Genomic DNA, 72,089 nt, shown 5'->3' on the forward strand with positions numbered 1-72,089 from the left:
GTCATTGTCTAGCAATACGCGTCAGTGGAAGCTGCTCCCTTTCCCATAGCCCTCATGTATCAGGGCTGAAAGGTGAGTTACGCCTCTCCCTGCTCGTCAGTGTAATTTCCCTTAACCCTACTCAGCGGCCTATCTGGTCAGCCTACTCTTTTCTCATCTTCTGCATTGTTCATTGAAAAAGATACTGAGCATCTACTGTGTGCCTGGCATTGAGTTACATACTTTGCACACATTGTCCTAAGTAATTCTCACAATTCTCCTGTAGACTGTCTATTATTACCCACAAGGGGTAATACGCCCTTCCCAAGGTCATGCAAATAGCAAGTTGTTGCGTCGGGTATGAACCCACGTTTGCCTGGTTGTGAAGTCCATCTTAACCACTAACCCGTGTAGAGAAACAATGACCATCCTGCATGGTAGTTGCAATAATGGGAGTGTATAAATGGCGCAGTGTAGGCAGAGGGGGGAAAAAGGCATGGAGAAGCTGCCTGGGACACTCAAGGAAGGCTTCAGAGAAGAAACGAGGAGCTGAGACCAGAAGGGCAGTTGTCCGGACAGTAGTGGAGTAAAGAGAGGAAGCATGCACATGATACAGTACATGCTAGGGCATGAGTGTTCACATAACATTATGAGAAATAGCAAGAGTTTGTCTGGCTAGAGTGAGGGATCCATGTTGGATGAGTAGCAAGACATACTATTGGAAAGGTAGGTGGACCTGGAAGGCCACAAAGAGACTTGGATATCACATGAGGGGGCACAAATATCTTCTGAAAGCAGTGGGGATGGATCCACCTGAGGGTTGAAAGCAAGGGACTTGATGTTTGTACTTTTGAAAGCTTACGGTGGCACCACAGTGGAGGATAGATTTTAGCAGGGGCAAGCCAGGAGGCAAGGAAGCCAGTTAGAAGGCTGTTTGGCCATCCAGGTAAGAGAGAATGGTGGTCTTGTGATGGAGAGGAGGGAACAGATTGAAAAATACTTAGAGAAAATTCAGTAAAATGGGTAACTACAAAAGTAATGTACCAAAATCAACAGCTTTTCCATATACAAATAATAAACATTCATATCATACAATGGAAGAAAAAAATTCCTATCACATTAGTGACACAAAAGTTAAAAACACAAAGAATTAACTTTAAGTAAATCTTGAAATTATAATTTTGAGCAATCCTATGAATAAATCTATAAAGCTCTATAAAGGTGGTAAAAGAATACTAGAATTCATGGAGAAACACGCCTTGCTTTTAGATAGACTCAGTAGTGGAAAGATATTAATTCCTCCATGACTAATATATACATTTAACCCAATCTTAATGAAAATTCCACCAGGAATTTCTTTGACAAATTTGTTTCTAAAAGTTACCTGGAAAAATAAGAGTACAGGGGTTAAGATCATGAGTTTTTGAGTCACAAAGACTGTTTTTCAGTCTTGATAATGCCTCCTGCACGTATCTATCAACTAGCTTTGTGAATTACAGCTTACCCTCTCTGTCCCTCAGTTTCCTCATCTGTAAAATAAAGATGCGAGCACTTATCTCCTACAGTAGTTGTAAAAATTAAGTGAGGTAATGCATATAATCCACGCACAGTGCCTTATACATATTAAGTACTTGATAAATATCAGTTATTGTGACAACTGGAATGAATATATTAAGCTAAACCATATGAACTTGCCATTTTTGAAGGTCAAAGATGGTCAAATATTGGCAATTTCATACATTCAACTTAATATAAATTAATATATGTAACAAGGACCTAATATTCCTCATACAAATAGTTCTAGAATATTGAAAAAAAAAAACAACACATCCCAATTAGGAAGGGAACAAATAATACAAACAGGTAGCACACATTTTAATTTTTATTTTTTTCAGTTACAGTTGATATTCCATATTACATTTCTTCCAGGCATACAGCATGGAAGTTAGACATTCATATACCTTACAAACTGACCATCCCAATTAGCCTAGTACTCATCTGACACTGCACATCGTTATTCCAGTATTCCTGACTATATTTCCGATTCTGTGTTTTACATCCCCGTGACTGTTTTGTAACTGCCCATGTGTACTTTTTAATCCCTTCACCTTTTTTACCCAGCCCCCTCCCATCTGGCAGCCATTAAGTCGTTCTCTGTATCTGAGCCTGTTTCTGTTTTGTTTGTTTGTTTTTTACATTCCACCTGTAAGTGAGGTCCTACGGTATTTGTCTTTCTCAGACTGATTATTTCACTTAGCATAACACCCTCAAGGTCCATCCATGTTGTCACAAATAGTAGGATTTCATTCTTTTCATGGGCCGCATAATATTCCATTGCAAGTATGTACCACCTCTTCTTTATCCAATCATCTATTGATTGACACTTAGGTTGCTTCCATATCTTGGGTACTGTAAATAATGCTGCAACAAACATAGGAATGCATATGTCCCTTCGAAGTAGTGGCTTGGATTTCTTCAGGTAAATATGCAAAAGTAGAATTCCAAGGTCAAAAGGTACTTCTATTTTTAATTTTTTGAGGAATCTCAATACTGTTTTCCATAGTGGCTGCACTAATTTGCACTCCCTTCAACAGTGCATGGAGGTTCCCTTTTCTCCAAATCCTCGCCAATACTTGTTTATTGATTTATTCATGATACCATTCTGACAGGTGTGAGATGGCATCTCATTGTGGTTTTAATTTGTATTTCTCTGATGATTAGTGACATTGAGCATTTTTTCATACATCTATTGGCCATCTATTTGTAGGTCCTCTTTGGAGAAATGTCTGTTCAGTTCCTCTACCCACTTTTTAATTAGATTGCTTGCTTTTTTGGTGTTGACTTGTATGACTCCTTTATAAATTTTGGATATTAACCCTTTATTGAATGTGTCTTTAACGAACATCTTCTCCCATTCAGTAGGATGTCTTCCCATTTTGTTAGTGGTTTTCTTTGCTGTGCGAAAACTTTTTTGTTTGATGCAGTTCCATTTGTTTATTTTTTCTTTGCCTTGCCTGAGGAAATATGTCAGTAAAAATATGACTAAGGGTAATGTCTGACAGTTTACTTCCTATAATTTCTTCTAGTTTTGTGGTTTCAGGTCTTACATTTAAGTATTTAATTCATTTTGAGTTTATTCTTGTACATGGAATGAGAAAGTGGTCTAGTTTCATTTGTTTGCATGTATCTGTTCAGTTTTCCTGACACCATTTAATGAAGAGATTGTCTTTACCCCAATGTACATTCTTGCCTCCTTTGTCATAGATTAAATGACCATATAGGTGTGGATTTATTTCTGGGCTCTCTGTTCTGTTCCATTGATCTATGTTTCTGTTTTTATGTCAGTACCATGCTGTTTTGATTACTCTGGCCTTGTAGTACATTTTGATATCAAGTAGCATGATACTTCCCACTTTGTTCTTCTTTCTCAAGATTGCTGTGGCTGTTCAGGATCCTTTATGCTTCCGCATAAATTTTAGGATTATTTGTTCTAGTTCTGTGAAAAATGTCATTGGTATTTTAACAGGGATTGCACTGAATCTATAGATTGCTTTGGGTAGTATGGACATTCTAACAATGTTAATTCTTCTTATCCATGAGCACGGTATACGCTTCCATTTATTTGTATCTTTTTCAATTTCTCTCCTCAACATCTTACAAATTTGTGAGTATAAGTCTTTTACCTCCTTGGATAAATTTATTGCTATGTATTTTATTCTTTTTAATACAATTGTAAAAGGTACTGTTTTCTTAGTTTCTCTTTCTGATAACTTGTTATTGGTGTATAAAAATGCAGCTGATTACTGAATATTAATTTTGTATCCTGCTACTTTACTGAATTATTTTATCAGTTCTAATAGATTTTTGGTGGAATCTTCAGGATTCTCTCTATATAGTATTAAGTCATCTGCAAATAGTGACAGTTTTACTTCTTTCTTTCCAATTTAAATGTCTTTCATTTCTTTTTCTTGTCTAATTGCTGTGGCTACGACTTCCAATACTAAGTTGAATAAAAGTGGTGAAAGCACATATCCTTGTCCTGTTCCTGATCTTAAGGAAAATGCTTTTAGTTTTCCCCATTGAGTATGATATTACTTGTAGGTTTGTCTTGTATGGCGTTTATTATGTTGAGGTATGTTCCCCAGTCCCATTTTACTAAGAGTTCAATTTTGTTTTTATCATAAATGCATGCTGGATTTTGTCAAATGCTTTCTCTGACTTTACTGATATGATCATATGATTTTTACCTTTATCCTTCCTTGTGTTTATGTGGTGTATCATGTTAATTGATTTGCAGATATTGGACCAACATTGCCTCCCAGAAAAAAATCTCATGTGATCATGGTATATGATCTTTTAAATGCTTTGCTGAATTCAGTTTGCTAATATTTTGTTTGAGATTTTTACTTCTATGTTCATCAAGGGCATTGGCCTATAATTTTCTTTTTTGTAATGTCTCTGTCTGGTTTTAGAAGCAGGTTAATGCTGGCCTTGTAAAATGATCTTAGGAGCTTTCCTTTCTCTAGAATTTATTGGAATATTTTGAGAAGGATAGGTGTTAATTCTTTGAATGTTTAGTAAAATTTATCTGTGAAGCCATCTGGTCCAGGACTTTTGTTTGTTGGGATTTATTTACTATAAGTCAATATAAACAGAGGGTGCCAAAAAAATGTATATGCATTTTAAGAAAGGGAAAGATGATTAAAATTGTAATACTCAATATATACCGATAACAAAAGATGAATACAAGTCAAGTTTGACTCCTGCAATTACAAGAGGTTCTCAAAGTGGTTACCATCAGCGTCCAGACACTTCTGATTATGGCGAACTACTGCTTGAGCAACACTGACCAAAGTGTCCACTTATATACATTTTCTTGGTATCCCTGGTATATAAAAACTATTCTATCTTACTAACAATAAAAATATATTACTTAAAATCATTATGAAGTATTTTTTTTGCACTCACATTGGCAATAAGTTTGTAAATATATTATTTCCAAGGCTGAGGGGTTACAGGCACTCCATGTCCTATTGGCTGCATAGTGTAGTGGGCAAAAAGCACAAATTTCAAGAGCCAAAATAGCTAGATTTTAATCCCACTTTTACCACAAAACTCTCTGTGTGATTTTGAGCAGATAATCATACCTTTCTTTGCCTCATTGTGGGGTTTTTAAAAAGATTTTATTGGGGAAGGGGAACAGGACTTTACTGGGGAACAGTGTATACTTCCAGGGCTTTCTCCAAGTCAAGTTGTTGTCCTTTCAATCTTAGTTGTGGAGGGTGTAGCTCAGCTCCAGGTCCAGTTGCTGTTGTTAGTCGCAGGGGGTGCAGCCCACCATCCCTTGTGGGAGTCGAGGAGTCGAACCGGCAACCTTGTGGTTGAGAGCTCACTGGTCCATGAGGGAATCGAACTGGCAGCCTTCGGAGTTAGGAGCACGGAGCTCCAACCACCTGAGCCACCAGGCTGGCCCCCAATGTATTCGTTTTAAAGTGGGGATGCTAACAGGCTCTCCTTATAAAGGTTGTTGTGAGGATTACATGAATTAATCTATGTAGAACACTTAGAACAGGGTCTGGCTAGTAGTAAGTGCCATGTAAGATTTTGTTTGTGTTTTAATCATCATTATTATTATTTGTAGAAGTGAGCCACTGAACCAGTCCCCAAGGGCACAAACCTGAAAGTCATCCTACATGTATCTTTACCCATCATCCCCACATCCAAATGATTCCATTCTTTCTCTTCAGTGTAAAAACACTAAAACAATATCAAATACATTCTTGTTTTTATTTTCATCATCACTGCCATTCAGGCTCTCAAAATCTCGTTACCACCCCATCACGTCATAATTACATCCAACGTTTTCTGTGTCTCCCCTGCCCATGAATCCATTCTTACATAGTACTACCTAAGTTTTCTTTCTTAAACCCTCGACAGATCACACCCATCTCCCACTGAAAAGCCTGCAGTGCCTCCCTGGTGCCTACAGAATAAAGCTTAAAGTTCACGACAGTCTTGATATCAATATGCAGATTCATGCCTCTCTGACATTCCACATACTATTTTTTTTTCTCAGCATGGATGCTGCTTCCTCCTTTCTCCATCTCTTGTACTCATACCCTTCGTGAAGTCATAGCTCCAGTGCCACTTCCTCTACGAAGACTTCCTTGATCACTTGAGCATTAATTCTGGTACCCACCCCTTGCCAAATCAGATTTACTTTATTCAATATTAAGGGCTTCCATAGCCCATTCCTTGTTCATATTTTCATATATTACTTCCTTCATTCTGTATGGAGTTATAATTATGATTTGTTATCTTCCCCAATTGAATCCAAGCTCCTTATGAATAGGAACCACCCCTTTCATTTACATATATATATCATTTACATATATATATCCCTCTCTTTATCTTTTTTCTTCCTCACTCATAGCACAGAGCTTGCCTTCTATGATCTTCTATGAAGATCAGTTCATGTTTGTTGAAATCCAACTTAACCAGGCCATTTGCAACCATAGATCTTAGAAGTCCCCATCAAGAAATAAAATAGGAGTGACTTCTATGCTTTCTGCTTTTGAGAAGATGGAATTCCCCTACAGAAACCCAGCCGAAAGTCCATCTGTTTTTCTAGCTAGATCTGCACATCCCCAGGGCTCTGTCACAAGGTATGAATAATATGCCACATATCAGCCAGAGTCTCTATCTTAGGCTGCTGTGTGGAAAGCAGAGGTTGCAAGAGGTTGTGAAGCAGCTCTTGGCTGGCCTCCCTGGGGGAGAAATTCTTTTCGCGATTTATTGGTTTCAGAGTAAGCTTAAGCTCTAAATATAGAGAAATGTTTGTAAATATCAACTTCTGTTCAGGAGATTATTTGCTTTCTCTATTGCCCCTATCTAAAAAGGCTTTTGTCTCACAAAATTATATCACACTCTGCTCTACCTTGGAAGTCATCAAATGAAGGCAATGGTTGGCCATTTATAAAAAACAATCTATACAAACAACTGAATCAATTGTTGGGACTGTCATATCAATCAATAAGATCCAAACAAATGTTTAGCAGAAATGTACATAGAATAAGTAAATGCAGATATTTGATAGTGAAAAGAAGATAGAACTCAAGATCAAAGAGACATGAGTTTGATTCCTAACTCCATCACTTCTAGCTGTAAGATCTTGGAACAGTCACTTAAGCTCTTGAGCCCTGGTTCTTTCCACATTTGTAAAATGAAGAAAGACACATACCCACCTTGCAGGCTCGCAATAATGAGCAAATGTGATGGGGTTTATAGAAGTGGTTCATAAAGTCTTCTACAAACCTTAGCTATCATTATTTTTGAAGGGGGAGGCATTTAGAGAGGATTCAGTATAACATCCTCTTTTCAGCAATGAAGAGACTTAGGCTTAGAGAAGGGAAGTGGTCATATATCTAACACTTGGTATATCTGGGTCTAGAAATCAGTTCTCCTGATACCTATGCTCTTGGTTCCTCCTAGACAAGGGAAGCAAAGTACCTAGTATCTCACAGAACTTTGGAGAAAATGGATTAGATGCTTTGGGGGCACTGACTCAGTGGCTCATCCTAGAGAGAGAGACATAGTTTTCTTAGTACACACTCTTGTTCCTTAAGGTCACTTCTCTAGACTTCCCAGAGAGCACATTCACTGTAGTGTATCACTCCTGCCTTGCAACTCAAGGCATCAGAATCGTATCTATCCCCATCAGAAGTTCAATTTGTTGTCAGGGGTAAGAGGAAATGAAAAAGAGACACAGATGCACAGAGAGGCCATCACTTGCTTATCCTTGGAGCATAAAGCAATTTGAATCGAGGAACACGAAAGAGGGTAAAACCAATGCACACAGAATCATCTGCTTTTTATAGTGACCATGCACTGGTATTTCTGAGGTGCAGTTAAAAGAGTAAGGCTATCTGGCAGGAAGACAGACGACATGGACGCTAGTATCCAACCTACTGAGCAGTGTGACCTTAAACGTGTCCTTTAACTTCAAGGAACTGGAGTTCTTATCTTTGAAGTGAAAAATGATACTAGTGCTGCCAGCCTCCCGGAAGTGAGTAAGGTTCAAATGCAACACAAGTAGGATGTGGGGATTCCGAGATAAGGATTCTAAAGCCCCCAAGGAGTGCCAGAGAGTCAGTTTAGCTCAATCAATATTAGCAACTATCGTTATTATAGTTGTAATTACAGTTGCCATCGTTTGGCACTTCTTTCTTATATGACTACTTCGCTAGAGTGACTAACAATAACGCTTTCGCACAAAAAGGCACCGTAGGTTAGTAAGAGGTGGGGGCAGAACAGGCAGAAAGAGAAAGAAAGATTCAGAGGCCCCAGATAATAGTGGTAAAGAGCATGGGTTCTGGGTCACTTGGATCAAAGTTAGAAGTCAGACTCGACTTCCTAACTGCATCAGCAGGCACAAGGCACTTACCCAACCAAGTCTCAGTCTGCTCATTTACAAACTGAGATCACAAGCCCTACTGCATGGGGCTGTTGTGAGGGCTTAATGAAATAGAGTATAGAGTGGGTCAAATGCCTGGCACAGAGAAACTGTTGGGTAACTTGTTGAAGTGAGACAATGTACATCAAAGCACATTGTAAACTCGCAAGTGATATAAACATGTAAGAACGTATTATAACAAGGACAAAATTCTATGCAAAACACCGACGCTTAGCTAATTGCTTAAGTGTTAGGGGAAAATGCATTATGCTGTCCAAATGTAAAACATACTCATTTTACAGCAGTTTCCCCTACAGCTGTGCCAGTCATGAGGTGGGGAACATGTGAAGGTTTCTTTGAAACACAGCTGCTTTATGTATTATTGTCAATTTGTTCCATTCTTTTCAATTTGATCCTTTGCACTCCATCTTTTATGCTTCTAAAATAGTCAGAATAGTAGAAATTTGGGGAAGGTAGCTTGCATATATGGAAGCGAGCACTGCAAAGTGAATTAGAATGCTCAGGAACTCCTTTTTCTCCAAAAGCCCATGGTTTATTCTGGATAGATGCTTTGAAATCATTAGCTCTAATATATGGAATATTCCAGAAAAGAAAGTGAATTTGCCTTCAGAACTTATTTTGGTGATATATTGTTAGAAACACCTACAATTGTAAAAAAAAAAAAAAAAGGGGGGGGAGGAAATAAATTTTATAATATTTTGGAAGAAATAGAGGGATCTAGATTACCAAGTATCATAATAGTTGTAATATTATATCACTGAAATCTCAGTGAAATACACACACACACACACACACACACAAATACACACACACACGCATGCTCACTCACACAGATACATAGATAGTTAAGTTGAATAATTTCAAGGTCTCTTTGGTTCAACATTATTGTAGATCTCGGAATTAAAGAATTTATAACTAAATGCACCCAGAAGATCACATTAGTCTAAACTCTTATCCAAACTAGAAATTCCCTCTTCAGCCTCTCAAGCAGATGCTCTCTCCTGCTTATAGTACTTTCCAGGGACAAAGGAGTCTGTTCTAGTCCCATTGTCAGAAATGATTGCCTTAAGCAGAGCGGCCAGAAGTGGCTCCTGAATTTCTATAGAGCAGGGGCTTGAAGGTTGCAAACTGGTTGGGAAGAGGGGTTAGAAAAACTGTCTAATAGAAATTGCATTTGCCAAGCAATCACATAAAACTCCTGCCCAAACCACCCATTGGTACCTCTGCTGTTCCCATATACTTCCATCTTCCCAGTTCTGCCCTCTGGCAGCTTGCCACAGGTATCTATGAAAGTGCTGCTTTGTAGAGAGTCACAGTAAAATGCCAAACGACAGGTATTTTTTTGTGTGTGTGTTCAAACTAGATTACGCCAATAAACCATTTGCTAAATCATCACGATTTCAATAGATCAATTGTGCTGAGGAGTTTCCAAAGTGGGGGAGGGTGGATTCAAGCAGCAAGAGATATTGTCAATCAAAATTAATTAAGAAATTATATATCAATCAATAATCTTCTAAAAAGTCTTATAATGACCTCTGTTACTCTGTTTAAGCATAAATAAGATAATCAACCATGTTACCTATCTGGAGATTAGATCTTTTCCAATTAACTTGACTTAATTAACTCTCTAAGGTACTGAACTTTAGATGCTTCAAACACTGTACTTCAAGATTACAATTGGAACACTCACTGAATTTGCTGTTATTTTTATTATTACAAATATATTTACTCATTGGACAAGTGGAATTCAAAATTTAAATTCCTGTGTGTGTGTGTGTGGAGTGAGGAGTTAGTTATAAGATCAAAAAATATGAGCCCAATATAGACAATTGAAATAAATAAAAATGGAAGACTCTGGAGACCCGACTTTGTTCCTTCATTATGGATCATAGGAAAGGAAGTTAGCTTCCAGTAACCTGACGGGTCAATTTCAAGTGGCCAGCTTTAACGTATTACCCTTGCTTCTCGTCTCATAGAGACAATAATAATAGATGGGCATATTCTCGGCTTCCTGTCCACATGACCAGCTGCCTTACCATCCCTTCTTCCTGCCTCCAATATGAAGGGAAGCATAGTCTTGCCTTCTATTTAAGTCTCACCCTTTTCCCTTTTCTCTGGCTCCCATCACCATCGCCTCCACAAGGAAGCACCTTGCTCCATCAGACAGCCACCATCTCTCTGTATCCTCAGCCCTTCCCTTTCTATTGGCTCCTTCTCCTCAGTTAACACAAGGGCTCAGGCCCCCCACCCCCATATTACAATGCAAAAACATCCTCCTTTAACCCTCTAACTCTAACTGTATTTTTCTACTTTTTGAAAGATTTCTCTATACTCCTCGCATCCACTTTCTCAACACCCAGGCATGCCTCGACTGACAGCAGTCTGGCTTTTGCTCATACTTCCTTGCTGATGCCGCTCTCACAGAAGCCTTAATGACTTCTTAACCCAATGGCCCCTTCTCGGTCCTAATATTATTTTGTTGTTGTTGTTGAGCTTACATTCACATCAACATAAAATTAACTATTTTAAAATGTACAATTCAGTGACACTTAGTATATTCACATTTTGTGCAATCATCACCTTTAGTCTCACAAGATTTTCCAACACCATACAAGGGTACCCTTTATCCATTAACCAGCCATTCCCCACCCCCAGCCCCTGGCAACCACTAATCTGCTTTCTGTCTCTATGGATTTGCCTCTTCCGGACATTTCATATAAATGAGATCATACACTACGTGGCCTTTTGTGACTGACTTCTTTCACTTAGCATAATGTTTTTGACATTCACCCATGCAGTAGCATCTATCAGTGCTTTGTTACTTTTGAAGACTGAATAATATTTCATGATATGGATATGTGAGGTCTGACAATTAAGTTTGCAAACTTGTTGCAAAGCTGTTGCTAACTGTTTTTGATATCAGAGGGATTATTCATTATGAATTTGTACCAACTGGACAAACAGTTAACCAAGTTTACTATTTGGAAGTGCTGAAAAGGCTGCATGAAAACGTTAGACGAAAACGACCTGAACTTTTCGCCAACAATTCATGGCTCTTCCATCACGACAATGCACGAGCTCACACGGCACTGTCTGTGAGGGAGGTTTTAGCCAGTAAACAAATAATTGTATTGGACACTCACTCTACTCACCTGACCTGGCCCCCAATGACTTCTTTCTTTACCAGAAGATAAAGGAAATATTGAAAGGAAGACATTTTGATGACCGTCAGGACATCGAGGGTAATACGACGACAGCTCTGATGGCTATTCCAGAAAGAGTTCCAAAATTGCTTTGAAGGGTGGACTAGGTGCTGGTGTCAGTGCACAGCTTCCCAAGGGGAGTACTTCGAAGGTGACCATAGTGATATTTAGCAATGAGGTATGTGGCACTTTTTCTAGGATGAGTTTGCGAACTGAATTGTCTGACTTCATATAACACATTTTGCTTAACTATTCATCATTTGATGGGCATTTCGACGGACTGTTTACACCTTTTGGCTAGTCCTCATCTTGTTTTACTTTTCAGAGGCATGTGACACTGCTCACCTTTATCATAAATGCTTTTTTCCCTTGACTACTGAAATGGACCATTCTTCCAAATTCTCTGACTGCTCTCTTCACATTATCTCTCTCTTATGGGCCCTTTCAGCGTAGGGTTCCCATGAACCAAGCGTTGGTCCTCTTCTCATTCTCTATACTGTGTTTAGATGAGCCCCCCTATTCCACAGTACCAACTACCAGTGGCCTCTGTGACAACTTTGTCTGTTTCTACTACAGATAAAAGTGTGCTATTCCCAGGATGTGAAGAAAAATGCAAGAGAAGTACATGGGACCCCCACTGTGCAATCCATGTTTGGGAAAGCTGCAGAACTGTTATGCAGACTTGAAATCTCCTACCATGCAGGAAAAGCTAGACAATGGGGAAAAGAGAAGGATTTGGACCCAAATGCCTCTCGTAATACTCTCCCCTCCACTGGCTCATGCTACCCTTCAAACCACATTACACAATATAAATTCAGTGGGGAAAGAAATCAAAGAATATGTGTCATGTGGACAGAGCAATTGGTTGGCTCCATTTTTCACTTTTCCATCTACTGCTTTCTTGTCAGACACAGCTTCAGTGCAAAGTCTTAGCAGGGGTTGGAGGGAAGGTTCCATTTCAACAATTCATGCTTTTGTTTCTGTCTCCTCCTCAAACTGACTCACCTTTGGCTAAAGAAATATACAATCAGCAAATATTGACTCAAAGGACTATGCGATTTACATCTTAATGCAGAGTAATAAGTCTCATTGCAATTCTCTCTCAGGAATACCTATCCTGGCGTATTTTTTGTCATTTTCTTTCTCTTTAACTCAATTTTCACTTAGTAATTTTAACAAATAATAACGATCAGTGCTTCAGGTTTTGCAAGGTAGAGGTGGGTAGTGTGACATCAACAGGGTCTCTTTAACTGTCGGTCCTTTCCCAGGGGATGAAAAGGATGAGTCATGAGGAGGTTGTCAATGTTTCAAGAAAAGTATTTCCGTTGTTATTAATAAAAATAACTTGAAATCATTCATTCAACGTTTAGCAAGCATTTATTGAGTATCTATCATATGCTCCCTTAGCCCTCTTGGTACCCCTAGTATTATAATGAACAGATTGAATAGAAGTTCAGCTAACTTTTCTAGTTTTCCTCTTCATACTGAGAGTTTCTTGGGGCAAGGACCATGTCTTGTTAATTGCTGTATCGCTTGTGTCTGGCTAAAAGTAAGTGTTCATTCATTTATTCACTCATTCACTCATTCACCAAGTGCCTAACTTGCGCCCGGCATTGTTCTATGCACTGAGGATTCAGCAATATGATGGAAAATAAACAAGACAGCAAAATATGTAGTACGTGAAATAATGGCAAGTCTTATGGATTAAAAATGAAAAACGAAACAGGGAAGGGGGTAGGGAGTGTGAGGGTGAGGAAGGATAGAGTTGTAAATAGGGTGGTCAGGGGAGGTCTTACTGAGAAGGTGACATTTGAGAAAAGACCAGAAGGAGGGACAGAAGGAGTAAGCCCTGTGGATATCTGTGAGAAAACTATTCCAGGCAGAAGGAACAAGCAAACTGTGTCTCCCTGAAAATAAGACCTAGCCGGACCATGAGCTCTAATGCGTCTTTTGGAGCAAATATTAATGTAAGACCCGGTCTTATTTTACTATAATATAAGACCGGGTCTTAAATGATATTATATAATTTAATTTTACTATATTATATATTAATGTATTATATTAATATATTAATTTTAAAAATTAATATATTGCATTAATTTTTGCTCCAAAAGACACATTGCAGCTCATGGTCCGGCTAGGTCTTATTTTCGGGGAAACAAGGTAGAAGGTCTTACAGGTGATTGCAGCAACTTCCCTTTCACTCTAAAGGAGATAGGAAACCATTGGATGGATCTGGGCGGGGAATAATGGGATGTGACTGATATTCCAACACAACCAGTCTGGCTGCTATGAAGAGAATAGACCGTAGAGGACAAGGGTAAAGGCAGACAGGTATTTTATAAGGCTGTATCAACAGTAATTCAGGCAAGAGACGGTGCTGGCTTGAACCGCCATGGGAGCAGTAGAGATCAGAGACATGGTCGGGTTCTAGGTATATTTTGAAGGTGATGCTGAAACGATTCCCTAGAGGATAGTGGATGGGGTAAGAGAAAGAGAGAAGTGAAGCATGACTTGAGGGTTTTTGACTGAGAAACATGGGAGGACAGAATTGCCATTTCCTGAGACGGAGAACCCCCGGAAAGCGCCATTTGGAGAGTGAAGGATCAAGAGGTCAGTTTCGGTTATGTGAAGTTTAAAATGTCCACTAGACACCCAAATAGGGATATTGAGCAGGCAGGTGGATGAATAGGCCTAGAATTCATGGGAGACATCTAGGATGGAGATAGACATTTGGGAGTGATTGGCAGATAGATGGCATTTAAAGCCATTAGATTTGATGACAGCGGCATGGGGGTGAGTACAGATGGCGTAAAGACAAAGGATGGGGAGAAGAGGGTGAATCAGCAAAGCAAACTGTGAAAAGACAGTAAGGGAAGAGGAAATTCAGGAGACTGTGGTGTCCCAGATGTGATTCAAACAGAAGGAACCGATCAACTGAGTTGCATGCTCTGAGAGGTCATGCAAAATAAGGACTTGGGGCTTTAACAAAGTGAAGGTCATAGGTGAGCTTGACAATAGCTATTCCAGTGGAAGGGAACTGATGTGAGTGGATTCCAGAAAGAATACGAGGAGAGAAAGTTACCATTCAGAAGGAGAGCAAGAGGAGACAATGAATATAGGCCACTTTTCTCAGGACAGAGAGGCAAAGAAACAGGATGGTAGCTAGAGAGGAGTGTGGAGTCGAGAGGGTATTTTCTTAACTGGAAGAAATTGTGACATGGAGTGTACATTGATGAAAAGGATCCAGCACAGAAAAGAAAACTGACGATGCAGGAGGGAGAAAGGAGAATGATTACGGTAGGGTCCCTGACTAATAGATGAGATGGGAGGGGTATAGCATCTGAATGAATAACTCTCACGGAGAGCCCCAGATGAAAACTTTCCATACTAGTTGTTTGCATCGCTAAAATGGAACTAGTGGAACTCTCTAAGATGTCAACTCCATGAGGGCAGAAGTATGTGTGTGGTTTGTCCTCTGCTATATTTCTAGTGCCTAAAACAGGACCTGGAACACGTGGTGAGAGCTTAACAGGTATTTGTTGAATGAGTGACTAACTTCCTACTAATTATTTGATGATGAAAGGCTTCCATGCTTCAAGTTGGGCAGAATAGTACTATGGTTTTGATAATTAAGTGGAATGCATGCTAACATCAGGAATTGGATCTTCAGAAACATAACCATATGTTCTAAACATATGGTGTGACTTTTAGACCCAATCTCAAAGTGCCAGGCAACTGGACATTGGGGAGACCCGCAGGCAGCACCACCAACACTGTCATAAATGTGCCTTCAATCTATATTTGGGACCTAGAAAATGATGTTTAAGGAGGCCACAGCCCTTATTGGGAAAGTGTTAAGGAAGTGTTACGTACTTAAATCAAAGTTGCAGCTAAAAGCTGCTCAGGGTAGGTGGATGTCTCATTCTTTGAGCAAAATGGAAAATCACCTACGTCTAATTAAAGACAACTAGTAATGGAGAGTTTTCGATTCTTAGCAGAGGATGTGTTATAATGGCTTTTCTCTTTAATTAATTCTAAAAGCCAGTGGCTGAAATAGGAGAGGATTATCAGTGCCTGAGTCTGCTCTAGGACGGAGCTGAAAAGAAGCTCCTCAGAGGAAGAGGCTTCAAACTCCGAAAGCAGCATTCCAAACAAAATCTATGTTCAACTCAATAAATAATTTGCTCCCAAGGGATCCTTTTACATTTTTACATTATGTCCCAGGAATGGCGATACATAAATGAATAATATTCAGGTCTCTGCCCCGAAGGCATTCATGGTCTAAGAATGGAGACTGTCCAGGAAACAGATAATTAAGGAGAGCAGTTAGGGATGATGTAACATCATTGTTGATTATTATCTAGGAAGGACACCTCAGCTTAGGGAGGGAGTTCAAGGAAGAGTTGTTCGTTTGTTTATGGAAAAACATTCAAATACACCCCAGAGTAAAGAGAAATGTATATGAAACCCGCTGTGTACCCATATTCCAGCTTCAACAGTTATCAGCACCTTGTCAACCTTGTTCTGTTCATTCCCTTCCCCTCACTTTTTCCTGAAGTATTTCAAACAAATCCCAGATAGTCTATCATTTCTCATATAAATACTTTATTATGCTTCTTGAAATTGTTTTAAACATAACTGTTATCACAATGAACAATAGGAAGACTTCTCAAGGAAGGTGACTTCGGAACGCATGCCTAGAGAAAGTGGAAAATGAGCCAGGAGAAGACAATGGGCACAGCAGGTTGTGTTGCTGGTGGAGCCAAGGGGTCTATAAGGACTTGACATTGACAACAGAGAGCCTGCCTTTTGTGGAAAACCACAGCCACTGGAGTATGGGCGGAGCTTGGCTCTGGGCCGAGCCCTCCTTCCTACAATCCTTCCTTAATCTGCATAACAATTGTAGTACAATAGGTACATATAATTAACTCTTGACACGGGGAGGAGGCTTCAAGATTTTAAATAATTGGCCTACCTATGATTGAGCAGCTAAAAATATGGAAGAGCCGGATTGTGAAGCCAGGACGACACGATTCCCTGGGTGCCTAATCATTGCACCATCCTACCTGTATAGAGGTTTGTGATTATTCCCATTTTCAAGTGTCTGCCCCTTCAATCTTGTTCTGTACAATTATCTCCTTTACCAATGAATGGTCAATTGCTTTGCCTGTTAAAGAGTCAAAATGAGGAATTGGGCAGGGGTAGGAATTGACAGGGTTTAAAGCAGTAGAAATTCACAGCAATACTCTTGCTTATAATATGTGAATCGTTTGTAGTTCAAGCAACATGAATTTAACTCAGTCATCTATTGTCACTGGATAGTAGCCTATCCTAATTGCAAGAAAAGCGTCTAGAAGGAAAAAAACAGTCTCCTGAGTGCTGAACTTGCAAAGCTTACAGTGGCAAAGCTGTAGTAAGCATCACAGACGTAAGAACCCCCTTATTTCCCTTCTTGAGAAATTGCAGTATTGGCTGATGCAGATATCCTAAGGTAAGAAAAGGCTAATTATTATGTTTTTATGAGAACTGAATTTTGTATTTAATTAACAGATTAAGTTATTATTCCCTGCTGCTAAAAGGCTGTGTTCTCCATGAAACCAAATATTATGACAATTGCCAAGTTTATTAGATAGTTTATTGTATGAATGCTAAAAGTCTATTCGACTGAGGTTTTTTTTCCTCCTTGTTAGTTTCTGCCTGAAGCCCAGGTTTTAGTATCACAATTTCCCTGCCATTTTTGTTTGTCACTTCTGTAATTTTCATGGTATGCATTTAGTTTCGCGTGTGTCCTTTACAAAGCGATGCTCCAAAGCCTTGCAATCTTCAGCTGTTGGCTGTATTTGGGGAATTTAGCGCACACTTCAGTTATCATGGCAACAGCATGGCAAAAGGGAAGGCAGAGACTGGTGAGGCCCTCCCGCTCTCCAGCAAGCGCCAGTAGGATATGGTGGCTGAGGACGACGTGGGCGCCAGCTCCAAACAGACACGGGTTCTTGTCCCAGTCCCACCATGGACCAGCAGTGGAACTTTGGAGAAGTGACTCTGAGTGTGGCATGGTGGTTACATGTCTATACTTTCACCCAGGCTACCCGGATTGGATACCCAGTTCAGTTCCTTGCTTGGCAATGTATGCTTTGTCAAACTGCATAACATCTCCATGCCTGAACTTTCTCAGCTTGCAGAATAGGGCTCATAATCATAGTGTTACCCCATGGAGTTGTGCAGAGGAGAAACTGAGAACTTATCAGATACATTGTTCATTTCCTAATGTCCAAGGTCAAAGGGGAGGGAATGTTCTGGAATTGTTGAAAATCTAAAAGGCTCCGGATGCGGACAGGCCCCTAGAGCTCCAAAGTCAAATAATGCAGACATCTTGGTTTCATAGAAGAATCCCATACAATCGGCCTCTCTCTCTCTAGCCCTGGAAAATGCCCTAGAGTCAGGGGGCGGGGGAATCATTGAGGTTAGGGAGACGGCAGACTACAGATTTGTCTGTGTTCCTGTGAAGGGGTCCCTGAGTGCTAGATTGAAAATGGGGCCACGGAAGTATCTTTAGGATACCTCATCATATTCGGTGGTATTCAGAGCCTCCCGAATCTACTATTTTAAAAATTGATTTGAAAGAAAAAGGCTGCTTTGTCTATGGAACAGAGCTCAACAGCACCATTAGAGCCAAATGCCACCTGGACATTAAACAGAGCCCAAAGGGAACTTACCTATTCCTAATTTATGGTGAGGGGATAGGGTAAAAGATGGGTCAGGAAAACAAAGAGAAAAAGCAAACGATGAGAAAGATAAGGAGCAGAGGAGGGCAAAAAATAGACATGTAAAGTGTGGGAAAGAACCTGGCCACAGAAATGGCTCCAAGAAGCCACAATGGGACACCACGGTCCAGTGTACTGGGAAGCACCTCAACTTTAGAGCTAGAAAGCTCCTTAGATTTCCTTCAAACCTGCTCATGTTATAGCTGTGGGAACTAAGGACAAACAGTTCATGGCCACACAGGGAGTTGGTGGGAGAGCTAGCTTGGGAACCCTGGCCCCCTGCCTCCCTACTTGGAGCTCTCGAAATTGTCTCTTCCTGGGCATAAATTTTGGTTGGAAATGAGAATTATTTTCATCTTAGAGAATCTATGAATGCATCAAACTGCAGGTACGTTTATTCCACTTCCTGCCCTAGAGGTCAAGCCTTCATTGCACACTGTGCTTTATACGACTTCCCTGGTATTGGTTAGGTTCTTTGGGAGGCCAGGAAGTGGAGAGGGCTCCACAGAAGCCCCCAAAATAATAGTCAAGGACCCCTAAGACTTGGGAGTAGGCAGAGAAAGCCCTAAATCTTCTGCAACTTTATCAGAACACATTAAAAATGAAAACTGTGATTTCTTCTGAGAAAATACCGGTGTGTTTTAATTTTACTAAGAGCAACTTTCTCTTTCCTGATGCACTGGTTGGTGCCAGAGTGATGATTTGTCCCATCAATACTCAGTGACCTGGGAGGAAAAAAGAGATGCAATTCCTTTCAACGTGGCTTGGAAGGATTCCCTTGAGCTGTGTGGGTCTGCGTTGTTCATTAGTGTAGGCAAGGAATTCAGAGGCAAGATGGGTGGTCAGTAAGCTCATGGCTTCCATGAATACATTTCTGCACACAGACCACCCCCTACATCTGGCCCAGGCCCTTGCCTCTACAGCTTCAGTTTCTCTTTATGAATTTCAGTACTAGCTTGCAGATCACTATCAATTTGTTTGATGTCCCCTGCAAGCAGCTATAGGACATTATTCATTCTCTCCCAAGACCTTTCCCCTCTCACTCTAAAAGATAGAAACAGAGTTATTCTAAACCATTTGCTGTGTTTTGACATTCTTTTCTGAATAATTACCCAACGCATCCACAAGAGCAAAGGACATAAAAGCTAAGACTGCCAGGGTTTAAGTCAAAGATCACTTAAAATACCCAGCACTTGTCAAAAATAATATTGAGAAAAAAAGAAATCCCAGAAAATATTTTTATGCTGATTTTCACTAGACTATAAAGACCAATGGGGTAGACCCCACGTTGAGGAGCAGGTTCAGGAAAGAGAGCTAGACGTTCAGTTGATTATGAATAAAAGAATGTAATGCATCAAGAAGTATATTTTTCTTTTGATGAAAACATAAAAAATAAAATACCCCAAAGATAACAGGATTGTGGAAAGGGTGTGCCACCATATGACAGAATTCCCTAAAGAACTTTATTGTAAGAAACTCAAGTAAAGAAATTGCACCAGCCCCTCCAATTTACCTGGTAGTTGGTATTGAGGGGTGGAGCCAGTTAGCAAGTCAGGGGGACGGGCTGTAATTTCAACCTAAACAATCAGACTCTAGAGCCTGTGCTCTTACCCAGCGATGGTGTGAGAAATGGGGATCAGATGATACTCGGGGTGGGGTGTGTGGTCACCCGCTCCACTAACTCTAAGGTATATTGGGCAACAGAGATGGTGGGTAGGAAGAGGGCTTCTCAAAGTTAGGACAGGCTATTCCAGTTCTTGGTTGTGTCCTTTGTTAATTTCTCATTCAAGTTTCTAAAGTCTCTCCTGCAGATACACCATCCTCAACGGGCAGGTGGTTGGCACCTCTTTCTTTAATAAAAAGATTTTCAAAAATAGAGTGCTTTTGTTGCAAATGGCAAGATTCCATTCTTTTTATAGCCGAGTAATACTCCATTGTGTATATGTACCATCTCTTCTTTATCCAATCGCCTATTGATGGGCACTTAGGTTACTTCCATATCTTGGCTGTTGTAAATAACGCTGCTGTGAAGATAGGGGTGCAGATATCTTTTCAAATTGGTGTTTTTGATTTTTTTTCCAATAAATACCCAGAAGTGGAATTGCTGGGTCATAAGGTAGTCCCAGTTTTAATTTTTTGAGGAACCACCATACCGATTTCCATAGCGGCTGCACCAATCTGCAATCCCACCAACAGTGCACGAGGGTTCCCTTTTCTCCACATCCTCGCCAGCACTTATTGTTTGTTGGTTGATTGATGATGGCCATTCTGACATATTTGAGGTTATGTCTCATTGTGGTTTTAATTTGCATTTCTCTGATGATTACTGACATTGAGAATCTTGTCATGTCTATTGGCCATCTGTATGTCCTCTCTGGAGAAATGTCTATGCAAGTCTTCTGCCCATTTTTTAGTTGGATTTTGTGTGTGTGTGTGTGTGTGTTTATGACAACATGGATGGACCTAGAGGGTATTATGCTAAGTGAAATAAGTCAGACTGAGAAAGACAAATACCATATGATCTCACTTGTATACAGAATCTAAAGAATAAAATAAATGAACAAACAAAACAGAAACAGACTCAGATACAGAGAAAAACCTGATGGTGGTCACAGGGGAGGGTGTTTGGGGAGCTGGGTGAGAAAGGGGAAGGGGTTAAGAAGTATAAATTAGTAGTTACAAAATAGTCAGGGGGATGTAAAGTGCAGCACAGGGAATATAGTCAATAACGTTGCAAAAGCTATGTATGGTGTCAGGTGGGTACTAGACTAATTGGGGGGATCACTGCATAAATTATATAAATATCTAACCACTATGCTGTACACCTGAGACTGATATAAAATGATATCAAATGTCAACTGTAACTGAAAAAAATAAACAATTTTTTTAAATGATAAAAAAAAAAATCTATATAGTGTTTTTGCAGGACACTACCTGTGGATTGAATTGTGTCTCCCCAAAAAGTATGTCGAAGCCCTACCCCTCAGTACCTATGAATGTGACTTGATTTGGAAACAGGGTCTTTGCAGATGTAATCCATTTAAGATGAGGATTAGACCATGTGGATTAATTTGGGCCCCAATCCAATGATGGGTGTCCTTATCAGACAGGAGAAATGCAGACACAGGGGAGAAGGCCGTGTAAAGATGGAGGCAGAGATTGGAATGATGTGTCTCTGCGCCAAGAAATGCCAAGGATTCCTTGTAACACCAGAAGCTGGAAGAGGCAGGAAGGATCCTCACCATAAAGTCTTCAGAGGGAGTACGGCCCTCCCTACACCTTCATTCCCGACCTTGAGCCTCCAGAACTGTGAGATGATACATTTCTGTTGTTTTAAGCCACCATGTTTGTGGCAATTTTTTATGGCAGCCCTAGGAAACGAATACAAACACAGACTGTTGCTTTGGCTTTCCTTTTGGGACGAAGTAAGTCTCCCATTGAACAAAGAATATGTGGGCTCTTCTGCTTATTTAAGAATAAAGCGCTACTATGAATGTGTTCTGGACAGACATCTGGCATGGGTAACCATACCATTTTTCAAAATCAATAGGGTGAAACTTTAACTGCGTTATATTCTTTATTCATAATAAAGTATCTATAGATAGCCATTGTGCAGACTGGATATTTAAACTAAAGTATTTGTGATTTGCCAAATTAATTCCAACCTGCCTTGCTTGATTTATCATTTTGATATTGCTCTGCTTGTTTAGAGTCCCAGTTTCCGCATTTCCCCCTTTGCTCACTTTGGAACAACAGGAGAACAATTCTGAAAGACAGTTCTCCACAGGGAGCAAATTGCAAAAATAACTTTTAACTTTCTGAAACAGGCCTTTGGTGATAAAGAATCCCCAAATCCTCTATTTCCTTTCAAAAGTTCTCTTTTCATTAATACCAAGTACATCTTTTTGTTATTCCAATAGATTTCCATTTTGTATTGCTGTTGATGAAAGTATGTGCTTATCTATTTGACACATTACAACTGAAAACTGGAAAGCAATATTTCATATATCACTTTACAGACTATAGACCCTAGAATTCTGTGATAGTAACCTACTTATCTTGTTATCTGAAATGTATTTAAACACACACACCACCTTATCTTTCATATTGCAACCAAGAAGTTACCATTATTATTCAGTATAACTTTTTGTATTAGGAAACTAAAGAAACTGACTGACCTGGCTAAATGGCTTGATCAGTGGCTTTACCACAGATGAAAACATGGGCCAAATTCTGCATACGTAGTGTATGGTTTTGTGTGACGCGGCTGTGATACCCAAAGTCTTAACTGATGGCCTTCATCAAGCATCTATAGAATTATCGCTACAAAGAGCTTCAATCAGTGGAGGCTCCCAAGATCATATCTGATCCAACATATCTCCTCCATCTACTTGCTGGGGGAGTTTTCTTGACCTAAAACCCCACCATTTTAGTCATAGGTCAAGGTCAGATCTCTAACACAGAGGTGAGTATTCAGAAGTCCCCATTAACTAAGAACATGTTACCAGAGAGGGGAAGGAAGATTCTGCGTCATATGTACCTTAGTCTTCTCTTATTCACATATTACGATGAACTTACTTATCTTATCATATATTTCACATTTTGGAATCAAGAGAGAACTTTTTTGTAAAGGTTGAGTCCAGGAATGGGGGGTGGGAGTGGAAAGGATATCCCAGCAGGTCCTGGATAATGATACTGACGGTGCCTACTTACCCACCGGAACTCTCCACCTCTACCCTTGCCACACACTTGCATGATGAGCCCTAAGCCTGATGCTACAACTGTAGACCTATATTCTGTACACTACTAGAGAATAATGGCAAGATCAAGAACTTGGGCTTTTCTTTAAAAAAAAAAAAGAAAGAAAAAGAGAACTTGGGCTTTTGCAATGAGACAGATTAAGATTTCAATCCTGTCTACACTATTTACTGACTGTGTGACCCAGGACCACTCACTCGACCTCGCTGAACATTGTTTTTTATCTGTAAAATGTGGATGATAAAACTTTCCTAATAAAGTTGTCATGAGAATTAAATGACCTAATACTTACCACATTGTCTTGTACATAATAAGCAATGAATAAATATTAGCTGTTATTGATGAACCCAAACCAAGTAATTAGCCTTTGTTCCTGATGGTCATTCACTGAACAACACATCAAATGATTGATTAATTGATCCATTTCAGCCCCTGGGAAGTCCGAGGTAATTTTACCCTATTTGTGGGCAAGTTATATCACCTTACTAATCAAATAGGACATTTGGTTGTCTAATTCACTACTATAAAATATAACTGCTAGCAATTAGTCAGCTACAGTATGGGAAGACAGAATGGATGGCAAGGTTTTAGAAAATTCCAGAAACACATCTGGCTGATTATGCTTGGGAAGGGGGCAGTGTGCAGGAAGACTCAAAGATTTTACTGTATTTGTATTCTTTGGTCTCCTTTCCATACATGAGGAGTCGTATCCTACGTGACTCTGAGCTAGCTTGACTTCCAGATGGTCAGGCTCCCTCCCCTTCTAGCCCTCACAGACTCAGAAACATTGCAAGATTTTTTTCTTATTAAAGTAAATGGGTTTCTGAGATAGAAACCTCAGGAAGCTCCGGGAAAGGTGCAGCTGTGATACGAAAGTGCCTGGTATTCAAAACAAGGATGTCAATAGTGAGGAAGAAACTTTAACATATGAGTATACACATCCAGAGGAAGGCAGCCATCTTGGGGAAAGATGTAGAGGGCAGAGACAGTAGGCTTCAAGTATTTGACGGGTTCTCAAGTAGAAGTAAGCCATCTCTGATTTATTCCAGTGTGATCAGTAGGTAGAAGGGCTGGGTAGGACAATTTGATAAGACTGGGGTTGTTTCAATATGTAGTGAGCTTCCCATCAATGAAGATGTCTAAGCAGAGGCTGGATGACCAATTCTTAGGGAGGCTGGGGAAAGAATTCATTCTTTTAGAAGATATGGGTCTGGATAACAACTAATTACCCTTTTACTTCTGAGATGATATTATCCAAGGACTCTATAACATGCTACAGAATCCACATTTATTATTTCATTATTTCAGGAGGCTTCCATTAGGTTTTAAGTCACCTTATGGATAATTCCATGCCCCCAAAATGATGAACTAATCAAAGGAATAACTTCAACGTATTTTACATCCATCAAGGCATAGATATTCATTCCAGTCTAAATTACTTTTTAAAACAAGTAAATAGTCTATATAACTAGTACTGGGATTACAAAAACAGTATATGCTATTTACAGATATGTGCAGTAGGAGGAAAAAAAATATACCCTAATAAAATTACAGCTCATAAGTTTCAACATTAAAGCCCTGATTTAATTTTATAATCCATCCTTATGAAGTCACTGAAGATTTGCAAGCCTTTGCCTAATGAGGATAACGGCCATAGCACTCTGAGGATGGAGGGGCAATGTACCTCGAAAAACATTTGAAAATCCATTTAATTATATCAAGCCCCACGACATGCATTCATGAACGCACACATCAAAAACTAGAGGTGTGATCTGGGATCACATATCATCGGCTGAGTAGCAGAAACAAAGCTAAGTAAAATTCTGCTTCTCTTTTCAAATTCACAGGATCGACTCAGTTTAATTGAAGTTTTGGTTTTCTCAAGGAGGAAACCTATGGTGCAGTACTATTTCGGCTGAATCAATTACCTAATTCCTGATGTTGAGTCCTTACAACTTTTGCAAAGCTAATGGATGCACCATATTTATTTCTATGGAGACGCACTGCAGACAGTAGAGACCCTGATGTTCAACTAACCAAAGAAGATGGGTCCGACAGAATCCTAGGCTTCCCACGCACTGCTGTTTGCACCTTAGGTGTTATGAACTGAATGCTAATTAGGTTTTAACACTTGTAATTAGATGGTTTATTCATGCTGTTGGAATGTATTTTCCTTTCCAAATTTGGTTTCACGGTTGTCACTTTCCAGATCATTGCCTGAGTTTTGGTAGCATCACTGATAACTTCCTATAGCCTCCACCATTGGTCAATGTGCATTTATTGACTGAACAAACTTCAGAATCCAGCCACTTCTGGTTTACTACTGCAATAGCCTCCTAAACTGCTTGCTTCTTTCAGCCTTCATTACTTAGTCTATTCTCAACACAGCTGCCAGAGAGTGTCTTAAAATCAAAATCAGATCATGGCCCTCTTCTGTACGGATGCCTCCAGTAGCTCACCATCTCACCCAGGATAGAAGCTGAGGTCCAATGCAGAAGGTCCTACCCTATTTCCCGGAAAATAAGACCTAGCTGGACAATCAGCTCTAATGCGTCTTTTTGAGAAAAACTTAATATAAGACCTTATACTATATTATATTATATTATATGAAACTATATGAAACTATTTTATATTATAAAGACCCAGTCTTATATTATAGTAAACTAAGACCGGGTCTTACATTATTTTTTGCTCCAAAAGACACATTAGAGCTGATGGTCCAGCTAGGTCTTATTTTCGGGGAAACACGGTATATAGCCTTATCCCCCCCATTCTGTCTCTGACTGCCTCTTCTACTACTCTCCCATTCATTTGCCCTACCCCACTCAACTAGTCTCCTCACTATTTCCATGCCTAGAATGTTCCTGCCTGAGAGTATCTGCATGGGTAAAGGTTTCTCTCCACTAGTTATGTTCTTCTCCCAGATACCAACATAACTAACTTCCTCATGTCTTTCAGGTCTTCTCTCAAATCTCACTTTGAGTACGCTACTTGAAATTACAACCCCACACTCCATTACCCTGTTCCATTTTATACTTAGGTCGAAATCCAATAAAAATGCAGAGAATCTGTATTCTGCACATTACAAAATGGCATGAGAAACTCTGCATGCCATGGGGTTAGGAGATGAGTTCTCAGACACACCAAAAATGATACATTGGACTTTGTCAAGATCAAGAACTTTTACTGTGTCAAAGACAATGCCAATATCATAAAAAGACAAACTATATATTGGGAGAAAATATTTGTAACCAACATCTCTAACAGATGACTTTTTACCAGAATATGTAAATAACTTTCAAAAGTCAACAATAAGAAAACGACCCAATTTAAAAATGGGCAACATGCTTGAACTGAAACTTCACCAAAGAGGATATAAGCAAATAAACACATGAAAAGATGTTCATTAGCCATTAGGGAGATGCAAATTAAAACCTTGGGGAGAATCACTACATATCTAGTTAGAATGGCTAAAATAAAAAACAAAAAGACAACACCAATTTCTGGCAAGGACATAGAGCAGCAATGGTACTAATGCATTGCACTTAGGGATGTAAAATGTTAGTCGCTTTGGAAGACAGGTGGGCAGTTCCTGATAAATTTAAACACATACTTGCAATACAACCAACAATGTCACTCATAGGTGAATGCAAAACCTATGTCCCCACAAAAACCTGTATGTAGATGTTTACACCAACTTTATTCATAATTGATAAAAGCAGGAAGCAAAAAATGTATCACTCAGTAGGTGAATGGACAAACAAACTGTGGCCTATCCATCCAAAGGAGTCCCATTCAGTGATAAAAAAGTAGTGAGCTATTAATCCACACAACAACATGGATGAATCATAAATGCATTTTGCTGAGCAAAACAAGCCAGACAGAAAAGACTATACATATTGTAAGATTCCATTTACACAACATTCTGGAAAAGGCAAAAATTTGGATGTGGAAAACATCAGTGATTGTCGAAGTTTGGGGTGGGATGAGTGATTGACTGCAAATGGAGCTGCACAACGAAATTTTTAGAGCGATAGAACTGTTCTCCATGGTACAGTGGCGGTGGATACATAATGACTATGCATTTTTCAAAATCTATAGAACTGTACAACTACAAAGAGTGAACTTTACTACGTGCAAATTTTTAAAAAATCAAACAGGATGTTGGGTGAACTCTGATGGAATTGCAGACTGTGACAAATGAATTTAACTCTATTACAAATGTATGACATAACCTTGCTGAAAGAGGTGGGAGGGTGGGGCAAATGTAGCTGCCAAAGTAACTTTGGAAAACAGTATTTTGAACTGATGCTGTAAGGCTAAAACAAACTAAACTGTGTATAAACTATGTACTCTGGTCAGTAAATACACTTTTGACAGCGGTACAGGTGAGCAATTCTGAAACTACACTAGAGTTGAACAAGTAAACAAATGGATGGTGGATGGAGGATGGGAGCCAGGTTTCTCATAGTCAGAGAAAGAAGTTACAAATAAGCAAGACGGGAGGGCTAGAAAAATAAACCTTATGGTGCTGGACTGGAATCAGACATACCAGTATGAACTCATAGATAGATAGATAGATAGATAGATAGATATAGTTAGATATAGAAATAAGTACATATATGTGTGTACCATATTTGAGTTAATATTCATATATAAATATACATGTGTGTAAGTATGCTTCCCGACTCATGATGAGGTTACATTCCAATAAACACATAAGTTTAAAATATCACTAAGTCATGGGAGGGGGATTAGGAGACAAGGTGAAAAATGGGAAGGGATTCAGAAATACAGATTCATAATTACAAAACAGTCATGGGGATGTAAAGTAAAGCATAGGGAATATACTCAGTGATATGGTAATAACTATGTAATGTGCCAGGTGAGTACTAGACTAGTCAGGGGGATCACTTCCTAAATTATACACATGTCTAACCACTATACTGTACACCTGAAATTAATACAAAATAGTACTGAACGTCAACTGTAATTGAAAAATTAAAAAGGGGGGAGGTGAAGGGGAATAAGAGGTTCAAATTTCCAGGTATAAAACAAGTAAGTCAAATATATGGTGATGGAAGGAGAACTGACTCCGGGTGGTGAACACACAATGGGATTTATAGAGGATGTAATGCAGAATTGTACACCTGAAACCTATGTAATTTTACTAACAATTGTCACCCCAATAAATTAAAAACAAACAAACAAACAAACAAGTAAGTCATAGGGATGTAATGTACAGCATAGGGAATATAGTCAACAATATTGTGATAGCGTGGTACGGTGTCAGATGGTTGCTGGACTTATCATGGTGATCACTTCTTTAGGTATATAAATGTTGAACAATTATGGTGTACATCTGAGACTGATAAAATATTGTATATTAGCTACATTTTTTTAATAAAAAATCTTTTAAAAAATTAATAATGGATTATATTTATCTTGGGATGTGTCTCAAAAGAATCTATGGGTAGGGAAAAGTAATTACACGTATAAATAAAACAGCTTTACTCATTAAAAAAAAAAATCACTAAGTCAAAAATACACTTAATACACCGAACCACCAAACATCATAGCTTAGCCTAGCCTACCTTAAACGGGCTCAGAACATTCACATTAGCCTACAGTTGGGGAAAATCATCTAACACAAAGCCTATTTTATAATAAATGTTGAATATCTCACGTAATTTATTGAATACAGTATCCTAAAAACACTAGCAACACAGTCCACAATAGAGTATGGGTTGTTTACCCTCGTGATTGTGTGGCTATCTGGGAGCTGTGGCTCACTGCCACTGCCCAACACCAAGAAAAAGTATCACACCACATATCGCTAGCCCAGGAAAACATCAAAACTCAAAATTCAAAGTAAGATTTCTACTGAATGCATATCACTTTCACACCATCATAAAGTCAAAGAATTGTAATTTGAACCATCGTTAAGTCAGGTACCTTCTATACAGTCATACTTTCACATATACATATGCATATTAATACTAATGTATATCCTAATATTAATATACACTATATAATATATAATGTATAATGTATATATAATAAATGTATAATATATAACATATAATATGTAATATATATCAGGGGTGCCAAAAAATGTATACATATGACTTGTATACATCTTTTGTAATTGGTATATATTGAGTATTACAATTAATACAATTTTTTCCTTTCTTAAATGTGTATACATTTTTTGGGCACCCTCTGTATGTATGTATATATATATACATATATAATATACATCATAGCTCTGTCTGTTGAGAGGGCCTAGAAGCAGTGACACTCCAGTAACAAAGAGCACACCTGGCACCCACATTATAGTTTCTAAATATCGTCCTGTAGCAAAAGGAACCAAGGCATCCTGGAGAAGTGACAATACTAGTCCTAGGGCAGGGAAAGTACAAGAGAAAGGATGAGGGCAGGTCAAAAGGACACAAGAACCAACTTGAAAGAGCTCCCAATTGCCAAAGCTGGAATAATTTGAGCAACAAAGTAAGTAACTATATTATGATAGCATTGGATTCTAGCCCAAAGAATGAACTAAGTATCTGTGAGTTCATACTGATCTAAATAGATGGCTGAATAAATCGACAAATAGGGGAGAAGGGAGAGATTGTTCTTAGAAGAATTCCCAGTCATAAATGTTAGAAGGAAAGAGAGAAATTGGAAAACACGTCATCAAAATGGTGGCGTGAGGTGAGCCTCTGTAAAGCTCCCCTGGAATTTACAACAAATCGAACAACAATAACTCCACAAAGGACTCCCTGCATAGCAGACAGGCAAGATGAAGAGGTCCACTACTGAATTCACCTAAAGGTGGGCGAATCGCGCGAGCAAGGGAGGAAGGAAGGGAGACGGAGCCGTGGGGGCGGGCACAGGACGCAGACCTAGCTCAGTGCTCCGAGATCGCTGCATCCCGGAGCTACCGCAGCTGCCGGAGAGGGAAAAACTCGGATTGCTAGAGCTCCGCTTATGGCCCACAGGGCCGAGGGGGCAGCATATAACACGGCTGAACCCAACGCTCACGGCAGAGACCTCGGTGCAAAGACTGAGGGAAGAAGGCTGAAAACGGTGGTTTAAGCCCTCACTGCCACAGAGAATGGAAGCCTTTGGCACTGAGACTCGCCGCCCCCTCCCGACCCTCCCGGAGTTCACCCCGCCCCCACCTGCCCGGTGCTAGAAGCGGAACAGTAGCAGTGTCAGATCAAAAGAACAGAATATTTGCTGTTCTGAGACCTGTGGACCACAGACACAGATTCGCAGCCCAGCTAGTTCCAGCAAAGGGGAGGGAGCTGTGGAAGCAGGACCGGCTGTTGTGGTGGTCGCTGCCATTGCTCTGGGCCACCTCTCACAACTCACCCTGCCCCTGGCACCACATATCTGGGTGGATCCCTTTAGGAGTAAACAGAACTGCCAAAACATACGGGCTCTGAATCTGGTGCAGGAAGAGCTTTGGAACTTCAAAAGCTCTCAGCATACCCACACGGACACTGTGCCCTGTGACCCAGGCGAACTATTAACAGAGGAGAAGCCCGTCTCCCAAGGAATCCCCCCATTGTGTGAGAAACTGGAATACTGCAGATAAAACATAGCACTACAATGAGAGAGAGGGAAAAAAAAGGCTGCAATCAGAGAGAAAATAAAACATTCTACAAACAAGTACTGGAAAACAAAAGAAAGACCTCTTCCTATCAACCTGTTGCAGAGGCCACTCCTGTAGATGTCTAGGAAGAGACATAATAAATCAGTAATTGCCATGAATAACCAAGGCAACAAGACAGCTCAGAAAGAAAGTGAAAAGTCTCCAGAAAAGGAACTTAAAGATATGGAAATACGTGACTTAAATGACAGGGAATTCAAGATTGCAGTTCTGAAAAAACTCAACGAGATGCAAGAAAACACAGAAAGGCAGTTTAAGGAACTCAGAAATACAATCAAAGAACAACATGAGCATTTTACAAAAGAGATTGAAATTTTTAAAAAGAACCAAATAGAATTTCTGGAGATTAAGAACTTAATAGAAGAAATCAAGAATGAAATAACCATCTTAGGTAGTAGAGTTGACCAGATGGAGGAAAGAATCAGTGACATCGAAGATAGAAACCTGGAAATTACACAGATGGAAGAAGAAAGAGACTTGAGACTTAAAAGAAATGAAAGAACTCTACAAGAACTTTCTGACTCCATCAGAAAGAGCAATATAAGAATAATGGGCATACCAGAAGGAGAAGAAAGAGAGAAGGGAACAGAGAACTTCCCAAACTTGTGGACAGAACTGGATCCTCGAATCCAAGAAGCAAACAGCACACCTAATTACCTCAATCCCAACAGGCCTTCTCCAAGGCACATTGTATTGAAGCTGTCTAAAATCAACGACAAAGAAAGAATCCTCAAGGCAGCCAGGGAAAAGAAGGTGGTAACCTACAAAGGAAAGCCCATTAGATTATCATCAGATTTTTCAGCAGAAACTCTACAAGCCAGGAGGCAGTGGAACCAAATATTCAAACTATTGAAAGAGAGAAATTATGATCCAAAAATAATATATCCAGCAAAGATATCCTTTAGATATGAAGGAGGCATAAAGACCTTTCCAGACATACAGAAGCTGAGAGAATTTTCTAATACACGACCTGCACTACAAGAAATACCAAAGGAGGCTATTCGACCACCATCAACAGGGACAATTTGTGGCAACCGAAACATAAAAAGGGGGAGAGTAAAGGCCTGAACCGGAATATGGGAATGGAGAAAGTATGCGTGCTGAAGAAAATGGAATACTCTAAATATCAAACTTTCTTTTACATAAACTTAAGGGTAACCACTCAAAAAAAAAAATCCAGAACTGAAATATATACTGTAATAAAAGAAGAAACAGAGGGAAACATCATAGAATACCACCACACAGAAATAATAGACAACAACAAAAAGGCAAACAAACAATGGAGATACAGCTTTACCAGAAAACTAAAGATAGAATGACAGGAAATCCTCACATATCAATAATCACCCTAAATGTAAATGGACTGAACTAACCAATAAAAAGGCACAGAGTAGCAGATTGGATCAAAAAACTAAACCCAACCGTATGCTGTGTCCAAGAGACACATCTCAGCTACAAGGACAAGCATAGACTCAAAGTGAAAGGGTGGAAATTGACACTCCAAGCAAATGGTATCCAGAGAAAATCAGCTGTAGCCATAATGATATCAGATGAAACAGACTTCAGGGTGAAAAAGATAACAAGAGACAAAGATGGACATTTCATAATGGTAAAGGGGACTATACAACAAGAAGACATAACAGTCATCAATATTTATGCCCCCAATCAGGGAGCACCGAAATATACCAAGCAACTACTAACAGAACTAAAGAGAGAAATTGACCAAAACACAATTATACTAGGGGACTTAAATACATCATTGACAGCTATGGATAGATCATCCAAACAGAAAATAAATAACGAAATAGCAGCCCTAAATGACACATTAGATGAAATGGACATAATTGACATATATAGAGCACTTCATCCTAAAACATCAGACTATACATTCTTTTCTAGTGTACATGGAACACTCTCAAGGATAGACCATATATTGGGACATAAAATCAGCCTCAGCAAATTTAAGAAGATTGAAATCATACCAAGCATATTCTCTGATCACAAGGCTTGGAAATTGTATATCAACTGCAAAAAGAACGCAGGAAAAAACACAAATACATGGAGATTAAACAACATCCTTTTAAAGAATGACTGGGTCAAAGAAGAAATTAGAGGAGAGATCAAAATATACGTAGAAACAAATGACAATGAAAATACATCCTACCAAAATTTTGGGGATGCAGAGAAAGGAGTTTTAAGAGGGACATTTATATCATTACAGGTCTATCTCAAGAAACAGAAAAAATCCCACATAAATAACCTCATGTTACACCTTAAAGAACTAGAAAAAGAAGAACAAGTGAAACTCAAGGTCAGCAGAAGAAAGGAAATAACAAAAATCAGAGCAGAACTAAATGAAATAGAGAACAAAAAGACAACAGAAAAAATTAATGTGACAAAGAGCTGGTTTTTTTTAAAAGATTAACAAAATTGACAAACCCTTAGCTAGACTCACTAAGATAAAAAGAGAGAAGACACTAATTAACAAAATCAGAAATGAAAAAGGGGAAGTTATCACGGACACCACAGAAATACAAAGGATCATCCAAGAATACTGTGAAGGACTATATGCCACCAAATTCAATAACCTAGAAGAAATGTACAAGTTCTTAGAAACATATAGCCTTCCAAGGCTGAACCATGAAGAACTGGAAAATCTAACCAGACCGATCCCCAGTAACGAAACTGAATCAGTCATCCAAAACCTTCCCAAAAGCAAAAGTCCGGGACCAGATCGCTTCACTAGTGAATTCTACCAAACCTTCAAAGAGGATCTAATAGCAATCCTGCTCAAACTCCTCCAAAAAATTGAAGAAGAGACAGTACTCCCTAACTCATTTTATGAGGCCAACATTACCCTGATACCAAAACCTGGTAAGGACAACACAAAAAAAGAAAACTACAGACCAATATCTCTGATGAATACAGATGCAAAAATCCTAAACAAAATTCTAGCAAATCGAATACAACAATGCATTAAAAAGATCATTTATCACAACCAAGTGGGGTTCATCCCCAGGGCACAAGGATGGTTCAACATCCCCAAATCCATCAATGTGATACATCACATAAACAAAATAAAGGACAAAAATCATGATTGTATCAATTGATGCAGAAAAAGCATTTGATAAAATACAACACACATTTATGATTAAAACACTTAATAAAATAGGTATAGAAGGAAAATACCTTAACATATTAAAGGGCATATATGACAAGCCCTCAGCTAATCTCATAATTAACGGTGAAAAACTGAAGCCCTTTGCTCTACATTCAGGAACACGACAGGGCTGTCCCCTCTCACCTCTGCTTTTCAACATAGTGTTGGAAGTCCTTGCCAGAGCAATCAGGCAAGAGAAAGAAATAAAAGGCATTCAAATTGGGAATGAAGAAGTTAAATTATCACTCTTTGTAGATGACATGATGCTATATATAGAAAACCCTAAAGACTCCACCAAAAAGTTATTAGAAACAATCAATGAATACAGTAAAGTTGCTGGCTACAAAATCAACCTAGAAAAGTCCATTGCATTCCTATATACTAACAATGAAATCTGAGAAAAAGAAATACAAAAAACAATTCCTTTTGCAATTGCAGCAAAAAGAATAAAACACCTAGGAATAAACTTAGCCAAGGATGTGAAGGACCTATATGCTGAAAACTGTAACACATTTTTGAAAGAAACTGAAGAAGACACAAAGAAATGGAAAGACATTCCATGCTCATGGATTGGAAGAATCAACATAGTTAAAATGGCCATATTACCCAAAGTAATATACACATTTAATGCAATCCCCATCAAAATCCCAATGGCATTTTTTAAAGAAATAGAACAAAAAATCATCATATTTGTTTAGAACCACAAAAGACCCCGAATAGTCAAAGCAATTTTAAGAAAAAAGAACAATACTGGAGGTATCACACTCCCTGACTTTAGCTTGTCCTACAGGGCTACAACAATCAAAACAGCATGGTATTGGCAGAAAAACAGACACATAGACCAATGGACTAGAATCGAGAACCCAGAAATAAAACCACATAAATATGGACAGACAATTTTTGACAAAGAAGCAAAAAACATACAATGGAGAAAAGACAGCCTCTTCAATAAATGGTGCTGGCAAAATTGGATAGCCATGTGCAAAAGAATGAAACTAGACTGCTATCTGTCACCATGTACCAAAATTAATTCAAAGTGGATCAAAGACTTAAGCATAAGACCTGACACAATAAACTGCATAGAAGAAAACATAGGTACTAAACTTATGGACCTTGGGTTCAAAGAGCATTTTATGAATTTGACTCCAAAGGCAAGGGAAGTACAAGCTAAAATAAATGAATGGGACTATATGAAACTTAAAAGCTTCTGCACAGCAAAAGAAACCATCGACAAAATGAAGAGGCAACCAACTGAATGGGAGAAGGTTTTTGCAAACAGTGCCTCCGATAAGGGACTAATATCCAAAATATACAAGGAACTCATGAAACTCAACAACAAAAGAACAAACAACCCAATTGAAAAATGGGCAGAGAACCTGAAGAGACATTTCTCCAAAGAGGACATACAAATGGCAAATAGACATATGAAAAAATGCTCAACATCACTAATCACCGGAGAAATGCAAATAAAAACCACAATGAGATATCACCTCACCCCAGTCAGAATGGCGATCATCAACAAGACAAATAGTAACAAGTGTTGGAGAGGCTGTGGAGAAAAAGGAACCCTCATATACTGTTGGTGGGAATGCAGACTGGTGCGGCAGTTATAGAAGGCAGTGTGGAGGTTCCTCAAAAAATTACGAATAGAATTACCATATGACCCAGCAATCCCTCTCCTGGGTATCTACCCAAAAAATCTGAAAACATGTACACATAAAGACATGTGTGCTCCAATGTTCATTGCAGCTTTGTTTACAGTGGCCAAGACATGGAAACAACCAAAATGTCCTTCGATAGATGAATGGATAAAGAAGTTGTGGTATATATACACAATGGAATACTATTTGGCGGTAAGAAAAGACGATATAGGAACATTTGTGACAAAATGTATGGATCTTGAGAGTATGATGCTAAGCGAAATAAGTCAGACAGAAAAAGCAGAGAACCGTATGATTTCAGTGATATGTGGTATATACACCAAAAACAACAAAAGAACAAGACAGACAAATGAGAAAGAAGAACTCAAAGACACAGACAATAGTTTAGTGGTTACCAGAAGGTAAAGGGGGTGGTGGGTGGGAGATGAGGGTAAAGGGGAACAAATACATGGTGATGGAAGGAGAACTGACTCTGGGTGGTGAACACACAATGGGATTTATAGATGATGTAATACAGAATTGTACACCTGAAATCTGTGTAATTTAACTAACAATTGTCACCCCAATAAATTTAAAAAAAAAGAGAGAAATTTAAAATCATCATTAGAACACCGTAGTAATAATCGCTGTGGGTAAAATCCACTGGTGAATGCTAAAATTAGTGGGCAAAACTCTACGTAGAAACAGAATAGTTGCAAAGCCTCGAAGTATCCCCCCCAAATATTTATTCATGACTGTAATGGCTTTAATATATGTCTACAAAATTTTTGATACTCGTTCATCCAGGAGGTGGAGCTTAATCCCTGTCATCTTCAGGGTGAGCTGGGCTGAATGACTTGTTTCTAAGGAATAGACTACAGGAAGGGAAAAATCGCCACTTTACAAAGGAGAAATCTGGCAGATGCTACCTTCAACAAGTGATCAAGTTTAATATGATGAGTAATAAGTCATTTTGATATCATGTACCCTCTAATGGTATGATGAGAAATTTACAGCTCTAGTTCAATCATGAGAAAATATAAGGCAAAGCCATACTGAGAGACGTTTCTTAAAACAACTCACCAGTACTCTTCAAAACTGTCAAGGTCATGTAAGACGAGGAAGGATGGACGAACCGTCACAGATTATAGGAGAAGAAGACATGACCAGTCCAGTGCAAGATGGTATTCGGGATTGGATCCTGGAACAGAAAAAGGACATTAGCGGGAATATTGGTGAAGTCCAAAAAAGTCAGTAGTCAAAAGTATCACGCTGCTGTTAATTTCCTAATTTTGATAAATGTATCATGGTTTGTAAGCTCTTAACAGGAGAAGCTTGGTGAAGGACGTATGAAAAATTTCTGTACTATCTTTGTAATTCTTCTATGAGTTTAAAATTATTCCAAAAGAAAAAAAAAATTTTTTTTAACCATATTGAAAATACCAAGTACTGTCAAGGATGTAGAATAACTAGATCAGTCATACATGGCTGGTGGGAATTTAAAATGCTACAACCACGCTAGAAATCAATGTGACAGTTTCACATGAAATTAAACATACATGAAACATAAAATCCAGTAATTGCATTCATGGGCATTTAGCCCAGAGAAAAAGAAACATATATACAAAAACCTGTATATGAATGTTTATAGAAACTCTATAGCAACACTATTAGTAACTGGAACCAAAAACCCAGATGTCCTTCAACGAGTAAATTATTACAAAAAACTGTGGTACATCCATACCATGGAAATATTACTCAGCAATAAAAAGAAATGAACTTTTGATACACACAACAATTTAGACGATCTGGAGGGGTTTATGCTAAATGGAAAAAAACAATCTCCAGAGGCTACGTATGTATGTTATTACATTCTAATCACATTCTTGAAAAGACAAAGTAAAATAATGGGGAACGGATCAGTGGTCGCAGGGGTTAGAGGCGGCGTAATAAAACAATTCTGTATTTTGATTGTGGTGGTGGTCATGAGTTTATAAATGGGATACAATTCAAGTAACTATATACCAAAATGTTCAATTTTACTGTATGTTAATTCTAAAAACAAAAGAAGCCATACACCAAAGATTAGTGCACTTTACACATTACTGTATTCATGTTGCACCTCAATGGAAAATTGAAGAAATTCCAAAAGAATGCACAAATTGTACCATATTTTAATGTGTGCATTTTCAATTAAGTGATGAAAACATATAAAAGCCAAATGCATGGGGCTGTGTTCGTTGCATTTTTCCTATTGATTTCTATTTACTGCAGTGAGCTAGTGGCACTACTTTGAAATGTGTTTAGACTTGCTTTTGGCCTAAGGTGCTGTCGAAGTTTTTAAATGTTCCGTATGTGTTTGAAAAGAATGTATATTCTATAGTTGTGGATTTTAATTATTTATATGTCATTTATTACCGTGTTTCCCCGAAAATAAGACCTAGCCGACAATCAGCTCTAATGTGTCGTTTGGAGCAAAAATTAATATAAGACCCGATCTTATTTTACTATAAGACCGGGTCTTACATAATATAATGTAATGTAATGTGATGTGATGTAACATAATATAATATAATATAATATAATATAATATAATATAATATAATATAATATAATATAATATAATATAATACTGGGTCTTATATTAATTTTTACTCCAAAAGACACATTAGAGCTAATTGTCTGGCTCGGTCTTATGTTCGGGGAAACAGCGTAGTTCAAATTTCCTTAGTGTGTTATTCAAATAGTTCTCTATTTTTATTTAAACGGAAATAAAAGTACATCTCAATGTTGTAGAAGACTTCTTTGCGGACATGTTATAGGCTGAAGATGAAGGTCGTGTCTTCCAGAAGGATTTGTGTTCAGTTCTCCCAGGTGTTTGGGGGCATTATGAGTCCGAGATCACCTTCAGTCTACTTCACAGCTTGATAGTCACGAGGCCATTCACAAGGACAGGCCGCTGGCCACAACTATCAGTGACAAGTTTTTCTTCTTTTATTTCAACTGCTTTTGTTCATCTTGGAGGGGAGCACTTTGGTTTCTACTTTCCGCCAGAGTCTAAACCTTTGGGGTCCAAGTTTAATATGTGGAGGAGTCTTTTATTAGCCCCTCCCCTTAGGGCAGGCCTCGGGCTTTCGCTTCCGGGCCTTCATCCCATCACAAGCAAAAAGTCAGGTTTGCCCGAATTGGCAAAAAACCCTCAGTTCCCATTTCCCTTAGATTTTGACCTGGTGGTGCTCTAATAGCCTGTTATTTCTTTCCTGCTTTTGGACAGTTTGAACATATTTGCCCTTCCCAGGGTTTTTCATTGTCATGGGCAGGGGGACAGTTTTCTGACTAAGTTTAAATGGAAGTTCCCACCTCTGCTGCAATTTTTCTCCCTCTCTCGCCCTCTAAACCATGAATTCCTTTATGTCCTCAGCACTGTGTTCAACATCTAAGCATTATAAATCAATATGCAATACATTCTAGAACAAGGAACTGCCAGAATAATTTGAACCCAGGACCGTGAGAACAGACCTCAACTGAAGGCCCAATGCTCTTCTCACTGTACCACGCTGTTTCTTCCAGCCCATCCCAAGACTAGTCCCTACAACTGCATAGCATACAGGAGACCTCTGGATAAAGCAGACCCCACCATCTGAAGCAAGTTCATGTCTCAGCATTTTGATTGCTGACACTTTCAGGTTAACATAGTAAGTCTAGCTTATTTATCTGCCTGGATTACAGCCCTTCTGCCTGCCCTGACTCCTATCTTCCTGTCCCCTTAACCAATGCCTTGTCCACCCAGATTTCCAACCTTCTGACCATTCTCTGCTGCTCCATGTCTGACCTCTGTTTGAAAAACCCAGCTCATCTGTTACCCAAGGGGCAGCCATTCAGTCAGGGCTGGATGGCTGCTGTGACCACTTTTCTCCTCATTCATTGAGTCACTGAGGTGGGATATTCAAATATGAACCTACTGCAATTCCCCGCCTCAGCTGAGGGAATCAAGGCATCAATGACTTGGCTTGTGTATTAGATTACTGTGGCTGCCATAACAAAATATCACAGCCTGAGTGGCCTAAACAACAGAAATTTGTTTCCTCACATTCTGGAGGCTGGAAGTCTGAGATCCAGGTGTTGGCAGGTTCCGTTCCTTCTGATGCCTCTCTCTTTGGCTTGTACATGGTCATCTCTTCCTTGTGTCTTCATATGGTCGTCCCTCTGTGTGTGCCTGTGTCCTAATCTCTTCTTATAACGACACTAGTCATATTGGATCAAGGCCCATCTTAATGACCTCACTTTAACTCAATCATCGCTTAAAGACCCTCCCCCCTGATACAGTCACATCCTGATGTGAATTTCGGGGGAACACAATTCAGACATAACAGCTTATACCAAAACCAAGGATTTCTGTGACCTGCCCGTGTTACCACACCAATCTCACCAACACAAATAATTTTGCCTCTGAGCTACCTAGGTTTTGGCAATAAGCAACTTTACCTTCCAACAAGCACGCTGTACCATCTGCTTCCTAAGACAAGTCTTGTCTGTTGCGAGAGAATTGGCAAGCCTGAGTACAAAAGTTGGAGTTCCAGATATGAAACATTTAAATATTAATTTGTTCTTTGAAATGCTTACCAGAGATACCAGTATGTTCATTCAGGCCTCATGATTATATTTAATATTCACTAATGAATTCAACAGGGTAAGATTCTACCCCTAGTTCTTTGGGGCTGAAAACAGAATCTCTTTGTTTTGTTCTCCATGTCATTATTTCCCTTTTCCTCCAAGTAGTTCAGTGAGCCATACGAGACTGTAAATATTAAATTCTGTGACATGCTTAATTGACAAAATGTGGAAACAATGTTTGTGCCAGTAGCTATCAATGACATCACATGAGCCGGAGGAAAGATGTTTCAGTGGGAAATAATACAGCAATAATAAAATATACCAGTTACATTGAAAACGGGAAGGCATTTGGCTGAGAAAAAAAAAATCTCTCACAGCATGGAATTTCTGATGGAGAAATTGACTCTAAGTAGGCTTAACACACACATAGAGGGTGTGTGTTTGTCAGCACTAACAATTGGTATTTCAGTATTTTTATCTAACATTATGCACAGCTTCAAGATAAATATTTTCTGTTTCTTCCTGTATCATAGAAAATAAGTGGTATGAATGCCTCAGGCTCCCCAAGGAAATAATGGCTCCCACTGACTGAGTACACCTCTGCTAAGTACTGCCTGCATCAATTCATTTAACCTTGCGACTCAGTCGTCGGAGGCAGGTACCATTATTTCCCGCACTTGACCGATGAGAAAACTGAGGACAGAATTCAGCCAGTTCTCCCTAACTGTCATATAACTGTCACACAACTATGAAAATTGAGGAGCTGGGATTTGAACTCCACTCTGACTCCAAATCCCAAATTTTGAACCACTATATTGACTCTCTTCTTGACCCCACATTTCTTCAAGTGTGCAATGCATAGGATACAAATGAACACCTTGGCAATGCTGAGAAAACACTATACCTGAAAATATGAAAACATACAAAGCTCTGTGCATATAGGCACAGATGCCTAGAAGCTAATTAGAGGGGAAAGCTAACTCATCGCTTGCCACATCTAGGCACTAAGACTGGCAAAACTGGAAAAACAATACTTTATCTCTTGGTAACTTCAGTGGCTTAATTTACTGAGCATTAGTTAAAAGGCACTACACAGTGCTTGGGTGTAAAAAGTGTTAGTTAAGGAAAGCTTTTAAAAAGTTATCTGACAATAAATACCACTTAATTCTCTTAAAATGTATTGAAGAGGAGTTTCAGCTATTTTCAATGTGACCGGAAGTAATAACAACTGGAACAAAGAGAAAAGCACAAGATACTGTTTCCAACCTAACTATTTCATGGGAACACAGAGGTATGGAGGACCTTTCCCTTTATTTCTTTGGAAGGAAAAAGGCGCAGCAATTGACTGTCACCTGAAGATTTGCAAAAATAAAGAATACGCAGAGAAATTCTTGCCTCAGCTTCACTTGCTAATATCATGGTGTGGCAATGAACGTAGCTGCAATGCACAGGAGTGTATATAGTAGACATGTCAGATTCCAAATATGGGACAACTCATTGGACAGGGGAATCAGGAGACCCGGGTCCCAATACAGGCCCTGCTGTTTATATCTGAGGGCCTTTAGTCAGCCACCTCTCAGGTGTCAATTTCCCTACCGGAAACCTGAACAGTAGGATGAAATCATCTCCCCGAGCCATTACAGCTCGAGTGCACTGGTGTTCTGGGCCTGTCTTTGTAGCGTCTTTCTAGGGGTGAGCTTTCTGGGTCTGGCTGGAAGGCTTCCTCCCAGTATTCAATGTGACAGCAAGGAAAAAGGAAGTACTTTCTTATGGCGATTGGCACTGAGGAGCTCTTGGCCCAGAAGGAGTATGTTATTTGACTATTTAATGGTGTCACAAACACATGCTTCAACAAAGCAAGAGCTCTCTCTCTCACCCGATGAAAACAATACCTATCACTGAGAGGTGGCACGTTATCAAGACATCAGCAGTTTATTCTGGCATCCGCATTGGCCACTCAAGCTGAGCTTAACTGACTCTCCTCACAATTCCCTATCCTGTCTGATTTTCACATCTTGGTTTGCTATCCTCCCACTGTTCTTTGCACAGCATGGGAGCTGCTTCTGATTCTGTTTGTTACCATAGGAATCAACTTTCCCAGGTATAGGTAAGTGCCACTGACTCACCTGCTGCTCCTTCCAAAGACACCAGGGGCCAGGCCTTGGATGTGGTCTGTGGGGAAATTATGGCTCCAGAGGACCACTCCCCGGTGGAAACAAAAGTAAGCCCCTCAGATTTGCATGTAATTTCATTTTTCAACGTGCAGATGATCTGTTTTGCCCATCTTCCTGAAAACATATATTTCAGAGTGGTAACCAAAACAGTGATTCTCATTTTTATTTGTAAATAGGGAAACTAAGGCACAAAGGCATTATATAACTTGATCAAATTCCCACAAAAAGTTAGCAGCACTACTGCAGCTCAAGCCCAAACTCTTAGTTCAGTTCTCTTTCCTTTTAATAGATCACTGGCTCTGATTCTAGGGCACTTAATTCTAAGACCAGAGTACCTTGTGGACAACTAGGGAAGTGTTATAGCTTAGTTCAGAGGTTGGCAAACTACAGCCAAACCTGGCCCACCATCTTTGTTTGTAAATAAAGTTTTATTGGAACCCAGCCATACCTAATCATTTACATATTATCTAGGGCTGCTTTTGCACTGTAACAGCTGAGTTGAGTAGTTGTGACAGAGACCATGGGTCTGTAAGTCTGAAAATATTTACCGTCCGGCCCTTTATAGAAAAGTTTGCTATCCCCTGGCCTAGTGGGTAAAGCCTCGGACTCAGAATTCACACATACCAAAATTAGAATTCTAATCTTGCTACTTTAACGTTGTCCTCTTCTAACCTCAGAAGTCACTTAACCTTCCGGAGCCTCAGTTTCCCCATATGTAAAATGGGGCATAATTATGCCTGCCACTTGGGGTTGCTGTTTATCCCGCAATAAAATTAAATGAAATACATATGCTTAGAATAGTGTTTGGCATATGGGTAAGGAATCACTCAATGGCAATTATTGTTACTTCTGAAGAAGATCAGGACCTTTGGTCAGTGTTTTTTCTCCTAGCTAGCTGAAGTGCATTCATTTGGACTGCCAAGAAGCACGAGATTTCCACAGGTCTGCTGCAAAAACCTGAAAGCCAGGGTCTGCCTGCCCGTCCTTGCCATTCCTTACCCCCCACACACACCCCTCCCAGTCATGGCTGCTACAATTGAATCTACCCCTACCCTGGATTGGGCTTCGGAGCTTGATTATCATGACTCAGACCTTTCCTCTGCTATGTAAGGATACTTTACTGCTGCTTCCGCTTGGACACAGTTGCTATGCTTGGGATTTCTACCCCCAATGGATCTGAACACTCTAGCAAAGAGTAGCCTGTGACAGTAAGCAGAACAGGAGGCAAGACTGGTGCATTTTATTGTAGAAATGGAGCCCAAGCCACAGATGTATTGTACATGTGTGTCCCTTTTGTGCGTGTTTCCAGATTTTTGAGTTATCTTAGTGTTATAAGGATTACTGATTTCTTGTGTTCTGAGCTTTTACGTAAGAAATTGGTCATTCCAGTGACTTAGTCAGCTCACACACTCCAAGTGATGAGTTGTCAGCAAACATGGTCACTGTTCTCCGTGAGGTGGAACCCCCCAAATTAGGGTTTACTCTAAACATCCTCGACTTCTCGAATCGCCCAGTATGGGACTATCACTCATGACACGACCTAAGCCAATGGACAGCCCCATCTTCTCATCACTTTTTTGTGGGTTTTCTTCACTGGGCGCTACACATTTTGAAATAGTCGGCCATATCAAAATCCAGTTATTTATTTGAATAACTTCCATTACCAACTGCACTTATGAAGTACAGTTGACCCTTGAACAACAAAGGGTTTCAACCACACAGATCCATTTATATACAGAATTTTTCCAATATAAATACAGTCGGCCCTTCATATCCTTGGGTTTCCCATCCACAGATTCACCCAATCGTATATCAAAAACTATTTTTAATCTGTGGTTGGGAGAATCCGCAGATGTGGAGGGCTGACTGTATGTACTGTTCAGTGTCATTCTATATCGGCACTTGAACATCCATGCATCTTGGTTGGGAAGATGAGGGTAAATTATCACTGCAAAGCCAGAACTGAGAGATTCAATAGAATCCCAGCCCAAGGTCAAAGCACCTCCTTGAGGTTTGCTGCAAGGAGCAGATGAGGAAAACATTCCCAGAGGGCATATTCTCTCCCAGGCCCACGTGGCTCCCTTCCCGTTGGAGTCCCCACACCCCATCAACATTATGCTTATGTATTAGTCTGCTAGGGCTGTGTAACAAAGTAGCACAGACTGGGTGGTCTAAACAACAGACACATATTGTCTCACAGTCCTGGAGGCCGGAAGGCTGACATCAAGGTGTGCGCAGGATTGGTTCCTTCTGAGGCCTCTCACCTTGGCTTGGAGATGGCCGTCTTCTCCACGTGTCCTCACATGCTTTTCCCCCATGGTATCTTTGTGTCCTAACCTCCTCTTCTTGTAAGAAAATGAGTCATTGGATGAGGGCCCACCCCAATGACCTCATTTTAACTTAATTACTTCTTCCTGTCTCCAAATACGGTCACATTCTGAGGTACTGCGAGTTTGGACTTCAACATATGAATTTGTGGAGACACAACTCAGCCCACAACAGCTTGTGTGTTGACACACAGTGAAACTGGGGCTCCAGCCCGCCCCTCCTAAGTGAGGATCCTCTCAGGGTATTAGCTGTCCTTGGAAACACTAGCTTCTTCTCTCCCCTTCATTCCCCCTGCCAAATGGACACCTTGTTGTTCTCTTATTCCTAAAACTGCCCTTAGTTATAGGTCCCTTCACTGTTCCCAGCTGCAAAAGATACACAACCAAATGGCTCTGAGGTCACCCAGCCATGACCTTCTTCTGACCTTTTTCCTCTGAAGAACAGGCCCACTCTACCTTGCTTTAGGGTCTAACAGATTTAAGGTCTCCTTAAAGTTTCCTACTACTTAGTGAAAATGTGCATGTATATTGGGCACAGAGACTGCCAAGGGACATTTGAGCTTCTCCAGCACAGTCCAGATTTTAAAAATCCAATCTCCTTGTCATACCGTGTTTCCACTGATGTTTCTCAGTTTGAGATTTGGGAAATGTGGTCACTGTAGGTAGGAGCCATATCTCTTTAGAGGCATATGCATAATTATGTATAATAATGTACCTCCTGAAGAAGCATAATGAATGATAATTAAGATATTTACATTATACACATGTGCTTTCAGCCCCAGGACTCCAATTCAAACTGCCAATTGTCCCTTAACAGAAAATGAGATTCATGACAAACCATAGAACTTTAGCGCAAATGTTTTTCTTCAGTTCTATAGAGTGCAAAGACAGAGACTGGAAACGCTGGATATATCACACATCCTGACTTTTCCAGCTGGTCCCAGGTTCAAAGTAATGTGTCCCAGCTTTGGGGTTGAAAACTACAATCCTCATAATTGCAACAGTCATTCAACAATGAGATCTGGTTAATTGGGTATACCGCCCCTTTTTAAAAAACTGTCAACTGCTTTCCCCTTTCCCTCTCCATCTCACCCAACTCCAGAAAAGGAAATTCTCAGGTCACCTTTGGCTACATGGGTGTTAATGTGTGTGTGAGGGTCTGTCATTATCATCTCTCCTACTTCCTGTATGATTCAATCTGTCTAAGGACCTGTCACCAAGGGTGGCTCTAACAGCCTTATTGTCACCTCTTAGGTAATGGGACAGAAATGCCTAATATTCACTTTAGAAGGGCAAAAAACATTCTAGAATATATAACTTACAATGTAATTAAATAGATCTGCGGAGTTCCAATTCGATGCATTTGATGTCTGAGGTAGGGAGAGATGACAGTGGAATAGGAGTAAAGAGTCATTTCTCTTTTTCCCCCTCCAACATTTTCTTAGAAAATTTTCAAATCGTTAGAAAACTTGAGACAATTGTACAGTGAGTAGTATTAAAGTGATTTTGATCTATGAAAACAGCAATCTCATTTGTTTTCCCCCTAGTACATTCTGACCAAGAGTGGTTGGCAGAGGCATTCTGTTCTCTGTCCTTTTGAACAGTATGTACCGAAATGGGACATTCCTTTGTAATCTTAACTAATTGCATTTGCTTTCTCAGCAAATGAATGTAAATGCAGTATATTTCTGAAAAGTTCCAAAGGTCTTTGCTGCTTAAAGACCACTGGACACTTCCTTGCCTTGCCCCATGACTTCCTTGTCGCGACTCCACTGTTGCCTCCATCCCAGGCCATTCACTTGTGTATCCCTCCTCTCCTTCTAACTCCAAGCCAATCATTTGGGAATGTAAAAATCTAGATTACAGGGAATAGTTAGTTACAACCTACCAAAGGCAATTTAATGAAGCTGGAAGAATGTTTTTCAAGCAAATGTCACAGAGAACATCAAACAATCTGTGGTAACCTTGCTAGACAGAGAAATATCTGTCCTCCCTTTGATTTGGCTGCTGATTTCTGTCAACTTTGAATAAATCATAACACAAGGTTATTTCAATTCTTCCTGCCATGAATGCAAGATGGATTACTAAAGTTACAAAAACAGGAGGGAAAACGTACTTGGGTGAGACGAGAGCCCATGTCAATTGGTGCCCACACAAATGAGTCAGAACTCTAGAAGATATAGAGGTGACCCCCCAAAACTATTCATTTTAATGGGTGTATTCATTTTAAACAAGTCCTAGCTATGCACCTGAATTGGAAAATACGTGTGTATATTAATTATAACATTTACAATACAGAAGGTAATCATACTTTGCCAATTCTAGACTCTAATTCATTGACTTCAAGAACTTCATAACCATCAATTACTTCTTTCAGTTCCTCTGTGAAGCAGATATGTCTTAGGATATCCATTTATACTTATTAACTAGTACTCTAAAAGCTCTTTATTTCGGTTTAAAACTTATCTTGGCTCTAAAACAGCTAGTGTGCATATGACAATACTTTGCATATATAAAACACCCTTCTGCTAAGAGCTCAGCGTAAGAGTAATATTCAGAAAAGCCTTTGAGGTAGATAGGAGAAGGAGCACTCTTCCCCGAAACTTGTAGATGGCAAAATAGAAAAGCAAAACTTGAGTTACTATTGACACACAGCAACTTAGTGAAAAGCCAAGATCTGCCTTCTTATTCCAGAGAGCAGACTGGGCAAAAAACAATTTCCTGCCAGGAACTCAGTACAAGAACCACATTCTCTGTAAGCAAAACTCCAAACTTCAGAATCAGTCATTAGTTTCCTGATTGGAGCCAGACTTCAGCTGGGGAAAAACAACAACAACAACAACAACAACAACAACAACAACACACACAACTAATTTTGTCATTCTAAAAAACAGTGCTTACAAAGAAATAAATTCTTTTTCAACTACTGTAGGAAATATCAAGACGAATCGTACATGGCCCCAGCTGTTAAGGAGCTTCTCAAGTATGCCCTGAAAGAAGCAAACCTTGTTGATAGAATATACCTTATGTGATTATATAAAGGCCAAGGTGAAGGTCATATGTAAAGAGAAGCCAGGTCTCCCACAGGCTTCCTCCAGAGCCCTTTCACTTCAAGGAAAGAAAGTCCACCAACCATGAATGACTCTTCTTCAGGCCCCAGCCTTAATGAACAGGATTGCAAGTTTCTCTTGAAAGCCCTGGACAAGTCATAATCTCCTTGCCTCAGTTTCTATACCATCTAAAAAGGAAGTAACTATCTCCCAGGGCATTTAGTGAAGAATGATTCATGATTACTAAACACTTTAAAGAGTGTACGTGTTGTATAGTATTGTGTATCTTCAGTCAGAAAATCTGCAAGACCTAAATCCCTACATATTTCTTACCCTTTATAAGGCATTGAATACTTTTAGAATGATTTGAAATGAAACGTTTACTCGAGTCTCCTCCATCCAATTCTAGGCAGAGTAGGTATACCTCATTAAGATCCAAGGAAAAATGTAAATATCCCTATTAAATATTTCATTATCTGCATGCTAAATTTTAAAACATTTTGTTGTATTGAGTCAGAACCACAAAACTAAATGATGCTTTCCAAGTCCTCTCATTTTAAAAATGAGGAAATTGAAGTCCAGAGAGGGGAAGGTATTTGTCAGGGGTCAAACAGTAAGTCAATAGCAGTTTTCTTGATTCTTTCTAAGTTCCATGCTTTCTTCAAAACACCACTTAACCATGGTGCTTAAAGGGAAATGAAATAAAATTTTACCAAGACACAAAGTTTTAATATTGACACATACACTCACACAAATACTCATGCTATCAATTCACCCTTCCTCTCCTCCCCTTCTCAAACCATATCTCTTTACTGTCAGCAGATGGTAGATGGCCTGGCTTCCTCTTCCTCAAAGGAAAGAGAGGCAAGCAGTGTCCTCAAGCTTCACCCAACACATCTGCTTAAATACATATGCTTACTTGTCATACCCTCACCTCTTCCTGCCCATGGGTAGGTAGTAATTCCTCTGGATTTATCCATATAAGCAGGCTACTTGGTTGGCCATAATTTTTACCTTGCCCCATCACTTACACCTTCCCCTAAGCCTACAAAAATGCTCAAGTCTCACTCACCTAATTATGAAGAACCTTGTCTTAATCCTAATTCCCCCTTCCAGCTTCAACCTTGAATATCCAACTACCTGCTGTTCTAAATATAAATGTCCTGTGGACACCATAAATTCAACACACAGGAGATTGAACTCATCATCTCCATACTCAAACTTTCTTGGACCCCAGTCTGCCCTTCCCAGTAAGTGGCACCAGTGGACTGTTCTAGTGAGAAACCTGCCATCATCTTTTTTAGTTCTTCCCCTCACGCCTTTCATTCAACCACTCAGCTTTAATGAGATCATGACCTGCTACTTTTCAGGTGGCATTTGGCACCTGCCATTTAGGCATCACTTAGGAACTTGTTTGAAATGCAGAATGACAAGCCCTACCTCAGGCCCCTTAAATCAGAATCTGCAGTTTAACGTGTGGTTTTTATACATAATAAAGTTTTAGAAGCATTGCTTTAAACAATGTTTGTGAAGTCCACAACTGCCTACCTCTTTGACCAGCCTCATCTGGTGTGCTCTTATGTTTCATCTCATTCTCCAGCCAGAGGACGAACTTTGCAGAGGTCGTCTGATTCCCCATGTTCCTTTCCCTTGTGAAGCCCATACAAGGGCAGTTCTGGCAGTCTGGAACATTCCACCCCCTTCTTTGCCTCGATAACTCATATTTACCTTTCTGACCTCAACTCAAATACCACCTGTTCCTTGATCTCCTAGCCCAGGGGTCAACAGATTTTCTTATGAGGGCCAGATAAGGAATATTTTCGGGTTTGTAGGCTGTGCAGTCTCTGTTGCAACAATGCAACTCTGCCACCATAGTGCAAAAGCAGCCTTATATGATACAAATAAATGGGTGTGACAGACTTCTAATAAAACTTTATTGGTGATAGCCAAGACATGGAAACAACCGAAATGCCCATTGATAGACAACTGGATTAAGCAACTGTGGCACATTTGTACAATGGAGTATTACTCGGCCATAAAGAAGAAAGAAATCTTACCATTTGCAACAACATGGATGGACCTAGAAAACATCATGCTAAGTGAAATAAGTCAGATGGAGAAAGACAAATACCATATGATCTCACTTATACGTGGGATCTAAAGAACTGAATAAATGAGCAAACTAAACAGAAATAGTCTCAGAGATATAAAGGAAAAACTGATGGTTGCTAGTTGGGAGAGGGGTAGGGATGGGGGAGAAGGTGAGAGGTTTTGATAGCACAATCGGTACCCACAAGATTGCCACAGGGATACGAAAGTCAGTTTGGGGAATATAATCAATAATATTGTGAAGATTTTGTAGGAGGCCAGATGGGTACTTGTTTTATTAGGGAGACCACTTCATGGGCAGTGTGGATGCCTGACCACTGCACCGTACACCTGAAGCTGAAGCTGAATCATACTGAATGTCAACTACAATTTAATATATATACTTATTCACGGGATGTGGAGTACAGCATTGGGAATAGAATCAGTGGAATCGTAACAGCTATACACTATGTCAGAGGGGTAGCAGATTGGGGGAGGGGACTTATCGCTTTGTGAGGGGTGTAAATGTCTAACTAGTCCATTGTTTTGTACACCTGAAACTAATAAATAATTTTTTTAAAGACACCCATATAAACACAAAAGAAATAAACCCTTACATTATGGGGTGAAAAAATAAAAACTTTATTGGCAAAAACAGGTCCCAGACTGACTAATGGCCTACAACTCCAACTTTACGGACATCCTGTTCTAGACTGGCAGAAAATCCCCTGGTATATGATCTCATAGCACCGTGTATCTTTTCTTCACAGCCTTGATCCCTCCCGGTTTGCAGTTACACGTTCATTAGAGTAACTTTGGAGTCATCAGTATATTCAAAACATTTAAAGCCATTAATCCATATGAGATCATCTAGGAGGCAGACATAACTAAAAAGAGAAGACCAAGGACTCGTCTCAAAGGTCCTCCAATGTTTAGAAGTCAGGAAGAGGAAGAAGACCCAGCAATAAAGACTGAGAAGTTAGTGGCCAGTGGCTTACAAATAAAACCCAAAGAGTGTTGTGTCTTGAAAACCAAGTGAAGAACATATTTGAAGAAGGAAGCAAGGCATTTGTAGCCTGAGGTTCTCAGTCCTTCCTCAGAGCCACTGGTTCTCAAAGTGTGGTATCCCCTTGGAACTTGTTTGAAATGCAAATTTTTGAGTCCAACTCTAGAATTTATTGAACAGAAGTTCCGGGAGTGTAGCCCAGCAATCTATGTTTTAACATGCTTTCCTGGAATTCTGACACTTGCTTCAGTTGAGGTCCATGGTAAATGTGACCTATCTGGTTTGGTCATACAGGGTTACATACCACACAATAAAACTCTGTCCATGGGGAGCTCCTAGAAACCTGGGCCACTGCAGTGCCCAGGTGAAGGAAGGAAAATTTGGATCTCCTTGAGTCACGGGTGTAGGGGCCCTCAAAGAGGCCACTGGTCACACTAATTATAGCCATTGCCAGAAACCACTTAATATTTTGATGTAATTACCACACAAATCATTAGACATGTCTCATTTGAATTTTGTTGCAAGTTTTATTTGATTATAATACTAACTTTTCCTTGTATGCTCAATATTCATAGTTTATTATTTATGTAACAGGACCATCTGCTCTCAACTCAAAAGAATTAGAGACCTTATGAAAATATTGACCCAATTAGCTAAAACACATGAAGACAGCAGCTACGAGTTCCCTAGGCTCACATACAAACAGGTCTCAGTTTAAGCAAACTCAATATACAAAAACCCATGCTTATAAAATCGGTGGGGGCATTCACATTAAAAAAGACATTTACCTTTACAAAAACTTCCTCTGCAATAGTGACCACAATTTTAACTCAAATCTTCATTTTGTGTGTGTGTGTGTGTGTGTGTGTGTGTATAATTCACTCACTGATTTTCAGAAACACACCTATTTCATAAATGCAACAGTCTCTGGCTCTTGCTTGAAATGAATTAGGAAGCTCAAGAGCACCATTTGGATTCCAGATGATTCAGAGGCAGTTCTGTCACAGATCCACTCTGTTCCTGGAGATTTCCCACTGATGTCAAGTACAGCTTCCTTTATGAAAGCTTGAAACCCTGGCAAGATGTGAATTACAGCTCAGTAACTCACGCCTTGTGGATGATTCCTGGGATTGCTGAAGCCTAAGTGTCATCCACACAACAAGGTGAGAATCAATTTCTAGTAGCTCAGTGAGGGGAGAAACTTATTATGGTTCTGTGTTCATTTCCAAAATGCTATTTTAAAGAAATATTTAGAGCATTAATGAAGACGGGGGTTGTATAAATCTTGTGTGCTGAATTATCATGTAATGAAGCCATTGCTCAGAATTCTGATTAACCCACCGGGTCAGTCAATTCCCCCTGCCTGCTTTATAATGATAAATAGCCCATGAAGTGTTGGTCTGACAATGGCCTTCCTCATTTACAGTGTCTTACACAATCAAAGGGGAAATCCCTCGCCTTGCATGTGAACTCGATACTCAATTATGTGATCAGTCCAGGCCTCCTGCCCACACCTCTCTGCCCAGGCAGTCTTCTCCCTGCATGCCAGTTCAGGACTCAAGTGCTGAGTAGACCTTGGAGACCTCATTTCAAAAGACGCCTCGTCTAGGAAGGCTTGGGTTAATCTCCCCGGAAGCTCCCCTTTGAGCTCTCCCCTCCCAGCTCTCGTATATTCAGATGGGAGTGCATTATTCTACACTTAACACACTGCTTTGTCAAGTAAAAAGAGAGAGAGATGGAAAAGAGAATACATAAATATGGGAGTAGGACATAAGACGGAACCTGAATCACTGTCATTGCCAGAAGCTCAAAGCTTCATGCATGGTTCTTCCACCTCACTGGTTCTTAACCTCCAGGGATCAAGGACCGTCTCTGACTTTGATGAAAGCTGGAGCTCCTCTCCTTAGAAATATGTTCAAATACACATACATGCAAAATGTTGCATCCAAGTTTTAGGAGTCTAAGTTTTAGGAACCTCCTATGGTGCATCCATAGGCCCGAGGTCAAAAGTCACCAATAATCCCCGCCCCCATCATGAAATCCAAACACACCATCCGTGATTCACATGACACTGACTTGAGAATCACTTTATTAAAACATTGGACATATCTTATAGTTGGCTGATTTCCTAGGTTCTACCCGGGAACTTCCCTTGTCCCCACTCTCTCCAGGTGGGCTCTCACCCTCCCTAGGTTTCAGTGCCCTCTCTACACTGTCCAACAAGTCTCTGTTCCCTTTATGAAACTCACAAAAGTTACAAAGCTTCTATCCAGAAACATGCACATAAGCATAGAGCCCCTCAGTGTGGCCACTGATCTCCAGGGCATTCACATGCCGCCTGAAGTCCATCCACAGACCCAAGATGAAGACTCTCTAGTTTAGAGGGAACCACATCACATTGCACTAAGTGGATTCAGGCATTTGGTATTTTCACTTGGGTTTAACTCTCTTCCAGTGATTCATAGAAACAAATTTGGAGTTTTCAAAGAGCTATATAATCCAGTGTCAAATCTTTCTGGTTTCTAACTTTGTTACAGAAATCCCGATCAGGCCCCCAGTGCTAAAAACACAGGTGACACACAGGCAGCTCTACACAGCCCAGTCTGGTCCCTCAGACCGTGCCAAAGCCCTCTGGGGCACTGATAGTGAGTGAGCAATGAGCAGGCGGCTTTGGCCACCGTACACAATTGGGACTAAATCAGCTTGTTTCATTACCCTGTGAAACCCCAAGTCTTTTATTTTGGAGCTATTTATAAGATAATAAGACCCAGCAAAGCCTAGTCATGAAAAAGATCTACTGCCTATAATGAATTTTAATTTTGCAAGCAGCTCCATCTCATATCAATAGCTAAACAATATTACTGATTTGCCTTTACCTTGTTTGTCTATAAATTTGATGCATTATCTACTCTTAACAATAAATATTCATAAACTAAGCTAAATGGGTTTTAAAAATGCAGGCCCTTCGTCTGTGAAGTGGAATCTAAAATTGAAAGAATATGAGCTTTGGAATCAAGAGTAAAAGTGTCTAAGCCATGGCTCTGCCATTTCTTAGCTGTGTGTTGCATTAAATCACTTATGCTTTCTAAGCCTTAGTTTCATGATCTATAAAATGGGGTCAATAAAGCCTTCTTTGCAAGATTGTTTTGAGGATTCATAGAAAGTGATGGCTCATAAAAGGACTTTGTAAATTTGAAGCGCTATGATTTTGTAATTTCTGTTTCCTGTTATGTACATAAACAATTTTGAAAAGAGCAAATGAGAAGTGTGGGGGAAATGGATTAATGTCGAACATCACTCTCTACAAGTATTAGAGGGAAATCATGCAGATTCTTTCCTTATGATTCGTATTAGCATTTAAGGACTAAAAACACAGCATTTCATACGATTTTATAGAGACTAGGTAATGTCCCCTGCTGCCATCCCTGATGCACTGTTTGAAGTCAACATGGTTTAGACAGAGCCAAGAAGCCACAAGCCAAGAGGTGGGGCTTTGACTTGTAATCTTGGCCCTGGCAGTGATGTGCCAAACTCTGATGTGAATAGGTGACTTAACTGCCTTTCCACGTTTGGGGAGAAAGCAAGCCTGGGGAGTCCTCCAAGGGGAGATTTGCTATGCGGATGTGCTTCAAAAGCTGCAATGAGATCCTGTGCTGGGGACCCTGATTACTAATCCAATTGGCGTGAACCCTAGGGACATATTTGTCGTAATTAAATTCCCAGAAAGTAAAGGAGTTTGATATAAGCTTCAGATCAGCAGGAAAAAAAATGGATTTATTTGGGAGTATGCACTAGGAAAAAGGCAGCAAGAATTATTTAAGAAGGTTCAGGTAACATCTTTGTTTTCTTGAGGAATCAAATCATAGATGCCAGAGAGGTTTCAACCTGAAGAACAGCGTGTGTGACATATGAAGAAAATACGGTTCAGGTTTGAGATCTGGACTGCTGAACGTAAGGTGGGAAGGACAGCTCGGTTCAGTTCAGTTCAGTGGCGTTTTTGTCTTGAACACTTAGTGTGCCCCAGGCCTTGGGCTAAATGTCAGTGAACCAAAGTTTCAGCCATTTGACAAACATTTACTGTGTATCCACTAGGTACCAGAGTACACGGTCTGACAATTTCACAAACTCATCCTAGAAAAAGTGCTACATACCTCATTGCTGAATATCACTACGGTCACCTTGGAAGTACCCCCTTGGGAAGCTATGCACCGACTCCAGCACCTAGTCCACCCTTCAAATTAATTTTGGAACTCTTTTTCTGGAATGGCCATCAGAGCTGTCATCATATTACCCTTGATGTCCTGAATGTCATCAAAATGTCTTCCTGTCAATATTTCCTTTGTCTTCGGGTAAAGAAAGTAGTCATTGGGGGCCAGATCAGGTGAGTAGGGAGGGTGTTCCAATACAGTGATTTGTTTACTGGCTAAAAACTCCCTCACAGACAGTGCCGTGTGAGCTGGTGCATTGTCGTGATGCAAGAGCCCTGCATTGTGGGCGAAAAGTTCAGGTCGTCTAACTTTTTCACGCAGCCTTTTCAGCACTTCCATATAGCAACCTTGGTTCACTGTTTGTCCAGTTGGTACAATTTCATAATGAATAATCCCTCTGACATCAAAAAACTGTTAGCAATATCGTTGCAACAAGTTCACAAACTTAATTGTCAGACCTCATATGAATCATTTCTACATTTTGGCTGTTATAAATAAGGCTTCCGTGAACATTCATGTATCGGTATTTGTTTAAACTCAGGTTTTCCTTTCTCTTTGGTATATATCTAGGAGTTGATTGCTGGGTCATATGGTAACTGTATGTTTAACTGTGTGAGGGACTATGAGACAGTTTTCCACAGTGGCTGCACCATTTTCCATTCCCTCCAGCTACGCAGACGTAGCCCTGCATCTTTGACAGCACTTGGATTATCAGTGTTTAATTATAGCCATTCTTATGCATATGACAGTCTTGCCTTTGATACATAAAAGGAATTTTTAAAATTTAGAGATTCCTGACTCTGAAGGCCAATGTCTCCATGAGGACTTCTACACATCTAATTTGATGAGTAAAGCCCAGTAATGACTTAAAAAAAAAAGTATTAACCTTCCGTGAAGCCCTGAAATCCACTGAATTAATGGCAGAGGGTGACAGAGGGTGTACTAGGGTAGTAGGAAGCAAGAACAATGAAAGATGTATCGGTTGGGTACCTGCTACACACACACACACACACACACACACACACACACGGATGTGAGAGTAGAAAATATCAATATTGAGAATCGATATGACCATAGGACCCCTAAAATGCATATAAAAGGGAAACTATATCAAAGTTTGTTTGATTCATACGTGTAACAGGAGGCAATATCAACTATCTCAATGGAAAAATCACAATGCTAAACAAAGCAAAGAAAAAAAAAATTCAAACTGGCATAGAAGAACCCTGCAATGAAAGCTACTTATGAATAGCCTGCGGGAAAAAAGTTTACCAAAAACAAGTAGGTTAGCAGAATTGCTAGGAAGTAAGTGTTGTGTGATCAAAAGGAAAAGGTACTGACTTTTCTGATTATAATGTGGTAATAACTAAAATTAATGTCTCAAACTATGGAACATCTGTCATGGATATAGGAAAGATACATAAATTCCTATTGGAACAGAGGAAAATTTAAATTATGGCTATAGAAAGGATCAAGGAATGCAAAGTTTCTCTGCTTTGTAAGATGTCAGGGAGTGGTAGGAACTGCTACGAGAAGACCCAGTTGTAAGTCTCAAGATGTGTGCCTCCAAGAGACAGTCTTCATGTTGAACTCTGAAACACGATTATGGGGCAATCAAGCTATCAGAGGAGAGAGACATGCAGTCTGCTGTGATGAAAAGAGAGGGAGTTTTGGACTCAGGTACAAGTTTAAATTCTGGCTTTATAAACTTAGGCAAGGCGTGTACCTTCCCTGGATCTCAGCATGCTCACATGTAAGGTGGGGATAATCATACTTACCCCAAAGATTAATTATTTGGTTACTTGGGTGATTAAATGATTTAAGATTTATAAAGTGTTACACATGCAGCAGGCACTCAATATATGATAGTTCAATGATAATGCCTTGAAAAGAGAGATGAAGGATGCTAGCAACTGACCATCCCTGGCATTACTGAGTGTGAACTACACAAAATGGAAGCAAACTTATACCCAAGACAAGCAAGTCTAGCAGCAGGCTTTATCCAAAGACAACTGGTAGATTTCAGTTGAGATATGGCAGAAAATGCCCATGGAAGGAGGTTAGAAAGGATATCTGTTACGGGTGAAGGAAGGAAAATTCATTGGATCCTCAACGAAGCTTGACTTTCTCTACAGCTGGTGTGGTGGGATATATAATGGCAACCCTGTGATTCCATGTAGGCACTCTGAGACGTCCTACATGATGCCCTTCCTCTGCTCTTCTAAAGCCACACTGGTCCCCTCACTGTTCTTTCAACATCCCTAGCCTGCTTCCACATCAGGGCTTCTTCACTTGCTGTCATCACTCCCTGAAACTATGTTCCCTAGGAGAGCTACATGATTTGTGTTCTCATGTCCTTCAGGTCTTTCTTCCAATGTCATTTCTCAGTGATGCTTCCCTCACCATCCTGTTCAAAGTGACTCGGCCACCCCCAGCACTCCTTCCCACCCTTTCCTGTTTGTGTTAATGTCTCCATTGCACACCACACCGTCTAATATTCTCTCTAAAGTCAGCTTCACAATGACAGGATTTATACCTCTATTGCTCACTGCTCTATACTCAGTGCCCAGACCGTAACTGGCACCTAGTAAGCACTTAAAATATTTCTTGAAAGACTAAAGGACTTATTCAATGAATCAATAAATGATTTATTCAATGTTGATACAATTACATGTCGAGGATTAACAGCCAGAAAAGTTAGAATAAAGGGTGGTGGGGAAGAGAAATGAATGCAAAGCGAGGAGGGAGACAGAGCCCCCCACAGAGCCCCCTTCCTCTCTGTGTTGCCTGTGGACCTGCTGATAAGGTCTACACATCAGTAGAGATGAAAAGAAGAATACCTGATCACATCTGTATGAAACCAGACCATGAAGTCTGGCCCACGTTCAAGGTCACTTTACTTTGGTTTAATCTCAAAGGATGCCTGGGTAGGCTTGGCTGCCCAGGCCTCCCTTCGATCTCTCAGAGGCATACCCCAAGTTCCGCAGTGTCAGACAACTCACACAGACAAGATGTTCACCAGGCCATAGATTCTGAAAACTTTTGGTTTGCTGTCTTTTACACCCTTAGTGTAATGGACTGAATGTTTGTGTCCCCCTAAAATTCATATGTGGAAGCCCTAACCTCCAAAATGATGGTATTTGGAGATGGGGCCTTTGGGGAGAATTAGGATCAGATGAGGTCATTAGGATGGGGTTAGTGCCAGACACCAGAGAGCTTGCTCTCCCACTCTCCGTGCACTCAGAGGAAAGGCCATTTGGGCATGCAATGGAAAGGTGGCCATCTGCAAGCCAGACACTCCTCACTAGAACCCAAGCAGCCTGGCACTCTAATCATAGACTTCCGGCCTCCAGAACTGCGAGAGACTACACTTCCATTGTTTACGCTTCCCAGTCCATGGCATTTTCTTATGGCAGCTCAAGCAGACTAAGACGCTGAGTATTCAGCACCCAGGAACCACTTATGCTATACAGAGTACAGTATTCAGGAAACCATATCATCTGAGCCCAAAGTCTGTGCTTTCTTGAAAACCAGAAATTCTTACTTTGCTGAATCACATGGGGCAATCTCCCCTTTTCCATTTAAGTTCACATTGGTGCCTTCTGTGGCCAACCATTCCAGTCACAGCTGATTCAGCTGATGAGTTACCTCACTTCAGCAAGAACAGCAGGAAAAAGGCAGTGCACATTCAAAATAGCTAGAGTAGCCTTAATAAGCAGGGGCCAAAATGGGTGAGACAAAGCATAAAGCCAGAAACATGGGGCTCAGATGTAAAAGTATCAGCGCACAAGATGCACAGAAAGAAGAAAGGCACCTGATGAGCACCTGAAATGGGTGACTTATATCCTAGAAAAGTAATGGATGAAGTAGAAAAACAATGACTACTGACATAATAAGAAATTATTGAATACTGCCTATGGGCTTATTTTTAAATAGACATGGGAAATGCCAGAGTAAAAATATGTTTACTATGCAGATACAGTTTACTATAATAAAGGATAATAGTGCCACTATGGATATAATAATCTGTACAAAAGTGAGGGTGTTTACAAAGATTCACAAATGTACTAGTAATATGTCAGTTATGTGGCCTATTTATTGCATAAGTGAATATATGTTCATGAGGTTATTCTATGTAGTAAGTGAGGGCTCCAAGTAAAGGAAAAAAAGGACTTGCAGTGTCTTGAATTTGAAAGTATTAATACACTCAAACAGATCTTTCCACAATATATCCTATTCTACCCTTGTGTCGTACCCTGCATTAGAGACTCTTTTTCTGATGTGGTAGAGTCTTGCCTAAGCGAGTATTGTTCAGTAGCCATAGAAAGTGCTGACATTTGTACGGATGCTCGCCGTAACGATGAATGACTCCATATTATTGCAGTATTCTCGTGTGCACTTCATGGTTTAATAGAAGGAATGCCCATCTAAGATCAGAAAGAGTTAGGTTTCAGTCCTGACTCTACCAGCTACTTCACCTGCTACAGCGCAGCTTTCGGCAAATGCTTAACTTCTTGGAACTTCAGTGTACTCCTTTGTAAAATGGGGAAGACAATATCTGCCCAATCTTTCTCTTAAAATCATCTGAGGAACTACAACGAAACAGCAATGAAAAGGCGTTATATTCACAAACCACTATTTTTGTCACTAATACTGTTGTTACTGCATGGTCATCTCTATTGCAGGGTTTCCCAAAGTGTGGTCAGAGGACCATTTGTATCTGGGGGGGACCATGCAGAAACTCAGAGTGTAGCTCCAGCCTAGGCTTCCAGGACTAGATTCTAGTGGTGGGACCCGACATCTGTTTTTTTTAATTTTCGTTAGTTTCAGGTGTACAAAGCAACATCATAGTTAGACATTTACACCCCTCACAAAGCGATAAACCCCCCACCCCCCCAATCTACTATCCCTCTGACATCGTATATAGCGGTTACAATTCCATTGACTATATTCCCTATGCTGTACTCCACACCCAGCGCCAAAAATTGTATACAAATGGACACTTTGGTCAACGTTGCTCAAGCAGTAGTTCGTCATAATCAGAAGTGTCTGGACGCTGATGGTAACCACTTTCAGCGCCTCTTGTAATTGCAGAAGTCAAACATGACTTGTATTCATCTTTTGTTATCAGTATATATTGAGTATTACAATTTTAATACAGTTTTTTCCTTCCTTAAAATGTGCATACATGTTTTGGCACACTGTGTGTGTGTGTGTGTGTGTGTGTGTATAAACATATATTTAAATATAGTTGATAATCAACATCATTCTACATCAGCTTCTGGTGTACAGCGCAAGTGTCAGGCATCTACACAGTCTATGAAGTGATCCCCCTGATAAGTCCAGTACCCATCTGGCACCCTACATAGGCTTTACATTATTGATTATATTCCCCATACTGTATTTCATATCCCCATGACTATATTGTGACTACCAGTTTGTACTTTCTAATCCCTTCACTTTCTCCCCCATCCCCACTCCCTTCCCATCTAGCAACCATCAGTTTTTTTTCTCTATATCTCTGAGTCTGTTTCTGTTTTATTTGCTGATTGATTTTGTTCTTTAGATTCCACATATAAGTGAGATCATATGGTATTTGTCTTTCTCTGTCTGACTTATTTCACTTAGCATCATGTTCTCAAGGTCCATCCATGTTGTTGTTTAATAAGGACCCAGGTCATGCTGATGACCACAAAGGTTTAGAGATGGTGATCTATTGCCTCTTCAGTCTGTGAACTGCCATTTCTGCTCTGTATTTCTGTAGCTCTGCCATCTCTGCTGCTTTCTCTCTGTTCTGCTTTCATTTCTTCTCTCTTACCACCTTTCCTGACCATTCCTCTGTACTCCCACGGAGTTTTGTAGGCATGGCCAGCAGACGAGAAAGCTCCCGTCTCCTACACTCATGCTCTAAATGCTGAAGTGACAGGAGGCAAAGAAGCAGTAGAAAACGAGTAGTCACCTGAGATGGGAAGGATTTTTAGTTGGTAATTTGGTAATTTCGCCTTGTCATCTAAATTTCAGGCTGTGAAACATGAAATGAAAGCGGCGCCTCTAACTCATATCACAGTCCTTAATTCTCACCTTGACCAAATTGTCACTTTCTATTCCAAAAATAATCATAACCAAAAGGCTTTGGACTTGTTTTGCTTTAATATTGTAAGGTAGCTTTTAGAATAGTAAAAGTGGGGGCTAATATGTGAGACATTTCCTTTGCTAAATTGCGCTGGTTCTCTTACCCGATACAGAGTAGAAAAAAACAGAGTTTACCAATCTAGCTGAACAAAGAGTGAGTCATCTGTGAATCAAAGCTATTCAAAATTTGATGTGTTCACTGGCTTTATCAACTCCCCTGTAAGTTCTAAAAACTTTACTACATTAGGGTTAGAGTGCATATTTATAATAAGCAGAGTACGTAGGGACTATTTAAATGTGGAAGAATACAAACCCATATGCTTTATTTAAATGTAAGAAATTTCACCTGCTTGGCCACTTAGAAGCTTTATGGATAACGCTGCTGAAATAGGTCGATGTCTAGATATTGGCAAAATCTTGGCAAATTAGCAACAACAGACTATTGCTATGCCCGGTCATGTTTTCGTCACACCTATGAAAGGTCAAGTGACCTTATCTTTTAAGCCCTGGCTGGAGCACCGGAAGTCTTTCACCGGAAGTAATTCATCAAAAGAAGGCTGATCTATGCCTCCATTGAAACCCCACTGTAGTTAAGACAGTGGTCCTCAAACTGGGTCTCCAGAAAAGCCTCTAAAACCCCAATGCCCATAATACACCCCAGGCCAACTATATCAGATATCTTTGAAGGTTGGAGCGTCGCATCAGCATTTTTGACAGTTACTGAGATATAATTCACATACCATACAATGCTTCCATTTAAAATATGCAATGAAATAGTTTTTAGTATATTTATAAAGTTGTGCAACCATCACAACTATGAAATTCTACATTTGTGTCACCCTTATCCCACGCCCCCCCAAAAAAAACACAACACTCATGCCCGTTAATACTCACTTCTTATTCCCTCTCATCACCAGTCGTGACTCCCAGCCTCTGGCAACCAGTAATCTTCGGTTTCTATGTATTTGCCTACTCTGGTTATTCCATGTCAATGACGACATATCATAGCCTCTGTGTCTGGCTTCTTTCAGGCATCTGAATTTTTGAAATCTCCCTGAATGACTATGATGAAGACAGAATTGAGAAGTCTGGGATGATATATAGAAACTTTAAATATGGTATGTTTTACCCTGTGTTTCCACTTTGTTGACAGGTCTCTCTCCTTACGAGTCTATGAGCTCCTTGAAGGCAAGAATGTTGTGATCTAAACACCCAACCCAATATATGGCCCAAAGTGTTAATTCAATAAATAGTTAATTCTTAAAGAGAAGGAATAAATACACATCACCCTATTACAAAGACTCATTTTAAGGGGTCATTCATTCATTTCAAAATTCTATCCTTGGGGAAACGACAAGTATTAAATTCTTACACACATCTGGTATGGCCTTACCTAAGGCCGTCTGTGTGTTAGGTACTGCTCTAAGAACTTTGGATATGGTTGTAGGAACAGAACAGAGTAACTTCATATCTTCATGGGGCTCAAAGTCTGGTCAGGGAGTCAGATCATAAACGAGGAAAATATTTAACAAGACCATTTCGAACGGTAATAAGTGTTAAAAGAATAGAACTGAACGATGACAGAGAAATGGGTGGAGGAGTAAGAGAGAAAGGTTGCTTTGGACAACGGGTCAGGGAGGATGCAAGCCCTCAGACTGATTTCATATACAGAAAACAGCTGCAAATCTAACTGGTGGATGGAGTGTACACAGTGCAGAGAAAATTGCTAATCAACAATTTGAAAATAATGAAGATTTTAAAAAAAATAACACTGTATTCAACAACAACAACATAATGTGGGGAAACATCGGCCTGGGAATCAGAGCCAGTTCTGTTCTTACGTGTGCCCCTGCCACGAACAGTAGAGAGCTGACATGTGATGCCCACCTCAAGCCTAATGGCCATGACAAGATCAATATAGGGAAAAACCTACATTCCCTCCCATAGAATCCAGTGGAAGGGACCATCCAAGTGACAAAGACTTTGCACAATTCCTGCACCAGTATCCTAGAGTTCTACTTGTTGCCCAACGATATTATGGATGAAGCATCCCTCTTCCCAGTTCATGAGGAATTTGACACCATTGATTATCCCCTCCTTTCCTTTATTTTCAACTTTTCCTGGTGCACTGACTCTCATTTAAATGGACTCCAGCCTCTTCCATTCTAATAAACTCTGCCAGGACACCACATGCAACTTCCACTTCACTGGAATTTTCAGCATGAGAAAGAAGAGATACAGACATAAAATGAATAAAGTAAGAACCTCAGAACACTGAATCTGAATGTAAGAATACAAAGTTTCTATGCTCCGAAATCAAGAAAGCTCTTTATACTCATAGAGTTCAAGAAAACGAAGTCTCATATAAATGTCAAATGATTTGGGGTATTGGGCAACATCCCATGTTTTAAAGAGTATATGTGCCACAATTCATTCATGGTTTCTATTTTCTGTTGTACTCAAGTCCAGTTGGTGATCTTCTATTCATTTATTGTTGGCCTAATTTTTAAGATTTGTATTAATAGTTGCTTAATTGGCTTTGTTCCCAGGTCATTGTTCTACCTTGGGCACCAGCCTGGGAAAGGGAAAGATGTACTGAAAGAAGTGAAGCATACTTCAAGGGAAGGAGGAAGGAGGGGAGCAAGAGAAGGAGGGAGGGAGGGAGGGAGAGGGAGTGGGGGGGAGAGAGGGAGAGGGAGGGAGGGGGGAGAGAGAGAGAGAGAGAGAGAGAGAGAGAGAGAGAGAGAGAGAGAGAGAGAGAGAGAGACAGTGACCAGAGAATACAACAGACTGTGTTACTTGGTAATGATTAGGGTATTTGAGTTCACAGTAGGAGAACCATGTGAAAAAGCTGGAACTTTAGGTGTCTTGGATAAAGGCAGGGGTACTAGAGATGAAGAATCAGCCTTTCCTAAAAGAATCAATTGTTCTTTCATTTTGTCAAGGACATTTTGGAAAAATCCCAAGACACATGGTATCCAAAATGTAATCACAATCCTAAAAAGAACAAAAGTAGTGTGAGAGGGTGAGGCGAAATTTTAAATTGTATCCACTTGACTCAAAGAGAAGGCCTATTAATAACACTAATTTGCTTATGAGCCTTCATATTAAAGCTCAACATACGCTCCTAAAATATTAAGTCTCCTTTTTTAAAAAGCAAATATTTCTTATATTGGCAGGAATACAACCTCCCATAAGGAATACGATCTACTCTAATATGTGTATACATTTGCCCTCTGTGGGCCCCAAACCTTAATTTATGAATATATCAAGTCATTACAAACATGACTGATTGACTTACAATTAAGAAAAGACAGGAGGGAACAATTGTGCACTGATAGAAAATGGACTAGAAAATAAGTCGTTTCTATTTCCAAGTCAGTGATATGTTTACAAGTGACATTTGTAGTAGTATATAAACTATGGCGAGATTAATTATGAATAGTTAAAACTTTATTTATTGCTCTTGCCATCTCCACATGTCTTCGGAAAATCCTTAATCATCCGCATTCCAAATTGCCATCCTGTCTGATTTCTGCACACTAACGCATTGACCAGCGATGAAAATGTGAAAGAGAAAATGTCAAGCAGTCGGGTCAGAATGACTTGCACCTCAAAGCAAACAAAACCTTTACTTCCCACAGCCACAAATCAGCTTCCCGTTGGACACTCAAGCTATGAGACACACTTTCAAAGCCCAAAGCAAGGGTGTCCAAACTTTGTTCAACGGTTTTCACCACGGGCCATATGCGGTAAAATACACAAACAGCCGGGCCACTCACTCGAGGTGAAGTACGTATTGCCTCACCTGGTTTATTTAAGTAAACTAAATATATTTTTGGAATTTGCTGCGGGCCAATTAAAAATGGATTGCGGGCCGCAGTTGGCCCGCGGGCCACAGTTTGGACACCCCTGGCCCAAAGGAACACTGCAAATTGGGCCAGGACTAAGACTTCTTCATCTCTGTGTCCTCAGGGCCCAGTACAGGGCCTGGCACAGAGCAGACACTATGTAAGTGACTGTTGAATCGTGCTACATGATGTCACCCTCTCTCCTATAATGCCTACCCCTGCACCAAGGACAACACGTAACAGAAGGACATTCTGCCAACTTAGCAAAATATTGTCATAGGTCTAGTACCTTGGAATGCAAATCCATAGCCAAGTTCTGGGAACGACCCTGTTTCCCTGAAAAGAAGACCTAGCCAGACCATCAGCTCTAATGCGTCTTTTGGAGCAAACATTAATATAAGAGCTGGTCTTGTATTGTACTATACAAGACCTGGTATTATATTAAATTATATTATATTATATTATATTATATTATATTATATTACGTTACATTATGTTATACCTGATCTTACATTATAGTAAAATAAGACCGGGTCTTATATTAATTTTTGCTCCAAAAGTCACATTAGAGCTGATTGTCCGGCTACATCTTATTTTCGGGGAAACACGTTACTACCCAAGGAGATGGTTCAACTCTATTGTTGTTTTTGTCTCTCAGCTTGATGCAAAGGACACCTCATATGTCAGAATCACCTGCCTGATCATGTAATTTTATTGAAACATAGATGGCCACAGAGATAGAAACTGTATCACAAAACTTAGGTTGTAACCTATAGAACCTTTCACTGCCATCTTTATATATTTACTAGAAAGTGCTAACTTGTCTGAGAATATACTTCTTCGAGAGCCAACAAGACAGATTCACATAAAACCTCCACATAGTCCCTTCATTGTACTTTTGTCAATGGAGACATGTAGCACAGTATATATAATGTGATCTCATTGATTCAATTTTCACCACACTTTTAATGTTTTTACTAGCTGAAAGGAACAGTATCATAGGAATATAGCTTTAAAATCCCATACATTAAATCATACAATCTAAAGATAACAACATTGAACAGTTCTGAGTCGCTTCATCACTCCAATAACAGTGACATGTTTTTAAAAGGCCTTGAAAGAATGCATATAAATTTTGTTAGCCTATCTCTCCAGGATGTTCAAAGAACAACCACAAAAATGAAAAGAACATTAATTTCTACTTGCTTGGCATAAATATGTACTCATCGTGGTGGAATTTTTTTTTCTTTCTTTCGCTGTAGGGCAATTCCATAGTGTTTTAGTCTTTGGGTCTGTAAACAATTCCCAAGGTTGTAAACTTTCTGTTTCTGCCCTTTGATAGATGGTGTTCTAGCCTAGGTCAAACTCAGCCCATTCCATGGCCCAACCATGACATTTTCAGGAGAGCAAAGCCTTTCATTTTTATATCCTTCTTTGAACAATATCTCTTCTGTACTAAAAGCTAGAGTTACAAAGATGAAACATACGAGGTTCCTGCTCTTGAGGGGCAACCCCAACCCTATTTCTAATTGTTACCCTGACCTTGACTCATTTAGATATACAAAAACCCGTAAGTTACAATGAACTTAATAAAACAGCAAGTAGCATAGTACATTATATCGTGACTTGTCAAACATTAGTGAAGAAGGTGATTTATAGAATAGAATACTACTCTGCCATAAGAAAGGATGAAATACTGAAATTTGCAACAACATGAATGGAACTTGAGATTATTATGCTAAGTGAAATAAGTCAGACAGAAAAAGTCGAGAACCATGTGATTTCACTCATAGGTGGGATATTAAACTGAAAGCAACAAAGGAGCAAGACAAACAAATGAAGAAACAAAAACAAAAGTTTAGTGGTTGCCAGAAGGTAAGGGGGAAAGGGCTGGTAGAAGAGGGTAAAGGGGATCAAATATATGGTGATGGAAGGAGAACTGTCTGGGTGGTGAACACACAATGTGATATATAGATGATGTATTACACAACTGTACACCTGAAACCTATGTAATTTTATTACCTATTTAACCATTGTCATCTCAATAAACTTTAATTTAAAAAAGGTGATCTAAAAGTTTGGTCTAATGAAGTTATCAAAAACAGTGGAAAATACTGAATTCTAACAGTGGTTCCCTCTCCTTAATCTTCTAAGACTTTACATGTGAAAATAGTGTTAATACTTTTTAATAATAACCTTTTAAATAATAATCTAAATTCTTTTTTATAATAAATATTTTTATTAATAAAAATCTTAAGTTCTAGATTTGGTATAATGTGGGGGTTAAGAATAGGGATTCAAGATCAGACTACCTGGGTTCAAATCCAACCTCTAAAGTTAAGTAGCTGTGCGACCACAGTCAAGTTATGTAACTCCATAATACTTCCATTTTCTCCTTGGACAAATGATAATAATACATATATAACTCAGAGGGTTACATGAAAATTAAATGAGTTAACACGTCTAAAGCATTTAGAATGGTGCCAAGCATATAGTAAATGCTGGATACAGTTTGCTATTATCATCTTTAAGAATATTTACTTCCTCTTTCATCACTATTTTGATCTTTAGTTAATAATTACCTTTTCTGTTTATGGGATCATCCACATTCCTTCAAGCACTCCGTAAACATTTTCTTCAGCACTCAGTATACACTAATAACTGTGCTATAAGCTAAGGTTTTAAAGATGAAGCCTGCAAGGTCCCCGTCTCTAATCATTAACCTAACTTTGACTCACTCAGAGACACAAACCCATAAATTACAAGGTCATGGGGCAAGTGCTAAGATATCAGCATGAATAGCATGACTTGGTACCCTTAATTCTTCATCTCTGACACTCACTGGCTTTCTTTCTCTCTGTCTCCATCTTTCTACGTCCAACAAATATCCATTCAACAAAATGTCTCAAGCTACTACTTTTGGGCATAGACTGTTTTAAGCATTTGGGAGATATACCAGTGGACAGGCAAAAACATCCCTGTCCACGGATCTTATACTTGAATGGAAGGTGGAAGACAGACAACAAACAAACAAGTGAATTCTATATATTAGAAGACTCTATGCAACAAGGAAAAATAGAGCATGGTAAGAGTCCTGATTGGATGTGGGTTACATTATAAATTGGGTTACTGGGGTGGATGTCACTGAAATGGTGACAGGTGAACAGAGTTGAAGTAGTTGCAGGAGCTAGCTGTGATGACACTTGGGTGATGCAGGTGGAGGAACCAGCTATGGCAAAGGCCCTGACATAGGAGCATGCCTGGAGTGTTCCAGAAACAGCTAAATGGGCAATGTAATTTGACTGACAAGAGAAGTCAATACGCTCAAGGGAGAATAATTAAGAGAAGGTCTGATGGGTATTAGGGTGGTTGGATCATATTAGGTCTCAGTGGCCATCATAACTTTTACTCTGTGTTAGGGGACCAAAGAGGATTTTGAGCAGACGAGGGTCATGCTCTGATTTACATTTTATCAGGATTTCTCTGGCTTCTGTAGGAGGAATAAAGTGTAGAGGGGGAGAGGGCAGAAGCAGTAAGACCAGATAGGACGAAATTATAACAACGTAGGTGAGCTGATGGCAGCTCAGACCAGGCCCGTAGGAGTGGAAGATGGTGAAATGGTTAGATTGGGGAATGTGTTTTGAAGGTACAAATAGGACTTGCTGATGGTCTGGAAGTAGGATGTGAGAGTTGAGGTGCCATAGGTGATGACTTCCAGGGATTTTGGCCTGAGCACCTGGAAGAATGGGCTGTTGTGGGTAGTGGGTAGGGAAGATCGGGATTTCAGGTTGGGACCTGCTAAGTTTGCAACGTCTCCTAGCAATCTCCATGCAGATTTCAGGTAGTGAGCTGGATAGAAGATTCTGGAGTTCTAGAAGAGTCCACACTAGAGCAACCATCGGTACAGAGATAGTATTTAAAGCCATGAGATCCTCAAGGACGTAGTATAGACAGGGAAGATTTCCAACTCTGATCATCTCTCCCATACAGGAAAGCTGCTACATCCCCAATTCAAATCTCTGGACATACCTAGCAGTAAGGTAGGGGTCCAGTGAAAAAGCACAGAATTGGTGATGAACAAAGCTGGTCTCAAGGACTTGACTCTCGTATCGAAAAGCACACCCCTTCAACTCTCTGAGTCTCAGTGTGTTTATCTGTACAGATGGCCATAGTGACACCTGTCTTGCCTACCTCATGCAGCGGCAGAAGGCTTGAATGAGATGGTAAATGCTTGAGTGAATAGTAAAATGTTACAGAATCTCCTAACCTATGGTGGCCAGGCGACAGCACAAGCTCCCACCTTTGGGGCTCTGGGGCTCTGCCTTCAGTCCTCTTCAGACAACACACCTTCCCCCAAAGCCCCGTCTGCCAGTGTCTTTGCAAGGTTGCAGAAGTTCAGTGTTCTAGCCAAAGAACTTGGGGTGTGTCCAAGGATTCTCGTGGAGTCGAGGAGAATGTGGCCGAGTAGCTTTCTGCTCTCATCCACCATTTCGTCCCTTCCCATTATCTGGAGACTGCACTCAAGTAAGTCAGGGTGGGAAACTGACTCACCACCCAACCAGAGGACCTTCAATGTAGCAAATGGGGGCCAACACAAGTAGAAATGTAGGAAGTACTGTTTCCCTCCTCTACCAACGAGGACACTGTGTCTCAGAGAGCTGAAATGACTTGCTTGTGGTCACAAGGCAGTTAAGTGGCAAAGCCTTCAGGTTTGCTTGCCATCTTACAGATAAAGGCCTTGCAGTTTTTGCCCACAGGGAACACCGTATGCCCTTTAATTTGGGCAACAGCTGGCCATGTATCTCTGAGCATTCACCAAAAAATACATATGCATCTGCAGGATGCTTATTCACTGGCCATAACTAGTGAGGATTTCCAGTCTTAGAAAAAAGAATTTGGTCTATGCTCCACAGTTTCGGTCTTCTGTTTTGGCTGTTGGGGAGGGAGCAGATTGGGGTGGGGGTGAGGGGCAGCATGGCTACCTCACCCACAGACCGAAGCTTCAGAGATACGACCTTGCCTATCTCTCCACCAGAGACCAACAGAAATAACTGCCTCCAGGGCTGAGATGTCATACCGAGATTTCAGATGAAAGCACAGGCCAGGAAGTGGCTTCTAAAGCAATCGAGTCTATAAAGACAGCTTGCAGCCCTTCCTGAGTGTGTGTCTCCATGTGTGTATGTATGTGCACCAGTGTAAACCCATGTTCAGGAGACAGGGGAAGGAGGGAAAGGGTGATACTGACTTCAATGGATCGATGATTAGATTTGTTCTACCTAGAAGTAAAAGATCTTTTCTCTGTTTAAGTTACTACAGCTTTTCCAACTTGATGTGATCCTAATAATTACAGCAGCAACATTTTCTTCTAAGTTGAATTTCCAAGATGCAGTGGGTGCACTGCAGAGTCCTTAAAAATTGCAGCCAATTCTGTGAGCATATGACCTACTGTGGATCTATTGTAACAGCAGGCTTGAAAAGCAATATAAACCTTGCTTTGCTTTTTTTTCTTTAATGTCATTTCAGAGAGGTGACACACCATACACAGCCAAGCATGTGTGAGACGGCCTCCAGCATAAACTAATCAGTGATGTCTGGGGCGGGGGGGCGGGGATTGGTCTGTTACTTTTCATATAAGTAGCTGATGAAAATATCTGTATGAAAGGAAAGGAAATACACACACACGAGTTTGTCTGGAAAAGCTGATCAGTCAACTAAGAACAGAATCTTTTTCTTCTTTGCCAAGGGAGACATGTGATGAAACTGGACCCAATTTCCCAACCAGGGACCTGCACTAATAATTTTATTTTGGAGCCCTCTAACTTAAAAGCTGGCCACAAAAGTCATGGAATAGTAGACATTTTAAAAGTATTAATAAAGACAGATAATAAAGATAAATTACAGTCTTGAGAGTGGTTGTAATCTTTAATTGTAACCCTTAGGTTTATGATAGGAAGGGTAGCATTGAAGAATTAGAGCCCTAAGTTTGACACCTGATTCTGCCCTTTATATGCTGTGTGACCTTGAGCAAGTGGCTTAACCTCTCTGAACTTCAACTGAAAATGGTGATGGCCTACTTGATAAGGTTGTGATGAGGAATTGATGAGCTCGCACCATGTGAAGTCATTATCCCACTGCCTGGAACAGAGTAGGTCCTCAATGGTAGCCGTTGTTAATATCCTCATTGTCTGCTCTGTGGACAGAGTTCAACCTAATAATCTTGTCAGTTGTTAAATGCTTACTTATGTCAAAAAATATTGTAAAGAAAATATTCCTAATCTGACTAGCGTCTCAGTTCCATTCCTACCTAACCCTTAGCCTTCCCCTGTCATAATTTTTAATACAGAAGCAAGAGTAATCTTGTAAAACTGCCCTGCTCAAAATCCTGCCATGGTTCCCACATCATGAAAGTAAATGTCCAAATACATAAGGCTCTCTAAGGTCCTTCCCAACTGGACCCCACCATGACCTCTGCAACCTCACCTCCTGCTACTCTTTCTCTCTCACTTGCGCAATCTCCTCCTGGCTGTTCTCCAAATAGGCTAGGGAGACCCATCCCCAGGGCCTTTGAACTTGTTCCTTCGGCCTGGAATCCTCTTTTCCCAAATAGCCACTAGGTGTGCTCCCTTGTTTCCCGAGGGCTCTGCTTCAACACCATAGTATCTGTGGGACCTTCCCTAGCCATCTAGAAAAGGAGCATCTCCCACCCCACACTTCTCTATCTTCCTGCTGGGGTATATGAGGTCTGAAAATTAAGTTTGCGAATGTGTTACAACAATGTTCCTAACTTTTTTTTTTCATATCAGAGGGATTTTTCATTATGAATCTGTACCAACTGGACAAAACAGCTAAAACCAAGTTTACTATTTGGAAGTGCTGAAAAGACTACTTGAAAACGTCAGACGACCTGAACTTTTCTCCAACAATTCATGGCTCTTGCATGACGACAGTGCACCAGCTCACACAGCACTGTCTGTGAGGGAG

This window comes from Rhinolophus ferrumequinum, chromosome X (genome assembly GCF_004115265.2).
Source record: "Rhinolophus ferrumequinum isolate MPI-CBG mRhiFer1 chromosome X, mRhiFer1_v1.p, whole genome shotgun sequence".
Classification (NCBI taxonomy): domain Eukaryota; kingdom Metazoa; phylum Chordata; class Mammalia; order Chiroptera; family Rhinolophidae; genus Rhinolophus; species Rhinolophus ferrumequinum.